The following is a 52,378-nucleotide window of genomic DNA, read 5'->3' on the forward strand; positions in this document are numbered from 1 at the left end:
GGATTTGTCTAATTTGGAAATGTAAATGTAAATGGTTTTATGTATCCAGGTCCAGCTTGTGTTCTAACTGCCTTTAATCCAATGCTAGGATATAGGCGTATAGATGAATAGATGACATGACAGTTTATCCAACTGTAAAGCCATTATTACAGTGTGATCTATCAGCAACTTTCAACATTTTCCAGAGCATTAAAAAAGTTCCTTGTTACCCGATCGGGCAATATTATGAAATAGAGACTCCAAAATTAGTTTTGACATCGCGAATTAAGACGGAACACAAACTGGACACATGAGTGCACGTTTATTATGCACTGCGTATGTTTTGGGAACTGAACTGAGCTCCTGTGATTTAAAGGGGTCAAGCAGTCACCGCCGTTTGCAGCAGGCATAACGTTGGAAGAACATCCGTGAAAATATATTATCCGTTCCGTACCATGCAGACAAAACATGCCCTCGGTGTGTTTCAGTAAGCATGGAAGTTAAACTGGTGTTTAAGAAAATACACTGCAACAGCCAAAGGGAGCATGTGGCGAATAATCAGCATTATCTCCAGCTATCAAAAAAGTAATATTGTTCTTTCTGCTTTTTTTTTTTTTTTTTTTTTTTTTTTTTGAAATTGTGACCACCATGCCTCTCTGAAAAACGAGGTAATTTAATTTCCAGCCGGGCCCCAGTCCGCAGAGGCGTACCACGCTCGGAGCAGATTCACCAGAATCCCCCCCCGTCCGGGCGAAAAGATCACAGACGTACGCATGCTGTTTTAACGTCCATGTTTGAAAGCTGATTGTGAAGGCTGGGCCCCCAGACATGTGCCCTGAGGTCCCCCTAAACTTTTACTATGTCCCAAACCGATTTCATAATACAGATTTAATACAACATAAACATCCTTGCGTGCGTGTCTTAATAAGTCAATGGGGATACAGGTTATTGTGCTTTTCATTATCCGTCAGCTCGCCGTTGGGATTCTGCCATATCTTGTGAATGAGGTAAGAAAATTATACCCCTGCGTGGGACAAAAGATAACTGTCGCTGTAGTGCTCCTTACTGGACGTTGTAAGGGCTAAATAAACACTCTACGAGCGTTTTGGCGATTATACAGCTTCAGTTTGACGAAACCAACTGTTCTGTTTGAGTGTACCTGGAAAAACTCTGCTTAAAAACAAAAAAAAACCAAATGTGACTAACAAACAAAACTGCTCTTACAAAAGATGGACTCCTGGGGTGCTTGGCTTGACTGACAGTCTGGGTGATTGCAGTCTGGCAGAAGTCCCAGTGAAAAGTTCAGAGTCCAGTTTCCTATACTGTATATGGTCAGGTTAGAGGTTGCCTGCGACTTCGACGCAGCGCTGGGATTGACAGCTTTCTGTTGAATTCTCAGCAGGACGGCGCAGAAGCGGCGAGCAGCGCCTGTCAGACGTCGCAGTCGTGCTGAATGTGACCAAAAACAGAGCGGCCCACGCCGATATTTTACATCTGGGCTCGTTTTCATTAACGCCGCTCATAGCTGGGCGACAGCTCAGGTCATCAGGAGGGCTCGTTCAGTTGAACTGAACGGTTGGAATTTGTGACTCAGAAAGCTTGATTTTGAAGATTGAAGCGTCAATTTATAAAAAACTGCTATTGAGATGTTATATTTGGTCTTATATCACTATGTTGAGCCGACTCTGAACGGGTCGTAGGTCAATCATAACACAAAGTCAAACAAAAACCTTAACATGCACAGGGACAACATGCAATGTCACACTGAAATCACAATTCAATATTCCATCATCATCAAACTACAAATAAAGTCGCACGCATTTCGACCCGCAATGGAAAGACTTGGCTTCATGCAGAACGAGCTGCCGAAAAAAATGCCGTGTTCCACCGAAGACGCCGTCGGAGCCTTCACCGACTTGTGAAAGAACCGCAAATGTTTTGACAGTGCATGAGTTAATGATGCCGGCCTATCCTATTACCAGTGGCATGCAAGCTCTATACCCCCTGTCAGCGGATGGTTCACTGCTTCGGGCTAAGCAGATATTACTCCAGGGAAAAGAATCTCCTCCAGCAGGCGGGTAATACTGTCTGCGTCCGCAGAGACTGCTGTCTGCCATCAGGATTTGAACAGCGGCGCTCGCTGCCCAGGGCGCAGGAGTTTAACATCATTTTCTAGATGATGACAACAGCATGCCATTTCTGTAAGTGTGGCCGTTCGACTTAAAGATATAGCATATCTGTTCCACATTATAGCGCAGCCTCCCAAGGTTTGCCCTTCAACTCCCTCGTTCGACGTACAGGTTCAATAATCAGAGCCACATTTCTGCTGCAGGGAGGTAGCTTTCTGGGATTTTTTTTTTTTTTTTTTTTTACTTCAAATATAAGAGGTCCATGTTACTGACCGTACTGTCAAATTGCTCTGGACAAACCTGAACATGCAATAATGAGCAGGGCTCGAATCGTAAATGCTCTGTGATTGACTGTCTGGTCTCTCCGGGATTTGCTGGACGACCTGGGAAATCTACTCGGTGGTTACGCTGTTGAAAGATGAGTGAATCAGTCATATACTTAGTTAAAATATGTAGCAGTTAGCTCAGCACTGGGAATGGGAGCTGGCCTGTGGCGGTGGCCGGTGGAGCCGCTTAAAGATAGCATGAACTTCACTGAAAAAGTATGTGGGGAGAATTCATTCTACGCTTGACCTTTTTTTTTATATATATATATATATCATAACTGCTCATTATCAAGCAGACATTAAGAAATCTTTTTATTTGCGTACATGAGCAAACCCAAGCGTCTTGTTTCTGTCTTTATTAGTGCGATGGGCTTTTGCCGTGGCTTTCATCTGAGGTCTGACTCTGCGCGCAGCCTTTTTTTTTTTTTTTTGGAACTTTCAAAGTGACCTTCGTCTGATCAAAACGTCTGCAGATTTCCTGGGGATCAGCCGAAGATGAGCCCCGGTAGGGACCAAATCACACAGAACTAAAACTAACAGCAGATAGAGCTCCCTAACGTCTAACAGGTGGCGCGGCGCGGACCAGCAGGGCTCCTCAGTCACTGTGGAAAAATGTTCTCTGCATAATATAATCCATTCTTTAGGTGAAATGAAAATAATAGGCGCTGAATTAAAGACTCGGTTTAAATTTAAGTCTCGTAATCCATGCGGTTTTACAATGTTGTCGTTCAAATCAAGATAAGTCCTTTTTGAAGGACGTGGAAAAAAAGACAATTGTGTAGTGCAGCATTTTGTTTTAGGAAGCTACACATATTGAAGTGTATAATAATAAAACTAAGACATTTGGTGTCAGGTTTGAACACAAAACGATGCATTTGTAACTTTTCAAAAGACAGGATTAAGTGAGAACTGTAGAGGGACAGCTCGGTGAGAAATCGAGGCTGAGGTGGTGTGTTCATGTATGGAGGAGATGATGAGGATGAGAATGGAGGGGAAGATGAGCGGTGCAGCAGACGGAGGCGACTGGACAAAGATCCCCTGCTTCACAGGAAGATGCTGAAAGAAGCAACTTCTAGACAGACTTCATTTTTAATTTGTTATTATTTCTTTGCTCGATTGTTCAATTTTTATCAAAATACTTTATCTTTTACAGTAGTAGATGGAAAGAAACTGGTTCTCCATGATCCATGAGTCTGAATTCAGCTCAAACTACCTTTACTGGGATACGAAGACATTCGCTGGCACTTGTAATCGATGTAATTTTCATCGTAGCATGCAAATATTAGACACATTGCCACTAAATACTGATGAAATAGTGAAAAGGACGATGATTACCCTCATTAGAAAGAAGACACGGGTCTGTCTGGCCTCGTCTCACCAACAGCTGTGGGGTCAAAAACATAAAAGATCAAATGAAACACAAATGTATGCTACATGAGGGTCCGGGGTCTTTGATGCTTTTGTGTTTTCTTTTTCTTCTTCTTCCTCCTCTTCACGAGCATATGGGGAGAATCTGACAACAGGGTGTTTATCTGACATAAAGAGACTTGAATCAGCTGAGAGGACGTTGTGTTTGTTCTTCTGGTGTTTCACTGTGTTCCTCTGTTTTCTCTCTGTTCACTCTTGTCTTTAATCCTCTGCTCTCTCCCCACCGTCGAAGCCCATGAAGGTCCCTTGTGAGCTCCTCGGCGCTCTGGGTTATTGGACTCACCACAACAAAGAGAAAACATCCCACGTTTGTGAATGGGCCCCTGCCAGTTGGACAGGTTCTTCTAAAACAAGCGTTTCGGCGATGGGGGGAAGGCGGCCTGCTCCTCTGAGGCTGCACAGCCAGCGGTGTGGGTCGAGGGCACGATGTGGGATCCAGTCAAACCTTTTCAGAGTTTCATATTTCAGATCGAGCAGATCTCAGATACTGAGGATCTTTTTCAGTGGGATCCTCTGTGATTCTTTTTTTTTTTTTTTTTCGCTGTTGGGGATTTATTAATCGTACCAATGACCTGTTTCCATGTTCTTTCCGTGAAAACTGTTTTGCTTTGTGGCCTTGTGTTATGACAGTTTATGCATAATTTTTAAATCAACCAGATGTTAAAGATTAAACTTTTGAGAGACCAAACCCCTACCAAGGCAGAAAAAGATCAACTGTCCTTTGATTTGGTTTTCCATCAGAATTTTATCACAGAAAAGTTGTGCATCAGCTCAGATCTGTAGCAGAGACCTATGATATGTCTTCAGTGGATACCCGGTCGGTAACAGAAGAAATAAAGTGGCAGAGTGGAGAAGGACAGCTCGGTCTGCAGGGTCCGAGCCAGAACAAGAACTCACAGATCAGTGCAGCTCTAATCACAAATATACAACATGCCGAAAAACAGCTTCGTTTTCTAGATTTAAACCATCTGGAGGACAATTTAGAGACTTGCTTTCCAAATCCTTCAGTCCAAAAGTCCTCATTTCCAAACTCTGAACACAATGTGAGTGTTATTGAATTAACAAAACACAAAACAACGGGAAAAATGATTGACCCATGGGATAATATTAATAACAATAAAGCAACACCTTTACTCGGTATTTCTTTTGAAGCTATATCCAAGGGTTTGACTCAATCCAGATCCAGTGTAATGTCGGTCCGCTCTACAAAACTGGTGCCGTGTGTAGAAAGTCAGCACTTCATGCTGTTTGGGGTTGCAGGGCGCTGAGTCTGACCCCGGCTGACCCTGGGTGCATCAGGCTGCCAGTCTGCTGCTTATTTACACCCAATATACACGTGTTTAGACTCCTGGGAGAAGCCTCTGTGTACAAAAAAACAACACAAAAAGAGAACATGCAAACTCCACAAACAAAGAAGTACTTTTTTCAGATACATCTCTCACTCTGAAAGTGGAATTTTCATTGAGTATTTTAACAACTCATTTTCAAAAAATCATGGGCATCCGTTATTTTCAGTGCACTCAGGATTTTCACTGATGAAATCCTCTGGAGGTTTGTGTCACTTAATACAATTTGTAATCCGATATTTCTGTGTAACTGACACAAGAGACGCTGGATGATTTTTCTCTGCATGGGCTTTTGTTACACAACAATTTTGTGCTGATCACACAAACATTTCATAAGTTTGACCACAAGGCCATTGTTCTTTTCCTGAGGGGACGCTCTCAGCCAGGGTTGCAAGAAATCAAATAATTTGATAAAGATTCAGCTCGTGTGTGTTCCCCGGCCAGAGAGCAGCGTGCCAAAGAAACATTTCCATGTATGATTTGTGGAGAAATCTTTCACACCCCTGCTGAGGTTTACAGTCACCTCTCGGATTAACAAGAAGACTGCTACAACTTCCTAGTATAAAGTTTGAGTCGCGTCACATCGCGAAACTGTATCTGAGTTCACTGACTTCCCATCGGAGAAAGAAAATAGAATATCATCCCCCTAATTGCAGATTACAAGTACAGTAATCTGATCGCAGAGGAGACTATATTGAAATCTGAATCCTGAAACCAAAGGAATTATTTACACGTCCGTCCAGTGAGCAGGTTGCTCCTGCAGTAAAAATACCCGTGCTGCTCTTTTTAGAAAGTCATTATTGGACGTGAATGGAAAGAATTAAACATGTGTGTCCTGCTACTTGACGACAAAGCGGCAGACTACTTGGAAAAAGCGGCTCTTCCTCCCCGACTGCTCTCGGTCCCATGTTTGCCAGCGATGGAATTTTACTGGAGAGTCTGCCTTGTGCTTGACTGCCCGGTCTTTATACGTACAAGTGAATGAGGGATGGAAGGACTTCAGCGCTGCCTCTTTTCAGCGTCCACTCTTTTGTTGCATCATGTCTCTTTGTCTGAGCGAATGTCTCCTCATTAAGCGCCATGCATAAAGACTGGGGAAAACTCTTGACTGTTTGCAGTTCACTGTATGACTTCTTGTCACTGGGGCAAGGCAGACCGGGGGGCAGCGGGAGGGAGAGGGCGAGCGGGCGAGCGAGGAGGGTTTTTTTTACATTCTCATTCAGTGGATAAGCTGTGTTGGACCTGGTGTAAAAATACAACAAAAAAGGCTGCAGTAAAAATAAGAAGAAGAAGAAGAAAAAAGCCGGTCTCGAGCTGTTTTCATGAATGACCCCAAGCTGGGAAAGGAAGAGAGCAAGGGGCGGAGGTCATGTTAACCATCAGGGAACCCACAGAACATGTTTCAGTGGAAGAGAGGTTGTTAGGACTGAAAAAATGTTAAAAAAAAAACCAATAAAAACATCAAGTGTTCCTTTTTATTGCATTTATAAAGAGCATGCATTCGTTGTAATTGGCCTGTTTCATTTTAAGAATGCATTTTTGAAGGTTCACAGAACCGATGGAAACCTGTTAAAGATGACTGAAAGGCGAGGAGTATTGATTTAGGAATATGTGTCTTTATTCTGTTGATAACAAGTATTATTTTTTTTTTTTTCAAGGTCTCACTGACTGGTTGCTGGAGAAGGTGGGAGGCAGAGAAAGAGAGAGAGAGAGCGAGAGAAGAGCAGAGCTTCACCTGACAATCAGCACTGCCCCCTGCTGGGCTGCACCTGTCTGAAATCCACTGTCTCTCTGAGCCTCTTCCATCCATCCATCCATCCATCCATCCATCCATCTGCCGGGAGGATTTCTGAAGTGTGGAACTAAATCGGACTAATCAGTGAAAGCCCATGCACAGGGAGAACATGCAAACTCCACACTCAGAAAGGCCCCCAGTCCCAACCTGCTCTCCAAGCATGGATCTTCTCTCTACCTGAGGAGCGAGTGCAAACCACTGCACCACCGTGCACGGCTCTGAGCTTTGCATGTGACTCAGTAAGTTGACCCGGAGCGTATCGGCCGTTAAAGAAACTCAGATCTCATTATGTTTAATGTTTCATGATGATAGGAACTGGTGACGCGCACGTCCGTTTACTCTCTTGTTGAAATAGGTTAGTTTATGGGATCCAGGCACGTTTGCTGGGAAAGCGAGCCGTTATAGTGTTAACTGCTTGATTTCACAATGCAGTTTGACCTGAATTTCTCACCTACACAAAGAGGGCAAGAATGCAGGGACCATGCTGAGATAAGAATGACTGTGGCGAAATGTGCTGTGGGGAAATAAGAAAGAGACTTTGCAGGCCAGTCTGTGCACAAAGTCTGATGGGGGTGGGGTGGGTTGGGGTTGGGGGTGGGGGGGCTTTTATACTCCAGAAAAATTAGACCATAAATATACCTGTTGAACAGGAGTCAGAGTGAGGCCAAGATATTTACCTGAACACACACACAAAGGCAGCACAACACTTCATATATTGTAAAAGCTAATAAAGAAATACATTTCTGAAAATAAGAAGTTTCATACTGTTGCAGTTACGCTCTATTTTTTTTTTTTCCTTTTTTCTTCTCCACCAAGCTGTTCAGCATACTTGAGCTTGTTTTTGGTTTCACTCTGTATGATCTCGAGTGTTTTGGTCGCCTCTGAAGTGTCTCACAAGTAGAAAGCTTCAGCGACAAGCAGACGAATCAGAAGTCTGCAGTTTAAAAAAAAAAATAATAAAAAAAAAAAAATCAGGTTGCTTGGATTTCAAAATCGGTTTCAGTGCAAAAACCACAACCAGCCTTTTTGTGAGATCTGCCATCCAGGAGTAAAAGTGAGTTATTACAGCCTGAAACAGAATAGGTCAAAGTGAATATAAAATTATATTGTTGGTAAAATATCTAATAAGGTGCGGTGTGGCAGGTCCTGTTCTCGCAGTAGTCACCCCATAAGTCACATGACCACCTGTAGACAGCCTTTTTAGTGAAAACGACTGCAGTTGAGGGGAAACCAGCTGGTCTACGTGGGAATGCCAGAGCTGCAGGCATCATAGCAACGCACACAACAAGGACGTGAAGAGCAGGAGCAGCCATGGTGGGAACCTAATCTGAGCTGCGCCGCTCTCATCTGCCCAGCATGACATACCCCTGTATCATATTAAAACATCCTCCGGAGCTCATATGCGTCACCAGTTTACTTATTTAGTCCTCGTTCCTACAGGTGTCATCTGATTCGTCCATTCAAAACAGATGGAGGAGGAGAGATTCCAATCCGGAGATCAGTTTTTAACACGTGGCATTGATAATGATGGAAAATGAATTTGTTGGACGTTCGGTCCTCAGACATTCCTGCTCTGACTGACTTCCAGGTTGCTTAGCCATTGGGGGTGACCCTTTTCAAGGTCAGACAAACACAGCTCGCCCAATAGAGACTGGACGTCAGGAGGTCCGGTGACAAAATAAAACAAAAACGTCATCCCAGCAGGAGGAAGAATGCAAGAAGACGGTGCGAAAGGCTTTGAGTGGAGCACCCAGGAGCCAAGGAACACAGGCTGTGCAGCGCATACACAATCTGTGTGTATGTGAGAAAGTGTGTGTGTGCGCGCGTTTGTTTTGTGTGAGACTCAAAAGGATTTTTTTTTTCTTTATTTGTGGAATTTGTACCAAAGCGGTGCTAGTAAGTAGTAGTTAAAGCTGACTTTAGAGTAATTCCTCAGGAAATCAGCATAAGTTAATGCACCTGGAAATCATGAGAACGTGTGTGTGTGTGTGTGTGTGTGTGTGTGGGTGTAATATTGTATGTCTCTTTATTTTTTGGTGGGCCGCCAAGTGTGAACACACTACTATGAAGCGATTGAGAAAGAGAGAGCGAGGACACAGGCGGGGACTCTCAGTAGGCAAAGTGCAGGACAAATGGGGACAAGAGGCTCTACACAGAGCAGTGAGTTTGTTGGAGAAGCTAGTGCTGCTTAGCACGTACGCCCAGCTAAGTGGCTACAGGAAGGGGAGCCGGCGAGAGGGCTGAGAACGAGGAGGCAGGGAGAGGGGGAGTTTGTTGATACTTAGATGGATAAAGATTCCTGTCACTTGCACGAAAGCTTTCCCCCCCCCACATCAGAAAGGGCTGCCGATAACGCAGACTTTGATCGCCGCTCTCCGGTCAATAAAGTCTGTTTCTTCACCCCGTTTTGCTGCAACCGGAGCCTTAAAGTGAACTAATTCCCTTGAAACGGGCTAATTGTGTTCAGTTGACTTCTTTGGATGCAACAAGCTTAACAAGTTAATCAACCAGGAAAGCCTCTTAGTGACAGCTTTGCCTTAATTGCATACCAGACTGTGATCATCAGTTTGGATGCAGCAAATCTCATTGTGCGTGAAAACTTGTGGAGATTACCTTAAAAAAAAAAAATGCAGGAAACACAAATTGATACTACAAGTTTATATTCTGTAATTCTGTGATTTTAATTAAAGGTTCCATGCAGAATCGAGTGCTCGGATCCCACGGTGTTGCTACGATGACCCTCTCCTCGGTCTCCCTTTGTTTAAACTCTTCAGCAGCAGCTTTCGCCAGGGGCCCTTTAGCCTTCACCAAAACATTAGAAGCAAAACAAACGGAGCCGTGTGTGACAATAAAACGGGGAATGCGGCGGGGTGGGTCGGATTTGTTTTCCTGAGACGTGACCGTGCCCGCTCATCCCCGCTCGCTCCGGTCTCATCTCGTCTGCTCGCGCCATGCTGCGCTGCAGCAGTTTATCCAGGAAAGCAGGGGTGAAAATGCTAACCTTTTCCACACAGCAATAACTTCCCACCATGACATCGAACCAACATTGCTTCAGGGTCCCTCAGCGCTCGCTGTGAAAATGTCAGACAAGCTCTTTTCATCTCGGGGAAATCCTATCTGATTTACTCACCCCCTCTTCCTTAGCTGAGGGTCCTGTTTGTACAAGGCCATGTTTCATTTGAATATCAAAGCCTGTGAGGAGGTGGCCAGACACTCTAAATGACATTTTTTGGGCTTCTCTCGAGGAACGTGACTGCTTAAGTGTCCCAGACGGAGGAAGGTGATCAGTGAGACAATGCGTCCTTTGTGGCAGGGTTGGTGACCGTAATCTCTGTTTATCTGCTCTCTGCTCCGAGGATGAGATGAACAAACTCACATCCCACGGCGCGGCTTTGCTCGACTTCTCAGTTTAGGTGGCTTTTGAGGAATTGTTCACATTTTTGCTCGTGAAACCGAGGAACCGTGATGGTGAACATGCTTCGGACATGTCTCTCTTGCCTTCGTTTTGCTGCCTTTGCGGCTCGTGCCGAGCCGCCTGCGAAGGGAACATACGAGGCAGTCCCACAAATATTTAGCATCAAAGGTGCCCTGCAGAGTTTTCTCTCGAAGGAATAAAAGCTGTGTTTATGTCTAATGTTAGTTACCCGAACGAGCAGCGTCTTCCCTCCAGGTTGAATGCATTTGCTTCCTCATAAAACATTTACAAGCCAAATTTCTTTTAATGTGTTTTGGCAAACTGCTGAATCACTTGGCACAATGTTCCACAACTGCACCTGCTAAAAATGTGTTGGGGGGGGAAAAAAAAGAAACAAATGTAAGACTTAACTTTTCCACAGAGCATGTGCCAAGGAATGCAAACAGCACTAAGGATCCTGCTGTCTGCTGCTGATGTCTTTGGATTCTCCTGACATGAAGAGTCAAGCCTGACACTGCGCCGCACTGACGGCAATGGAGCTAATCCAAGACGATAATAAGAGCAGGCTGTACAGAAATGCACACACAGGAAGTAAAAGTGTGTAAAAACGATGTAAAAGTTGTTGGCAGGAGTGGACTGATTACTTTCTGATTTTAGGTGCAGAGGGATTCTTTATGCCTGGTCAGGATGGTCAACTGGTTTCACTTTTAACCCTTTTTTTTGCCACTTTTGCAACTAAACAGGAAAATGCTCCATTTCTGCTCATACAGATCTATATTCATTCGTCTGCATATTTAAAGAGAAACTGCAGGCTCGCATCGCATTTCTTCAATCTCCCTTTCACACAAGCAGATAAAACCGAGTGATAATTCCTGAAAAACAGCAAACATAAACATGACAAGTGGACAATAGCATAGTGTTCTCCTGATAGCACTATCCGACATCAAACACTTCATCTTCCTCTTTATCTGTGCATGAAAAGTCTACCTGTATCCTGCGCTTTCTGCTGGAAGAGGTTTGCGTGTCCCTACAATGCTCCGAGGAGCCTCTCATACTTTAATCTCACGAGTCTGGCATGAATAGAAGTTTGCAGCGCGACCCTGTCTGTGAGAATCCAAACACGAGCAACACGGGGATGAAAATATCTTCAGGATTCAAAGATACTGTACCGTACATGCTGTTACACCGTTGGAGGCTGAGGGAGTTATTTTTCTTGCGCAGGCACGTCATGTTTTTGATCCTCCTTGCAGATTAAATTGTTTCACTTAAAACATTGATCGCTTCAGGGCTTTATGTTTTTGGCTGTGAATTTCTATTAATCAGATTGACATCCTTTAATGTGTTTTTCTAGCGTGCAGCTTAGTTCAGTACAAGTCTTTGATAATGTCCATTCTTTTATTTATACAGTATATATATAGATTTTTTTTTTCTTCTATTGTACATAGTTCATTCTTCTATCTTCTATTTGTGGAAGGATTAGAATCTTAATTCAAACATCCAAAGAAACAGAACAACTTGACAGATGTAGAACAGGAACATCAAGTATCAACTTTTCAATCCAGACCCCTGAGGTCCTCGGGAAGAAGTTTACAAAATGTTCCCAGAGTCAGACGTAACAGGATGAAGCAGGTTTTAGTTCCAATGCTCCTCACGTACGGGAGAAACTTCCTGAATATCTCATGCCCAATGTCACACTCACTTCTTTTATATCAGGAATTAATAAAGGATATCTGAATCTAAAACAGTATTATTTGCTCAGTCTTCCTTAAAAAATACATTTTATTACTTTTTACCACATTAGGTTTTTTGCTCCTTTCGTGTCTTTCTGAATTGCTTTGGTTTAATGTACTTCATAATGCTAACGTTTTAATGTATTTTCTTGCAAAGCACTATGAGCTGTGTCGTGTTTCTATGTTGCTATAGAAGTTAATTTGCCTTGACTTGCCTTTAAGAAAAGATTTATTCATTTTAAAATTTCTATTTCATTCATTACAAAAAAAGCCCAATTAGTTCAACAGTTCAGAACAAAATGTTCTGTTCACTTGAATGAAAGGGAACAGAAAGAATAATAATCTTGTCTGCTCTGCCCCTCGGCCACTCCCTTATGTACAATGTGTTTAGAAGTAACTGTTTTACACACTGAAATGTCTACATCAGTGGTGTCAAACTCATTTGTGTTTCACGGTCGCGTTTACCCCAATTGGCTCTCAGTTATGCCAAAGCTGTAAAATGAGCGAGCATAATAACCTTTGAATACAGACAACTTTGATATTTTACATTAGTTGTAGTGCAAGAAATTCACAAGTACAGTGTATCCTCACAATACTGTAACGTAAGGCACTTTTCACATAATCTCTTGAGAATTTACTAAGTATTTCATGATGGTGCAATCTAGCTATATCATGCATATTTTTAATCATCAAGGTATCGTGCATTGTTGCAATCTGCAGTTTGACTCTGGGTCTCGTAATGTATTATGAATGTCTCCTTTACAGAAAAAGTGCAAATTGACAAAAAACTTTTCTCAGTAAAATTGCAGGTAATTATTCATTCATCCACCTTCGATACTGTTTTATGCTGGAGTCAGTTCCATTGAGCAATGGGCAAGGCCAGGACCCTGGACAGGTCTCCAGTCCATCACAGGACAGATATACACAAACACATATACAAGGAGACCACATCAGCTTAACCCTCCACATCTGTTCCAAATGTACCTTTAATTCTTTGTACTTCTCAGCCTTTTCATGTTTTTTCTTTCTGGTGTTGTCATCTATCTATCTATCTATCTATCTATCTATCTATCTATCTATCTATCTATCTATCTATCCACAAATGAAATCTGTTCAATGAATTTTTTTTTTAAATAACTTCATTGAACAAAAGAGGAACAAATATTTGAATTAAACGTGCATAAAAAAAGATTTTGACTGACAAGTTCTCACAATTTAAAATAAAAAAATCAACTGATTTAAGCTCTGTGTCGGGTAACTGTTAAGTTGAAATAAATATCAATAAATATCAATCAATACAAGTCTGTAATGACGTCATCGCCATTCTGTTCTCGCGAGAATAGCAAACCGGAAGCGACGGCGAGGGAAGGTCAAGAAGTAAACATGGCGTCCTGCAGCATGTTGAGGTCTCTCTGGACCTCCTTCTCGGGGCTGAAACTCGCTACTGCAGGCATCAACACGGCTGCTTTCCAGAGATTAAATGTCCCCCACATGTCCGCCTTCTCTGTCCCGAGCAGAGGGATCCGGCAAGGTGAGGAGTCCGTCTCAAAGTGTTGCTGCCTGCTCGTGTTCACGTAGAGACGCTCCGAAAGCGTCCGGGTGGTTTCTGCTCTCATTTAATTTAGTTTTACTTTTGGGAAGGTGGATAAACCAGGGCTGAAGAGACGAGACACCAGAAAACCATTTGAGAAAAATAGGAGCCGTAGTGATATAGATGAAACCTTTCTCTGCTGACTGCTGTCGCTGTGCTACAGGAGAAAGCCGCATTACCTGCAAAAGTTTGGCATTATTTTTTGAGCCTGTTAATGAATTAAATGACTGACAAAATCATAGATTATAACATTATTACAACAGTTCCTGCAGATACCGTAGATCAAATCTGCTGTACCAGTTCCCCCGTGTTTCTGTTACTATCAGACCTCAGAGTTTTGAATCCTTAAAAAAATAAAACTGCTTCCTAATTCTAAATTTATAAAAGCCTACAGATCGATCTGAATCATGGGTTGGATCAATCATACATGTAAAACACAAACAGGATTGATAAATGTTGCCGCAGGTCTCACTTCTTAAATAAAATGGTAAATATGAGCTGTGAAGCTTGGATCACTGTTTGGATAATTGTTATTTTATATATATATACAGCGCTCCTGGCATTATAAAACAGGTTTTTGTCATGTTTGTTATGACTCATGGACAATACGATGAACAGTTTCATGGAAAGAAAAACAGCGTCCAATGTACAACTCTAGACCCTGTCTTTTTATAAATTTCACATTTTTGTGATTACATATTTCATTGGTCAGTGTTTTACACTGGATTTCCTTATTGATGCAGCCCTTTTAAGTTACTTTTTGAAGCACTTCAATGCTGTTTCCTGTCTTTTTTCCTTCAGTTGTGGAAAACCAAGATGGTAAAACAACAACCGTAAGTGCAATGTTTTCTCTTTTCATTTCTAATAAGCCTCCAGTGTTTTTATATGTGGTACTATTGTCACACCTGGTCCTGTGTTTACTGCGATTTGGGAGAAATACTTTGTTTCATGACAGTCATCCTGAACTTGTCATCAGAGTAACTGTGTGGATGTTGATCTTATGTCAGATTGAAGGAAAAATCATGGAAATTCCAGAAGGACCACAGCCTCCCAATCCCTCAGCACAATGTCCAATTTACAGATGGAACCTACAGAACAAATACACATATACGGTAATTGAGGTGGCCAGTACACAAATCTTTCTGCTTTGTAATTTAAAGGCGCGGAGAGTGATTGGATTGGCTGATTTGTTTTTGTTCACAGGATGTCCTGTTGCTCAGTCAGTTCATCAGGTCAGATGGAGGGATGCTGCCCAGGAGAATCACCGGTCTCTGTCGAGAGGAGCATCACAAAATCTCAGTGTGTGTGCGGATGGCTCACAGAGCAGGTCAGGGTTTGGATCAGTTGTGTAGAATTGACAGTGGCTGTTCTTTATAGATGCATGCGGTCTAACATGTTGAATATCATCATGTACTGTGGTATATAGGAACATGTGCCTATATCTTTGATGGTGGCTCAGAATATGTGGTCTTGCCTGATACAGTGAGATGGTTCTTGAAAAGGGTCTGTCATAGTCATACGACCACACACAGATTGAGGGCATCTTCCAAGAATGCTGCGTTTTCTAAACTTCCGCCTCGTTACGCTGCACAGGGCTGCGATGTCCTAACGCGACAACCAAAAAAAAAAATACAGCAGAAAATCACATGATCAAAGTGACAGCAGCAAAGCTGAAGCTAGTAGATGCTATGCACCCTCTGAATTGTCCCTCTGCGTCACTTGTCCAAAAATATTGCAAGAACAACTGTTTGATTTTGTCTCTGCTCCATTTATTTATTTCACGATGGCACTGGGGGTGTCTGTAGATGATGTTCAGGATTTTCTTCTGCACTGATGAACGTGGTGGTCGCTTCAGATATAGAAGAGAATGATGCCATACATGTAATGTTGCAGTGAAAATATTTTAAGGCTGCTTAAAGTCTTAAGATGGGTAAAATAAAGAATGCACTATGAACACTTCAATGAAATCTGGAAAAGAGAAGATGAACCAGTTTCACTTGATCACGGTTGCATTGAAAACCTTGAGAGATGAAGTTGAAATTTGCTATTGCTGAAGTCTCGGAAGCATCTGCACTGACGTGAGAGACACTATACTGAAAATACAGCCAGACGTGAGACAAATCTGGTATTTTTTAGTCCTTATTTGACTCTCATCACATTCTTTTTTGGCAATCTGAATAGCAGAACTTGATTTTTTTTCCCCCCAAATGAAATTCATTTTTCATCTATTTGCACAACTTCACAGTGAATATACACTGACCTGTGTAACATCTTTTTCTGCTTCCATTAGCACAGCGTAGTGTGTGTGATGTTGCACCTTCCTCAGGGTCATAGGGCGTTCATGCTGAAGTCTGATTGTCGTTGCATTTGAAATGTGATGTGAAAAAATTGGATCGAAAGATTTAAAAAAAAAAATAAAAAATGCAATTGAGCATTGAGTTAATTGGTCTGTTTCTCTCCTGTGTTCAAGGTTTACTCCCGGACCACAGACCCAAACTTCCAGAGGGCCACGTACCAAAGAAGCCCAAACCACAACTCAACAGGTGACAAATGCACATTTTTATATGTTATATTTTCCCAGTATCTGTCTGGCTGTCCAGTGCAGGTGAAACTATTACTGAGGCTTTGATCTCTGTCTGTATATGAAACAGATACCTGACTCGTTGGTCCATCAAGTCTGTAAAGCCCATCTACAAAAAGGGACTGAAGTGGTGTAAGAAAAGAATGGATGTTGGCGACCCAGCTCTCAAGAACAATGTGCGTTACGGCGTTAAGCCCATGAGCTTCAAGCATTGAGAGACAGAAAGCCTCACGTGTCGGCAACAACTGGAGGACAGTGGGTGGGCTCACTCTTCCAGGATGCTGTGAAGATTTCATGTCGTGCTGAGCTGGGAAAAAAAATCCTGAAAAAGTTGAATCCATCTGTATTTATTTTAGTTCTTGTTTATGGAACTGTGTCACACTGAAATGAATCAAACTCGGCCCCTCCCAGAACATCTATTCCGATTGCTGGCTCTGAGGCAAACCCTTGAAGTGAACTCCGCTAACAATTGAATGGGAACAACTGGGTCAGTGTGACAGCTTCAAAGTAGGAGGTATGTTGACCATGTATAAGCAAGACAACACAGATCCGCAAATAAAAATGTCTGTTTATTCTGCCTTTCAACATGTGTTTACTGTGAAGGAAAACGTTTTTGAATTGTTACTTAAAGGGAACAAAAAGCTGATCGACACAAAGCATTGTGGGTTTGTTCTAAGGCAACACATTCATTCCGTGTTTGACATGTCTGTGTGAACAGTGGAGAATTATGAATAATGTAGGTTCAAACAAGTAAACAAGGTCTCTCTCACAGCTGGAAAGGCAAGCTCAGGTTCTTGATGCCGGGGCCGATGTAGACGTGTCCGTGCTGCAGGGTCATCGGCACATGGAAGAATGTCAGCCCGGGCCACAGCAGGCTGCGGATCACACACACCTGGCCGCCACTTTCAAGCTGAAGACTCCACGACCCTAAACACAAACACAGAGGACTCGGACTGTTGATGTATGAAATGCAGGAGGGAGGAAGTCACAGGAAGTGTGTTGTTTGTCTGCTCCTTTTCACAGCCTCCACCACAGCAAGTCGGTTCAAGTTTTTACAACAGTTCTTCCCCAGAAACATGGTTGGAACCTAATGTAGAGGCAGGGCAGATGCACAGGTCGAAGTGAATTCCATTCTCATCTTAGAAACAAGTTTAGTAAAAAAGAAAATTACAGTTGTATTGTTATTTTTAAACCTTGGAAGTGCATGTGAACACACTAGACATGAGGTGTGTAATATACCACATGTAGTGTCTGTTCTGGGAGGAGAAGCAAAGGCAGGAATCAGAAGCTGGAAACTGATTCTCGGAGTAAAGGAGGGTAGCAAAGCCCGGGGTCTCGGAAGAAAGCACCTGTCTTCTGCGGGAGATGCATTATACAGCGTTCTTCCCCCCCGGAGCCCCGTTGGAAAAAAAAAAAAACGTTAATGCTTCACTCCTGTCAGCAGAAACATGCGATCTGCTGCAGCAGTGTGTGAGGCACTCAAACAGATGTGTGCTATCTGCTGGAGCGATGACACCGCCGGCATCCACGCCAGGCCAGAACACACACACCAACGTATGCACATGTGGAAGCGTTCTTCAAGCTGACATCTGTTGCGTGTTTGGTTAGTGTCGCTAAACTGTTTTGCTCTGCCTCTCCCTCCCTTCATACATACATTTACATGCAGGATCCTCGCTGTGTACATTCACTCTGGTCTGGACAACCTCCAGCTACCAACCTCACACACTCACTAAACATGACTGTGCATGGCCAATCTCACATTTTTCTCTTCACTAGATTCACTGCCTAATATTTGCCTTCTGGTTTTTCTCCTATATGTAATATGAACCCACAGCATCGAAAGCCACATTGGCACACAACGATATATTTCATCAAGAATAATTATTAACGGTCACGTAGTATCCTCTTGGCACAATTAACCATCCCAGTGGGAAAGAAAGAAACTGTTTATTGTTGTGTAAGGTTTCGTAGATTTGGAAGAATGAGCCCAAACTCTTGATGATGTTGAGTTGCTTCAATTTCAGTGATCCCATTTATGTTTTGGTTGTCACTGAGAGCTTTGCAGGTTAGTAAACATGTTTTTCTTTTTTTTTTTGGAAACATGTTAAATAGATGCACTTTCTCAACAAACCGCTCAAGGACTTTATCTGTCTGAACTGCCAATGACTGTGATTCAGAGGTCGGAGATCAAGTAAATACTTACTTTTGATGAAAAATGCAGACTTTACTAAATGCATTTACCGTAAGAATCTATTTGGCTTCTGTCTTTCACAGCGATCGACAAAGCAAGTAATTGCAAGTTTCCCTGTGGGCTTGGCTAGTTTTTATGAAAAATGTCTTTCCTGCTGCAACTGGGATTCAGACCTGGGCCGCCCACACTGTGCGTCAATACCTAACCCAATGCACTGCTGTGTGTAAATGTTGTCAGATTGTGTGTGAAGTTCAAGTTATGGCATATTTAGACTTGTTTTAAGTTCTCAGAAGCATTTTACCTCTCTCCTGAACGTTTTCCTTGAGTAAGTGATAAAATGTGTTAAAGATTGCTCTCATATCTTTCAGTTACAAAGGCAGAAACAACAGGTTTCACCTTCAGGGACGTCGTCACTCAGGGCATCCAGGAAGTCCCTCGCCAGGTTTCGCCCCGCCAACTCCAGGATGGACTTTTTTTTTAGGTTCTTTGGTTCACTGAAGTGCAGGAAATTGTCCAGCTTCTTTGCCTCAGATTCAGAAAGACCTGAAGAGAATTTCAAACCAAACATCGATCTGCTCACAGCAGTTACAATATATATACGGTAGACAAGCTTGCATGTTTCATCAAGATGCGATGAAGTATTTCATTAAATATTTGACAAATCCATTCAGTTCATATCATCAAACCTCAGAGTCATTCACATGGAGCAGCAAATATCTCTCTATAATATGACACAGATGCATGAACCACAGGATATACATTTACCACTGAAGCTGCAGTTGATGTGGACGAGGCCCTGTGGAGTTCTTATGAAGGCGCCACGAGGGACCACAGACACTTCTTCATCGATCTGGTGGACTGACACTGCCAACCGCTTTTCCTCATTCACTTTGCTCTGGAACCAAAAATTTCATTCTCAGAGTGATGGCATAAGACACAACTTAAAGGAAAATCTCTTGACTTTAGTCTCCATGTACTGTATGTCTTATAATCTTCACATTTATCTATCTCTGACAGATTGATACTAAATCACAGATCACTCACCACTGCCTCTGTAGACTCCGATCCAACCTGTTCATACACAAACGAGGGGTCTCCAGTGAAGTGGCCTTTTGCAGTTTTGGATACTTCGTTGATCATGGACTCTGTGGCTGGAGGGAGCAGGAACCAGTCCATGCAGTTAAAGCTGGAGTAGACAGAGGAGGAGAAAAAAAGTTATATAAACAAACATATATGCTGCTACAATGAAATACTTGCTGCTGCCGAACCTGTACAGATTCTTTCTGTCTTTCAACTCATCTTCTCCCCTCCCTTGAACAATAAAGTAATCCTCCTTTATTCCTAATATTTTACCCCAAAACAGGACCCGCTCGAACTTGTAGTTTTTTTTCAGGATCACGAAAGAGGTCTGCATGGCGGCTTTTTGTTCACTGGTTAAAACAGATCCGCTACCGGCAACGAATTCCATGGCAGAACAGAATAAGTCTGAGTCCATTGTCTGAGAAGTAACAGCAGAAAACGATCCGGGAAAGTAGATTTTAAAAAAACGGAAGGAATTTAACAAAACATTCACATTCAATCGCTGCACCGGCTACTAATAACAACAAGCTTCGTTACTATGGCAACCATGAATGTTTTCCAGGATTTATTTTTACAATTTTTATTTTATTTTATACGCGACTTAAATTTTACTGGGAATAAAACGAATAAAGTTCTAAAATAGAGTCTTTTAAAACTGTTTGCTCGTGTTGATTAAAGAAAACCAGGAGACTGACGTCACGACGCAACAACGTGAGCGCTCCTCTGACGGTGTTATGCCGAGTTCTGCCGCGGCTGAGGGTTGTACCCCCTCCTCATGGAAGCACGTGCAGCGGAGCAGGTATAAAGACAAGGCTGTAATTATAACTGACTACCTCAAACAATTCGAAGTAACGCATTCAAATTGATGTAGACGTTTTTCAACCTCGAAGATATTATAATTCTGTTAAACTCAGGCAGACAGACACTTATCAGTGAGAAACCTGGAAAACAGATTTTCAAACCTTTTCTTTTATTAAATGGTACTTAGAGCAACACTGAACTGCAGCAGCTGTTGGAAATGTCTGACATTTCCTTATATTTGACTCCAGAGGGTATCATTAATTTTGGCTTTGTACGGAGATTGTACTCAGTTTTGGTGGTTATTGGTTGGTTTTACAAAAAGATAGACATTTTCATCATGTTGCTCTACCATGTAACCAGATGATATGAGTGTGTTTGTGTGTGTGCTTGAGACCCCGGATCCATAAAATGCAATGTATCAGTGAAATCTATATACTATTAACACCTTACCCTGCATGATCTTGGCAGGTGCATTAGCTTTCTGTTAACTAGGGTGAACAACATAAATATAATAGCATAAATGAGATGATACGCAGAAATGCCTTGTCATTTTTTAATATTCAAAATATACCTCATTTGTTTAAATAGAAACTGCACTTAGGCCATATTGAAGTCATAGAAGTGATCTCTTTAACCAAAGAAACAATATCAGGAAGTCTTCTCAGTAGACGTCTTATGATCCGTGCTTTAGGAATCTCTGAAATCAATTAATCATAGAAATAATGTCTGTTTTATTGAAAGGAAATGCATATCCACTCTCTTTCCTTGTCTTCATGTACAAATAAATTTAACAATCGACTATGATCAACAGTAATCTTCTCAAGGATGACCTGAGATAAAGTTTCCACAGCTTCTGTGTTTTTGCCTCTTACTGAGTAGAGTAGAGTAGAGGTTGACTCAGCTATCAATTAGAAGAAATTACAAAACCAGTATAATCCATCATAGATGTCTTGTGGCACTGAGATGTTCTTACATTTACAGTAGTTGCAAAATTGAATGTTTTAGTGAGTTTGCCAGCCATGTTTGTGGCGGTGCGGTCATTTGCATTCTCACTCCACAGCCAGTCCCCCCATGCATGTGTGGGTTTTCCTTGGTTTCCCTGCACAGTCCAACAACATGTTTAAGAGATTAATTTTTGACTCAAATATCTAGTGTCACATGAATGTAATCATAGGTTTCTGTATTGGCTGTCTGCATTGCGCCTTCACCAAAGTTTGACTTGGCTCAACTCTAGACCTTCACAGCTATTGGTTCAGTAAAGTGTTATAATGTGATTATTGAATGTAAATTTGTGAAACTTCTTTGTGATTTTTGTGTAGCTTTGTGTATGGAGAAACACACACGGACAGCAATAAAGGTCTGCAGTTTTGCAGTTCTGCCAAATTATTCAGGGCAAATCCAGAGAAACCAAAAATCATACAGCAATTAACTTCTAATGCATATTTATTTGAAAGAACACACAGAGCATGCAAACTCAGCAAAGAAAAGCATCAAGCCGGACTTAAACGTTAGTGTTCACGAGAGCAGTTCACAGATAAGAAAACATTTTTGTTAGATCTTATATTTGAGGTGCATTCGTCAAGTATTCCTGCTTGTTCTGAGGGCTTTTGGCAGCAGCTTCCAGCACATGACCATCTGTCTTTATATGGGTGTTCTGCAACTGCAGGAGGACGGCATAAAGCACAGTGTGTCTGGATCCGTATTGAGGGGATTTGGGGATTTTTCCTAAATAAGAGAGGAGAAAGAAAGCTTTGTGTGTCAGTGCTATCATGTGACTGGAGTTTCATCATTCTGAAAGGTGGGGCTTTCTGGTCAGCTGTGAGAATTCTTGACCAGCTCTTGAAACAAACCCACATCATCCTAAATTTAATTCATGTTTAATCTTTATGTCAGATTACCTTGATGGTCTACTCTATCATCAGCAATTTGTGTGCAAATTGGCCACATTTTGCCTCCAAATGTTGATCCTACTCTCTCCCCGTCCAAGCGTGCCTCTTTGATCTGATGGCATTATTTTCCCGTTAATGAATATTAATGAACACGCAGAACTCATAAGTGCTGAGATTAGGTATCTCTGAGCAGGGCAGAAGTAAATTCTGTTTCAAAGAAACTAAACAAGCAGCAGTTGTTTGGTTTATCCTGGCTCAGGTCCAACAAGCCTTCGCCTGAATACACAGTGTGAAGCTGGTTTATGTTACACTAAGAAAAACCTGACTGGCCTCTGTCCAACATATGATTTGGGGCAGTCTGCTTGAGAGGAGCTAATCTTGTGCAAGATGATTTTGTCTTTCAACACGCCTTCTTTGAGCCGTGTGACTTATGTGCAGCTGTTCTGGAGCTGGAAACGTAACGTTTTACATTTCCTTCTGTGTCCTCCATGAAGTCATTCTCTGCAAAGTCAGCATTTTTTTTTTTGTTTTTTTTTTTTGCACAAATGTCATTCATTGTTTACACATTCTGTTAGTGCTTCCCAAAATAATTTACTTTCTAATGATTAAGTTGGGAATCTGCAGACATATTTATGAATCTGTGAGAAAGAGTTACAGTCTTTGAAATGTGATTTACAGTTCGCTCACATCAGGCTGCATCACAGCTGCGGAGAACTTCTGCTAACACAATATTTACTGCTACATTTAGCTTAAGTAATGTGAAACTGCAGCAGTAGCGCTTGTAGTCCCATTTCCCATGAAATGCATGCACACGAGAAATTGATATGAATTAAGCGTGGGAAAGGTGGACTCCACGATCACCACTGAAAACAAACAGAGGGAATTACACTTGTAAATAAACATAAACAGGACCGAAAATGAGCTCAAAGCCTTAAAAATAACAATTTAAAGACCCAAATTGTAGATGATTCCTGTTGAAAACTGCAGTTGCAGAGTACACACAGGCGTGTTTTAATTATTCCCGATGTCCATTCATTCCCATGCTTGTCTATTCCCATGTCACACGGCATTTCCAGGACTCGGTGTGTCGGCTGTGATTGTCCAAACAGAGGGGCCTCGGTCTGGAGTCACATGCTTCACCAGCAGCAGTGATTTCAGCTGCCTGGCCCTCGGCCCTCCTGGCTAACGTAGTCCGGCGGGAGAGAAAAGGGAGAGAAGTGGGGTGACTTTTCTAAAGAGGGGAGAACACACAAGGACAGCCTTCACCAGCCCACCTACTCACCCGCGCAGACAAACACACTCTGAGCTTGTGCCTCGGGACGGCACCTCATTAGAGCTGGCAGTCTTGGTGGAAGTTTTGGACTTGCGGAGTGACGCACACATGCACGCCACTCCGGGTGCCGCGCACCGATCGGCCCGGGGAAGGAAGTGAGACTTTTTTTTTTTTTTTTTTTTTTCACTGAAGCAGTCTGTTTCTGTCCTTGTCCCGCTGCTCTGGGAAACTCGCTTCCCAGGCGACCGGCGTTGCCATGGCACTAATCCTGACGGACAAAAGCGAGGAGTGCCACAGAGCGCGATGCTGCCACCGCCTTCCATTGGTTGGCATGATCCCACGCGATGCGGCCATTGGTCAGCCGCGTGTTTATATACAAATTAGAGCAGTCAGAGGTCACATCCATCCATCTTGGTGGTGACATGAAGGAAATTTGACCTCAAAACCTCCGAGCTCTTAAACGGGTTTAATTCTTATTTGATACACATACATATCCACACACACACAAACACACACAGCCACAAACACAGTGTCTCCTTCTTAGGTTCATTGGCCCGGGAGTGCAGAATTAAGTGAACACTGAGAGAGAGGGAGTGAATTGACTAAATAATAGCGTCTGTGCTTTATAAAGGCACTGACAACAACAATACCAAGAATGCGTCGAGGGCCACCCGGTTCACCGGTTTTGCACACCCACACAAAAACAGAGTCATACGAGTTTTGGGATTAACAGTGGGTAAATATTTTAATCCGGAAAAGCCCGTTTTGTGCATGCTAGTAATACCCGACAAGCTCAATTGCTGATATTTCAAATAACCAAGAGTCTTCTTGAATTTCAAAGTCTGCTTTTGTTTACTTTGTTTGCTGCTCAATCTTAATTAGCGTCTAGGTTTTCACTGTTGTCAGTTTAGATCTTAGAAATAGAGTGACCGAGGAGGCCAGCATTACCATACCTGGACTGAAGAACGAAGGTAGCGTGTTTGAGATATATCAGGAGTTCAATAAATTTGGTCAAACCTCAAAGTGAGGCGAGCAAACAGAAAGGAGAGTTGAATACTGAAGGACGCAGCATGTTGCAAAGAATAGATTTCCAGTTAGGAGTTTTAAAAACACCATATTCACTTGGGATTAAACTGGGCTTTGTCTTTTGAACAGTGTTGTTTTCCATGGAACTTGCATCCGTTTGTACTTATTTTCATAGCTTATTTCTAGGGTATTTTTGGATGATTGAAAAAAAAAAGAAATTATTCTTCCTATCAAATTAAAACAATGTGAACAGATTTAAAAAAAAAAACTGATTTTTCTTTGATTTTTCTTTTTGTTTTGAACAATATAACATTAAGAAAGGTGTTTCTGAATTAATGTGGACAAGTTTTGGAGCTCCTTTTCACCAAAACCACACGATCTGCCGTGTGTCCGAAGAACCGAGGAAGTTATCCAAAGACGAAATGTCCCAAAGCGCCTCCAGTTCGCGTGTAATTGTATCAAACGTTGGACGAGACTTTCACACAGCCATAAATACAAGTCAAGAGCCATGTGGGCTGGAGCGGAGACAGTGGATTTGTGGTGTGTTTAACATCAGGTCAAAGTTTGGTGTGTGGTTTTGGAAAGCTGTGCGCTCGTTTTGGCTGCTGCTGCTGCTGCTGCTGCTGGACGGAGCTGCTTCCCAGGCTCTTAACATCGACATTACTTACACTACTCGGAACTAACAGAAGACAAGCCTCTCCAGCAGGGATCAGGCATTACACGCACACACACACACACACACACACACACACACACACACACACACACAGGAAGCACAGCCAGCATATCAGGTGTCTAATGTCAATCTCTTCATTTGTTTCTCCAGCTCATCGTCGGAGCGGCATGAGGGTCTCTGCAAGTTATTAGCGCCCCTGCATCCTGACCCCGCACGGCTTTCTCATGTGACTTTGTTGAGGTATGTCTGCTCAGATCTGTCCGCAAACATTTTTGCATGGAAGTCGTGCAGCGAGCAATTTCCTGATTATTAGATTTTCACCAAAAAAATAGGTGATATTGTGGATCTGTCTACAAAAGATCATGTTGCACTGTGAAGTTTGTTGCTTCCTCACATCTTCACGATGAAATAACACTTTGAATATGCAGGAAAATGTCTTTGCGACAGATTTTCTTCAGTTCTGCTGTCCATTGATCCATCAACATTAAGGTGTATGGTATATACCACTTAAGGGGCAGCTGCTGCTCATCTGATAGCAGATCATCTTCCACTTTCAAGATTACAGGCTCTTGCCCTGTCCTTATGTGGAAGTGTCCTTAGGAGGACACCGGTTTGACCACGTGTATGTGTATGTTCAGTGAATCCAGACCGTTTCCATAGCAGCGTTCAAAAATTGATTTAAAATAAAAAAAATAAAGAAGAATCACATGTACATTCATATTCATAGCCTTTTCCATGACAATGGAGCTCAGGTGCCTCCTGCTTCCACTGATCATCCTTGAGATGCTTCTGCAGTTTAATTAGACTTCATCTGTGGTGAATTTACATGATTGGACATGATTTGGAGAAGGAACACACGTCTGTCTGCACAAGGTTCCACAGCTGACAGTGTGTATCAGAGCACAAACCGAGCATGAAATCAAAGGAAGTGCCTGGAGACCTCTGAGACAGGACTGTCTTGAAGCACAAATCTGGGGAAAGACACTGAAATATTTCTGCTGCTTTGAAGGTTCCAGTGAGCACAGTGGCCTCCATCATCTGCAAATGGAAGAAGTTCTAAACTATCGGGACTGTTTCTTCTCAACTGAGCGATCAGGTGGAAAAGGCCTTAATCAGAGAGGTGACTGAGAACTGGATGATCACTTTCTCTATGCTCCAGCCTCCTGTGGAGAGAGGAGAACCTTCCATAAAGACAACCCTCTGTTTGGCGTGAAAGCCAGACGCCATGCTTGGAGGAAAGCAGACACCGTTCACCAGGCTAATACCATCCCTACAGTGAAGCATGGTGGTGGCAGCATCATGCTGTGGAGGTGGCAGGGAGACCAGTCCGGACAGTCATGTACTCGCAGTGCTCTTGACCCCAGAGTGGCGAGACGGTTCATCTTTCAGCAGGGCAGCGACTCGAAGCGACAGCCAAGAGATCAAAGGCGTGGCTTCAGATTCGTCTCTGTGAAGGCCCTCCAGTGGAAACTGCCCAAAGATGGGTGGGCCAGGCTCGTGCCATCATGTTCCAAAAGACGAGAGAGTGAAGTTTCTGCCAAAGCTGCATCAACAAAGTACTGAGCAAAGGCTGTGATTTTTTTTTTTGTACAATGGATTTGAAAAAACAAAAAAAAACAAAACATGCTGTCACTGTGGCGTATTGCGTGAGAAAAGCTGAGGGGAAAAACAAATTTTATTAAAATGTGAAAAACATGAAGTGCTGTGAATGCTTTCTGATGAAGATACAGCCTGTGCACCACCTGTTAAAGAAGAATGAGGACTTTGCTGTGCACGAATCCTCATCCATCAAGGACGGAGTCCACATGTGTGTCCAAATGTGAGGAACAGTGAAGAAATCGTGGTAAAAAGGGAGAGGAAACAACTGAAATTGTTGTGGACCAAATCACTGGGTCCAGAGCCAAAGACAGACGAATCTCAGCTCGAGTTTGGGGATGAAGAGCCTTGTTTGAAATGATCAGCAGCTCAGTAATACTTAGCTAGAATCTGAGGATACAGGAATGGCACATTGAGCTGAAGGATGGAATCAGTGCTGTCAGTCTGATTCATAAACACATGGTGCAGGTGATATGGCATTTCACATACTTCATTACCAAACTTAAAAATTGATGGGGTCAGATGTGTCTTTGAACACAGTTTACCTTCTAAGGATGCAAGTTAAAGCTGGAGCTTGCAAAGAAGAAACCAGATGCAAACAGAATCCTCACAGGTCATGTGGAATTAGGGTTGTCGTCGTCTTACGGTTCCTGCAAAGCTGCTGCTAACCTAGATGTGTGAGCTGAGCACTCCATTACCCGTATTTAACAACTGTGAGAATCACTGAAGCACCCTGAAGGCCCTTTATTTGACAACAGTGAGGTTTGTGAACTGAGGCAGCGACACTGGTGAGAACGACTGAGAGGGCGCCGCTGAAGGGTCAGGTGAGAAAGTGGAGCCGCTGGAAAATGTCGCACACAAAACTCACTCATGCCAGTGTCAGAATAAGTTAGAAATCCTCAGCAAGGCGCAGATTTTAACCCCTTTGTACCGGCTTCATAAACATTCCAGCAGTTACTCTTATCCACTGCAGCTCAACACTGCCCCCTAACGACAACACACGTTCACTGAATACTAAAACTGCCTCATTGTCCTTTTAACGTGGGGTTCATAATGAAGAATCAGAATTTGTTTTACTCGACACTGAACAGGTTTTATTAAAAGATTTAGTTTCTTGACAAAGGAAAAACACAAATAAACAATAATGTAATTACATGAAATAAAATCAGATTTTGACTTGTCTTAACTTTCCTTCATAAAGACTTCAGAAGCGCATTTAGACCTCAGAGCACAACGGGTAAAAAAAGAAAGCTGTAAACAAATTAAAGGAAGTTTTGGTTGCAAAATCCCCTGACACGTATTAAAGTAGACACATTAGGATCATTTTAGTAAAAATAAGCATAATATAAAAAGTGCAGTATCAAGTGATTCCCTTGGAAGGTGCTCCGAAAACACAGGTGAAAGATTGAAAGTGGATGAAATCGCCCCTCTTTGGTGTCTGAAATTATTGTGTGCAGGAAATCAATGACAGTGTGTCCTTACAGGTTTGGCTTAAGGTGAAGAGTATTGATCATTTTCTGAGAGGTTTTTAACAAACAAACGTTCGACGAACAACATCAAAAGCGCCTTGTCCGTGCTGCTCTGGTACAGAATACATTTCCAGTCACTGTTAAATTTTGCACAAAGCCCTTCAAAATGTACACACTTGTACCGTTAACTGACGGAATATTTCATAGCAGGAAGTAGAAACCAAACCACGGGACTCAGTGAGTTCAGACTCGTGAGAAGAGCTGATTGATCATCGAGGCCCACGAGAGTCACTGTTGTAATAAAATAATTCAAGCTTCTGATGAGCTGTCCTCCACCGGGCTGGAGCTCCAGGCAGAGCTGTGGGTCGGACTGCCCTCTGTGGAGCCGTAGGACGGCGGCGGCGGCGCCTTCGTCCCCTGTGTGCCACTCACCGGTGATTTAGGATTAAGGACTCTGGGAAGGTAAACCTGGAAGTAAACAGCAGAGCCGTTGTCAGTGCTGACTCTGCGGATCATTTATGTCCCGTTTTGACGTCTTTAATGCTGCACACACACACACACTGACAAACACAGTCGGTCAATACTTAGTTAATGACTAACGTAAGAAGGATGATGGGCTGGACAACTGAATGTACAGTGAGGTTACAGAGAGGCCACACTGTCTGATCTTTATTTATGCTGAGGAATGTGTTGAAGAAGTACAGCACCTTGGTGTTTTCCTCCACTCCCTCTGCTTGATCCTCGTCGCTCTCTTTCACCTGACAGAGAGAACAAATAATGTGGAGGCTCGCGGTGAGGGATGACATAAAAGCAACGGCGTATTCACACACTTTAAAAAAAAAAACAAACAAAACACTCACCTCATAGTTGTGCGGACTGAGGTACTTAAAATTTCCAAAGCAAGTGTAGCTGATACAGATGAAGACGGTGACAACCAGAACCACCAGGGTGAACATAGATGTGGCCGTCCAGAAACCTGCAACATCAAACACACATCAGCTTCAAAGGAGATTCTTAACTAACTCAGCCTCTTTCATAAACACAATACAAAGGTTATGTGTATTAGCCTAAGAGAAAAAAAAATTGTATAAAGCTGTATTTAATACAGGTTTCCCTTATTTACTCCTTGGTACAGTTTTCAATAAAACATTTGGTTTTTAACACCTCAGGAGGCTTTGCATTGATGCCTTGCCTAAACCTAACCTTAGTCTAACATTTAAACATGTCTTCAACTCAAAACTGAATGAATTTCAGTATAAAGCAAATGAGCAGGTTTAGATCCCTGTAGCAGCAAGACATAAGAGCCCAAACACCAGGATGGTTTCCTACCTGCTCTGAGGACAGAGAAGAAGTAAAGCCAGATCAGGCAGATGATGGGTGCAGCCAGGGCTTGATTGACGGCTCCCAGGTGGACCTGGCGGTCCAGGCGGGCAGGCAGGTACGCGAAGTACAGGTTGTGTCTGTCCACCAGGTGCTTCAGCAGCATGTAGAGGAGACCTGCGAGGGACGCGGGACGGTTAGGGAGCTCAATGTGGAAAGCCACGTCTTATAGAACTGAGATGCAAAGGAGCAAGAATGAAGTAAATCTTCCAGAGAATAAACAGATAGATGTGTGTGTGTGTAAGTGCATGTGTGTGTTCTCACCAAAAGGCACAATTATCGGGCAAATGATGCTGTAAGCCATGATGACCGTAAACACGCAGAGGTTCCAGCCGTACATGGCTCCATACTCAAACTCGTAGGCCTGGTTCTGTTAAACAGAGGCCCAAACAAGTCGTAAATATTGAGGGGAGACTCCGAAAGCAAAGAAAACATTTCAGTGAGTCGAGTTTACAAGGAGAGAAAGCAGAGCATACATCAGTGTCGACAGAAGCGCATCAAGACCGTCTTAAACTAATCACTGGAGTCACTTGTTGACCAAAATATTTTCTTTTAGCCTAGATCAAGTTGATGATAATAATCAGCTGGTGATTCAAATGCGGTTTTACTCTCATGGTACAGCAGCATGTTTTAATGGTTTTCATATTCTTATTCGCTCAAGATCAAGGTTGTAAATCGCCTGGTTTTATTTCCTTTACTTCCTTGTAAAGCACTGTGCAACGTTGTTGTGCAAAGCAAAAAGTATTTCTGACGGAGCAGGGCTGCTGATAGCAGTTCACAAACCTGTTTGACATATTTCCTTTCTGCCGCAGAGCGAGCGCACGTCATGCGGATGGTGTACAGCAGTAAACCTGGCAGCCGCAGCAGCTCCATGCCGGAGCCCACCAGCGCCGCTGCAATCACGTAGTTCACAAAGAAAGCCCCTTGGTCAGGTAGGAACACACACCTGATCCCAGCAGAAGGGGGAAACATGGAGAAGGGACAATAAGGACGTTAGTGGGATGATAGAAGACACATGTTGTATTCGTCATACATTTTTCTGACCAATAAGTTCAACATTTGTGTCAACATAAAAAAAAAATTTGAACCTATTTCTAGTATCATGAATTAAATATGGGTAAAACGTTGGATCATCAAAACACTGAAAGTATAGAAAAATACTCTGGTGTGGATTTTATTGTGCTTTTTTTTCTTACTGGACTAAGAAAATAAACAGAAGAAAAAGGATTACTCACTCAAACCGCAGTTTTCCACCTGCCAGAAACTCTTTATCAAACAGCCATCGGAAAAACACTGCAAGACTGACCAGGAAAAACACACAAAAACAGTTGTGAATTTACGCCAATGCGTCTCTCACCCAGCTACGAAATGCATCATTTCACTTCGAATTACTTGTCTTGAGTTAACTTACGATCACAATTTCACCTGCTTTGACTTTTTATTTTGCAAGATAAAAACGCTGGATCCCATTTTATTCATGTATCTCTGATTAGTATGACTGAATTAATGATTCACTTAGAGCAAGGGTGTCAAACGTAAGGTCACTGGCCCATGAGAGAATCAACATTAAAATTGACTGGATATTGAGATTGTAGTCATTTTTTTTCCTTTGTGAATATGTAGACATTTTCATCATGTACACTCTGCGCCACAAAAAAGACAAATTTGATGAAACTGGGCTGTATGTGGCCCCTGAACATCCACGACTGAGAAAAATGTTGCTGACTTGATACCTGGTGAGTCCCAGAGAGGGGAGGATGAGAACCATGAAGAGCAGGAAGAAGTACAGCTTCCGCATCATGCTCAGCTGCTCTCTGGACCTGAAACAAACAGCGGTGAACTAAAAACAAGTTCGGCTGACAGGAACCTGTGTGTGTGTGTGTCTGTGTTTGTGACACCTGCTCCAGTGGGCCTCTCCCAGTGTTGAGTAGTAAACTATCGTGGGCAGCAAGGCAGAGAAGGACCACAGCAGCAGAGTGGGGAAAAACTGACTGATGATGGGACTCTGGGGACAAAAAAACACAAGACGCCGTCAACATTTGCAGCTCTGAAAGCTAAACCCGTGGCCGTGGCCGTGGCCGTGGCGTGCGGCTGCACATGCGTGTCTCACGTTTAGATAGGCGATGGGCTTCGTCACGTTGAACTTGTCCATGGTGTTGATGATGATGGTGGGAGTTGTGAGGAAGGTGAGCAGGAGGAAAAGGAGGATGTTTAGCATGATGTAGCGTGTATACCAGAGAACGCCCCCCACGGAGAGATTGTCCCTGTGAGGAAACACAAGAGGCAGAGCGAGTGAGGGAGAGAGACGGAGAAAACAAGTCTCTGTCTTTAAAACACAAGTGAGCGTCGGCTCTAACAGGCCAGGTTTTAAATGTGTGCCCGATCATGCCGCTCATCAAGCTGTGACCTTCCCACAATGATGCAGAGCCTCCACTAGGGGGCGCCTCCCCCACTTTGGGAATCTGGTTTAACAATGCCTTTAAGTAGGTTGGTGTGTTTTTCATAATCAGGGTTTGTTATTTTCATATCAGTATAATATTTTATAATATGAATTCTGTTCTCCCAAATGAAGTAAAATCAAAACCTAATTTTTTATGACCTTAACTTTTGTCATCTGGCTTCAGTTAAGTACCATGCGATTTCAATAAAAAAATGTTGTAATATTAAATGTTAACTGTCTGCAGAAGTTCAGCTCTTATCAAGTCATATGATGCACCCGGTTACGAAGAAGGGGGTTTCAGACCTTACCAGAACACGTTTTTGGGATGTGGTGCAAAACTGACGCGCCACTTGTTCACTTTCAGAGCCTTGCTGTGAGACGAGGGCTGGCGCTCCCTCCCACAGCACCAGGCGGTGCCTCCACAGTCCAGCGCGTTGAAGTCCTTCAGAATACTGCAGCGGGTAAAAACATGGAGTAAGATATAAACATTATTTGACACGCGTTTGACAGGAGAAGTCACATTAAGGCCCTTTTTCATCACTAAATAAAGTCATGAGGAACCAGTAAACATCAGAGATAAGAGTTGAGCTCAGGCCAGACCACGAGCAACTGCTGTGCTCTTTATCAGAAGTCTGGAGCTTTCTGTCGCTGCCACAACAAAACACACTGAATCGCTGGTATTGATTTTAGAAAAACACGCCATTAAACTGGTACTCACAACTTGGCCATAGCCTCGTTCTGTAAAGTGACAAACGCGAGTCCCAGCGGGTTCTCCGGCACCAGCTCCACCTGCTGCCTCACCTCCTCCAGCAGCTCTTTCTCCTGGGTGCTGTAGTACTCTATGGCATCAACCTGACAGGACACAACACTCCAGTTACACTCACAGGTTTTCTCTAGTCTGTATCCTGTTTCCTCATTTTCCGTACATTAAGGATTTAGACGAAAAGCGTTCACGCACTTTCACTTCCCTCATACTCACCCTCTCACAGCTTCTACAGCAACAGAGGTGACCACACAAACGTGGGCTGATCAGGTCGCGCTTCCCAGTTTTCTCCAAGATGCGCTCGTAGTAGCGCAGGTTTTTCCCAGCTCGTATCCTGGTTAAGAAATAAACAATAAAAAAAAAACCATCTCAACACAATGAATACTAAAGAGTGATACAGTGCTACTTCTGAGTTACATGGCACCGCCCTGTTTGTCTATTTACTCGTCGTTGGGATATTTAAGCAGAGAACCCACTAATTATACATTAATTAAACATTACACCATCATTCTTGATTTATTACCTTTCCTTATCAAGCTGCATTAGTTTGGAGACATCATAAGCCAGAGTCACAGCACAAACTTGGCAGGAAGGGTACGCCTCTCTGCAAAGGAAGGAAAATAAATCGAAACAAAATGTCCCTGTAACCACTTCCATACTTCATAGGTCACTTTTCTCACGTAAAATGGGTCTTCACTGCTTCCTCTGTCGCCGTTTTAGGAACTGAAGACACAAACAAGGTGTTCCTGGCCTAGGACAAACAAAAAAAGACAAAATATGTAATGCTTGCTATATTCATTAATTCAGGCAAGAATGAATGAAATGAATGAATGAAATAAACCATGTTGTCACGAGGGACTCACCGTCTCTCGGCGCATTTCTTTCATTTGTGAGGTGTGCCGTCGCAGCAGCACCACGGTCAGGGCCAGGTAGATCACAGCGAACACTGTGTGCAGCCACAGCAGGCTGTTCCTGAAGGCAAAACAAGCAGTGAATGAACACCGACGACAGTTACGCAGTTTAAAGTCGTCGTTTCTTTGTATTTCTGCAGCACATTCACCCTTTTTGAAGATTCCCAATAGTTGTCTGTCCAAAACGCTGAGGATCGCTTGCTGAAAATAAATAAATAAATATGTGAAGCAGAGTAGCAGTTTTAAATTTATATGCATTCAAGTGCAAAGCCAGTGACTGAATAAGACGAAACAGTGCAGTTCTTTTGTTTTGAGCATTTGATTGAAATATTTTCTGGGTGTGGTGTAAAACCTACTCAGCAGGTCTCCGGTCATGTTGACAGGCAGTATGATCGCGATGGAGGTGATGGTGATAATCACCAGCAGGACGATCAGATGGCGCTGGAAGGACAGGTAGTGAACGGCGTCCATGCCGCACCTGGCTTTTATCTGCTCGTCACTGAAACACAGACGCATACAGTAAAATGTACCCTCACTGTAGTGCAGACACTGTCTCCTGTATGAGGAAGCATGAGGAAGAACATGCAAACACTTACTTCATTCTGAGGATATAAGGCAGCCAAGAGCAGAATCCCTGAGGGAAAAAAAACAAAATCCGTGAACTGGTGGCCTGTCAAGGTTGTCCTCGACCTTCACACAGATTTAGCCACGATTTGGGTGGTTGATGGAGGGATAATTTGATCATTTGAGTTTTTTTTTTTTTTTTTTTTCTGTCTGAAAGCGATGTGCTCTCGAACAGCTCCTGTTACCAAAGTATTTCTGCCTGATGCGCTGACAGTGATGGCAGAAGCTTTGTGTCACGTACCAATTCGTGCTCGGTCTCATCCACGCTGGACACGATGGACGACATCCGTCCATAGCGGCGGTGCATCGACTCAGTGAACCTAAACAGACGCAGATTGAAGAGGACGTTAAACTAACAGAGAAAGCTGAAACAAGAAGTATACTTAAAAATCCTGCTGTGCTCAAATTCATTCTATAAAGTAGGTTTAAAAGTAAGAAAGTTTCAGCACTGAAAGTGGGGAGTTGTGTGAAGCTGTGAACCGACCCCTCATTGTCTGCAACGAGAGCGAGACGGCCGTAATCCCAGAACTTCTTCCTGATGATAGAGAACAGGATCACCAGCACCTGTAGGGAATGAGAAACACCTATTTATCACCATTCTGCATTTGAAAGATTTATTTAACTTCTTAAAAATCATGAAGAAAATATCCACTGAATAGAGTGATTCTGAGTTCAAGACAGAAAAATAACTGAGGTCACAAGATTTATAATCTGTTATTTGATAACATCTAAGGCCAGCTAATGGGAACATACCAGGAAGACGCAGAAGTTGAGGAGCAGGACAACTGGCACGCCTCCAAAATCCAGTCCGGTCAGGACAGTGCTCTGCTTGGGGCTGTAGCAGCCGCTGTTGTCTGAGAAGTTTGAAGGATCAGAACCATTGTTGACCAGCAGAGGCCACTGCTCCCACAGCAAGGACGACATGGCTGGAGGGGGCCCAGCAGTGTGTCTGCACAGGGAGGAAAAAAGATTGGAGGGGTTTTTTTTTTCAGTGTCAACCTTGAGGCTACTGCTATCAGGCCTGTGTGGCTGACATAGAAATCAACTTTAGATTAACTGAGAAAATTCATTCACTTGAGGGACTGTAATCAACATTGCCTCATCTGAAATCATGCCAAAATCAATACCTTCTGTCTGCAAAATAAGAAATGAAGATGCATTTAAATTTAGGGTTTGATTAGCAGAGAAACTGTGACAAAGCAGAAAAGAGATCCGAGCAACATATGACAATGTAGACAGAAATGGATCGCACTTAAGTCTGTGTAAAAATGGGGCAGTGGGATTTTGTTTGGAAAAAACACCCTACAACTGATGCAACAAGTGATTGTTAACAAGTTAGGCGCAGAAAATGTGATTGCTAGATTATTTCTTTGTTGTAACAATGCTTCTTGGCAACAAGTAAATCTTCCGGAACTGGAAATTCTTTTTATTTCCTCCACAGTTGGTGCCGTATTTGTGAAAATCAGAGCACTGATCAATTAATCAGAAAATCGTCTGTGTGAAATCTTCATTAGGCTGCACCACTGGATAAAAAGTGCTTGCAGTGTTTCATGATTCATGATTGACATCTCAGAGGCTTTTGGCTTTTTTAAAACAACATTTTATTTTCCGCAGCATCAAGATTATAGTGGCAAATTTCACTGATTAGCATACTTCAGACCGGCTGTGAGAATCAATTGGTGTTTTTGTTTTTCTTTTGAAGGCCGCTTTTTCCTTTATCTCACATTATATCTCTGGAGTGTTTTATGAATCCATTACTCTAAAAGCCCCATTTCTCATATTGAGGCTGCCAGAGCTGAATCTGTTCACCACTTCATTTGTTGTTCCGTAGTTGGCTTTTTACCACTGAATTACATTTGGATAAATTACCTGCTAATTTTTTACATAAAATCTCAATGTTCACAAAAGTGGTGTATTGGTGCTTTCACAGCATGCCACCACAGAGACATTTTTCATTAATAATCATCATTAATGTGAATATTAGTAGCTTCATAAGTCAGAAGTTCAAATCACCGTTAAAATCAACGGCATTAAGCCACTTAGATTCAAACATTATTTAGTGTCATTCACGGATACAGCCTCGTTACACTTCTTCAGAGTCTGGAAAAGATCTAAAAACTGTACTTGAGTCCCGTGGAGGGGAAGCGGCTGATTGCAACAGAGAGGCAAAAGTTACAGCATCACTCTGACCGAGGAGCGTTAACATGAGAATCATATGATACAAATTATGTGTGACTCCTTCCTTCCTGAAGCTGCAGACAAAGTTACACAACTTTGTGTAAAAGATATATACATTTAACAGCTAAAACACTGACTTAGAGATGATTAGTGTATGTTTCAAACTGAAGAGTGAACCCCTGTGTTAGAATGAAGAATGTGAGACATTCGATCTATGTTAATTATAAAATCACCATGGGGCAGCATCGGGCTCAGCAGTGGCTGAAAGCTGTGTGGGTGGATGTAACGCCCTTTTAAAATACCTTTCAAAACTACATGCAACTAAATGCATTACATCTTTTATGATCCGATGTGAACCTTGTGACAACAGTGAGGAAAATTACATGGGAGTGTTTGCATCAGGATGAAGAGTAAAGCTTGTTGCAGAAGAATCCTCTCATTTGATGAGTGATGACAATATATATCTGCACAAATTTCAGCCCAAGTGTAAAAAAGCTTTCTGTGCATAGAGGACATGTACTCTAGCTTATCTGAGGTGGCAGACCGAGACGTCACTGATGAATGTGTTAACAGTTTAGCTTTCTTTGAAGACGCAATGAGATTTGAATTGAAGTCATTGCAGAACTTTGACACTCTGACTTCTTGTTGTTGTTGATAAGGTTTCAGTGTTGGCAGACATACAATTATATTACCGTAATTATTACACCTATGACTTTGTGTGATGTCAGTTTGTAATTGGTCATACTCAGTATTATGTAAGAAACTATTAAACTATTACAAAGAAAAGTGACACAGTCTGGAAAATATGCTACGACGTTAAAGTTAGTGATTAACATATCAGAGTGGGTTTCTAAAACTGGATTTTGAGATTACACAGCGACTACAATGTCTGAAATCACGGTTCCTGAAAGATTGCTTTCACATCTTAGGCAAAATGCAAAAATCGATCATTGTGTCTCGTTGAGTGATTACATAACAGTACCATTCTTCTCATTACTTCAATTACATGTGAAAAAACTGTTGTCAGACATACTCAAGCCAAAGCACAACTTACTTTTTTCAAAATTCTCAAAATATTCATTACTTTTTGTTGTGATTCATTTGCTTTGCCACTATCCACCCACATCTGATTTAATTACCAGTAAAAACTATGTTAAAAATGAAGAAAGCAGGACTTTATTCTGCAAAAAAACAATTTCATACCAAAAATGTTCTTACTACAAAAGTTCTAGTTAACACTGTAGATTCAATTTAAATCGTGAGTGTACTCAGAAGTAACGTATGGTTTTAAAAAAACAGAATAGATTGCTTATATACAAGCAAAATACATAGTCGATACAATACTCATGAAGTACCACAAACTACTTCTCAATGTCAGTAATTTGAGTATTTGTAATGGACAACAGTGTGATGTTGTTCCCTGTAGTTTGGGGCCTTTAGATATGAAGTTTGCATGTTCTCCCTGTGAGGTGACTCTGCTCTCCTAACTCAGTACAACATAAGGCTATAATTTCCATCAGTGTGAAAGTAATTGTGTGTCTGTCTGTCTCCCTGTGTTTGCCACCTAGTTGCCTTTCACTACAGCAGGGATGCCAAACACATCTTAGTTCAGTACTCACTTTGAGGGGTCCACACTGGTAAAGTAGTGCCATTACAACCTTTAAATTTAAACAGTGTTTTTTAAAGGTTTTCTTTGTGTCTTTTTCTTGTGTTGCAGCACAGAGTACCTATATGAAAATATCTATTTTAGCAATACCAATGTCAATGAAAAGTGAATTTTAATGATATCTTCTGGTGAAAAATAGAGTGGCGTGCCAAACTGCATCTATAGCTGTTGCAATAAGTGTGTTTTTTTTTGCAAACTTGCCACAACAGTGTGGCTTTAGATCTAGATTGATAGCAGCAAAGAATCTTTCATGGCAGCATCACTGATATCTCAGTTCAGGTCTCAGTTTTGTGTTGTGTTCAATAGTTTTAAGAAGTCCGATTAAATTTTTGATTTTTTTTTTTTTTTTTACAATTTCCCTGGTGGATTGATGACCGGATTGAGGCCTCTTACGGGCATTTTTGGCCAACAGACCTTATGTTTGACACCCATGTATATGCGTAACCCTACAATATCAACAGTGACAGTATGATTAGTTAGTTTTTTTTTTGTTTTTTTTTTACTTTTTTAATTGAACTAAACAAAGAATTAGAGAATTTCGTTATTGAATGATGTGGACTATACGGATTTGAAGGGGAAAAATGTGTGTGTGTGTGTGTGTGTGTGTGTGTGTTCCATGACAGGTCGCGCTGGTCACATATCATAACCCCAGCCTTCTCGCGCCCCACCTATCCTGAAATAGACACACTGAGTCACGCGCGGCGTACTAGCATTATGCTTTTCATAACTTTTCCTTCCTTCGCTGACGTTAAAATGAATTAAGGATATAAGATGAACTCGGCAGACCAGCACAGTGGCAGTGAGATCTGTCATTCTCCAGACAGCCTGCGGGCATTCCTGCTCCTACAGAGAATGAAACTCTTTCTCGAGCAGCTGAAACGACTTTGTGATATTTATAAACACGCGCCGAGCCCCGAATTTAACAAATTCTTTCTCTGTTATGTTAAACCGGAAGAGTCGAGCTGCTGAAGTTACCCAACAAGTTTTTTTTTGTTTTTTTCCAACTAAATAAACAAATATTCTTACCACTTCTCACGTCTCCGAGTTAGGTTAACATCCGCTCGGTTTTGTTGTCTTCAGAGGCAAATAAAATCCGCTTTCCTGCGTAAGTTTTCGCTCTTTTAACAGTTCAACCGGTAACTTTGTCTTTTTCCTCCAACAGTAAACTTCTACAGTGAAGTGTGACGGAGCCTCCGGTTCCTCTTCTGCGCATGCGCACAGCGAGAGTAAAACTGAAGGCTGCTGTTGCTCTGGGGCTGGTGGAGGGTGTGATCAGCCTTTCCACTGAGAGGCTCACTAATGGAAAATAGGAAGGCAGAGGACAGAATTTCTAACACTTTCACACTTTTACGCTCCTTTTGTTCTCATTCAAGATCACCCAGTTTGTTTATTCTGTTTTTATAGCAAGACATACATATGTATATATATATATATATATATATATATATATATATATATATATATATATATATATATATATATGTATATAAAATTGTTTCTTGAAATTCTTTCCAATACATTGTTTTGTGTTTTGCGTAGTATAATTTTGCTATGTTGTTATTATACTTTTATTCTACTTGTAAATTAAATTATTTTAGTGGAGCAATGACCGAACAGACTGTTTACTATTTGTATAACTATTTTATACAGCCTCTTTAAAATGAAAGTTTTAACCAAGCAGGGCAATCAAATTTTATGGTAATGAATACTATCTGATAAAATTGAATTACAGCATTAAAATATGCAAAACAAAGACAAGTGACAAGCTGGATTTACCAGTCAGGCAGTGGATGTTACTTAACGGGTTATAAAAGCTAGTGAGAGAAGTTTATGGCTTTCAATATTGCTCCATATACATTATAGTGAGGATTTTCATCTGTCAGCTCATCAATCCTGGCCTTTTGGCTCTCATCTGCCGTGATCTTCTGTCATATCGCACTCTCTCTGTCGGTGTCACAGGCCGGCGTGTTGAGGCAGACGGAATGGTTGTTATCCTCTCCCCAGGCTGTAGCGTCCTGTTTTGTCAGATATTGCAAAGTGAAAAATGGTGTGAAGTGGTAAACGTGGTAAACAGTTCAAAATCCTGTTATAGTCATGGAGTTATCGCCAAGCTCATTGCCATCAGAGCCACAGGCTGATTGAAGACTCAAACTGGTCATTAGACAATTTTACAATCAATGTGGTGCCACTTTGTTCACAAATTTGGTTTGTTAGGTATCTTTTATGCCATTTTAACTGTGCAGTAACTAAAACAAAAATTCAGTTGAAATCATTCTATTTGCCTATTTTTATTTGTGTTTTATCCAGTGCAGTGTTGGTTCCAGTTCTAGTCTGTCACAGGATAAACACACAGAGAGACAGACACACTCACTCACTGACATTCATTTACAGTCAAGCAATCTCAAATGCTTTTTTGAGCAATGAGGAGAGAGAAGAGGAGAAAAACTATTCACACACAGGGTTGATATGCAAACTCGGCACAAAAATTCCACCAAGCCCAAACTCGAACCAGGAACATTCTCTCTGTGAGGTAGAGAGCGCTCAGAAAAGTTTTGAAAAGCAACGACAAGGAGATTTTACTATTTAATAAACTACACACTAATGGATAGATTGAAGACTCTCCCCTTTGCAGTTGCTTCCTTTTGGAGATCTTAAAGGTGACTGATTATTGATTACCTCTATTTTATAACCTTAAGAAAACAAATAAAGCAGAAACAAAGACACAGCACCAGTTCGCTCTTTGTGTGTGCTTTTTGAGATGTTAACATGAGCATTTCACACAGTGAGATGGAAGAAATTAAGAGAAGATGCAGCAGAATAGTGGTGAGAAAGCACACATGTGTCCTACAGCTCTGGCGACATTCCATTTCAGTGAACACACCCAAAGACGTCAGCCGCTCCGACTGTCATGTATAGAAACCGGAGCAGATCAGTGTGACTTCAAACTACTACCAGACCCTTTGTGACTGCTGCCGTCTCGTTTGATTGGCGATTTGGCAGCGCCGTACCTCGCCGGATTTTCGTAAAAAGAAATTAGCATAACATCAGACGCGGCGTGGTGAATGTGGATTGTTCCACATTGGAGACATCACATGAGATGTGTTGTGCTGGTTTGTAGGACAGAGCATCGCTAACCAATGTCACGGGCTCCTATCAGATGTGCCAGTGGTCAAATTAACGAATCCAATGCAATTAGTCATTCTATTTACTGTGCGATTCGGTGGCGGCTCTGAGCACGCCTCCCTCTCTTCCTCCTTCACTCTCTATTTTCTCTAGTTTTCCATTATGGGATTTTCTGTTTATCTGTTGTGGTCTTGACTGCTCATTTCTGCTTCCCATGTCTTGCTGTGTGTATTTGTGTGTGTTTCTCGTCTCTGTGTGAATGTGTACACACACAGAGGTAACTGTTGTCAGCGTGTGTGTGCACCAACATCAGTGTGTGTGTGTGTGTGTGTGTGTGTGTGTGTGTGTGTGTGGTGACTGTTCATGCCTCACTGTGGGACGCGTTGATTAGTGCTCACTGCAGCTCAGCTCCCAGCTGTCCTTGCGGCTGGCCGCTGATTGAAACCAATCAGGCCTGCGATGGCCCCATCGCAGTGACCCCTCACCCCTCCCACCCCCGGCCTAATCACCTGCTGATTGGCCCACGCAGGGCCCCCTCCCGTTGGCACGGAAGGTTAATTTGACCGGCGGATGAAGGCTCCGGGAGGGAATAGGAACGTGCGCTGGGTGATATTGCATGGATATAGCCCACCTGTCAATCAGAGCCACTTAAAGAGGAGCAGCGAGGGAAACACTGACAGCCAGGCAGGAAGAGACACCACGATGGCGAGGGAGGAAAGGAGGGAAGGTACCACGAAGTGGCTTTAAGACATTTTACCCACACTTCAGCTTGCTTTGGGAAGCAGCCTTGTTTTGTCACATTAAAAGTGTGCTCAATCACTCGTGGTAATAGAGTCATCTCAGGAGACCACAGATGTGCCGGAAAGATCTGGAAGGACTATCTGGAGTGCTCTCTACTACCAAGAACACAATTGTTGACTTTTTTTTTGTGTGTGTGTTTTTACTCTAAGGAGTTCATTATTTTAACACTAATTAATAAAGAAATCTTTCTTACTTTGGTTTAAATGCTCCTATTAATCATTAAAACAAGTAAACACAACAATCGTAAATTGGATCCAACGTTATAATCCTGAGATATAGACATCCAAAAGGAAGTAAAATTAAAATCAGCAGTATTAGTCAGCAATGTCAAACATAAGGCACGTGGGCCAACATCGTCCCCCGAGAGGCTCTGATCGGGCCCAGGAAACGACGAAGCAAATTGTGAGATGTTGAGTCCAAAGAAGCTATCAAGTTTTCAACACAGTTTTCTGAAGAGTAGTAGTAGTAGTAGTAGTAGTAGTAGTAGTAGTGGACACAACACAACACTTTGACCCAGGCTGGGGTGTCAGTGACACTGCCAGGAAAACAAGCTGCCAAACACGGTGGCTATAAGAGAAGGTTTTCAGTACTAATTATTTGGTTTTGCAACAATACAGTTATTTTTATAGCGTATCGTCTGTGCTACAGCAAATATTTTTTTTTTTAAACAAGCTTTTATACGTTATTACGGCAGTTTCACCAGTCCAGCCCACTCGAGATGAATTTCAGGTGTACGTGGCGACTGAATGAGTTTGACTTGACACCCCTGTATGATGTGCATTTAACGTAATGCGTGCATTTATGACAATTCACTGATTTATTAGCTCTAAATGATCAGATGGGCAGGATGTGAATTTCCCATCCATGTGACCTTTTTTTTTTTCTGCCTTTTCTGTGCTGTGTTCTGTTTACTGTACATTAAATATGGTGTTATGCAGACGTTTCTCCAGGGGGTGGCGGTGTTGCATTCAATGTGGGGAGATCCATCCATTATAATATAATCTATAGGTAGTTTAGCTTCAAAAACTATAATGTGTTTTAAAACTTTTAAAGTTTATATCACAATTTACACACACGCACATGGATACTGTACAGTATGTTATTACTCCAGCCCTTGTTGATTCTAAGAACAACTTCAAACTGTTCCTCATGAGATGTATCAGCAGCTTTATGTTTTCTGGAGGCGTTGCCACAGACTGAGAAGCAACAACAACAAATCTAACAAGTTGAACATTTTTATTCAAACTTTTGAGGAACTTATCTGCTGCAGCATAACTCTTATTCACGTTAAGCTTTGAAAAACGGTATATTTTGCTCAGGGGGAACTGTGGTTCCCATTTAGAGCTAAATATATATGTATATATATATATGTGTAATCAACAAAGTGGTACCGGCAGTCTACCTCAGACACATCCCTCCACCCTCAGCAATTTGACGACATCACACACACCTTCCCCCTACAGTGGTCTGACTCTCCTTAGCCATGTCAGTCCGTAGATTTCTTCCTCCTATCGTGTGTGTGTCTGTCTGTGTGTGTGTGTGTGTGTGTGTGTGTGTGTGTGTGTGTGTGTGTGTGTGTGTGTGTGTGTGTGTGTGTGTGTGTGTGTCTGTGTGTGTGTATGTGTGTGTGTGTGTGTGTGTGTGTGTGTGTGTGCAGTTTGTGGCAGGTTCTTCTCTCTCCTAGTCTCTGGTGGGCAGAATAATGTTGCCAGATTACCATATCATTACCATATCATTTCCATGTCATTATCTTTCTGCTGCCTGTGACACATTTGTGTGTATGTGTGTGTTTGTGTGTGTTTCAGCGTGCGTGTCTGCGTGCGTGTGGCTGAGACACAGAAACAGTTGAAGATCTGATGCAAAGTTCACACACACACACACACACACACACACACACACACACACACACACACACACACACACACACACACACACACAAACACACACACCCTCCCACAGGAAAACACACATCCCTGTGACATGCTCCCTCTGTTTTTCACTGTCACAGTGTATCTCTCTATCTTTGTCCCCACACCCATGTAAGCACGTCATAATTCTCAATAATCTGCCATTCATAATCCTTGTTTGCATATTTGTTTGTGTTAATCTAAACGCCAATTAACGCTAACCTGTTGGTGCAAGGGGCACAAAAGACACCCCGGAAACAACCAACCCCGGAGAGATGAATGGGCTGTGCACGCAGGGTGGGAACTCCGTTTCGAACTGCTCTTCGCTAATTGAGTGACACATCATATTCAGACCACATTTCATCTTTAACTGCTGTTGGGGTTGAAGTTGATGATATGATTTGTAGATTGACAGTGAACAATTGGCCGTGGAGTGAAAGGAAGGATTCCCATGTTTATTCGCCTCTTAAATATGAATACGTTGAGCTGTGAGCGGACTATTAAGTCATGAATAAATTGATGATATATGATTGCACTGAGAAAAAAAAAAAATCCAGTTGAATTCCAAATGATACTGACTAAACAACAACTAATTGACTCTTTATTTTTTGCACCATAATGCATGAAATCTTGTTCTTTGGCTGTGAGATCCTTGTAAATCAATAATAAGAAATGTGTGAGTTGCTGACGTGGTAAACCAGCTCATGGTTATTTGCCTTGTCTGTTTATCTACAAACTCAGTAATCAAATCAAAATTCATTGGAGCAAGACACCACGAAGGATTTTGTCCCTCAAAAAATGAATGTTCTAAAAGTGCTGTAGCCCTGAGCGCAGTACGACGAACACACACTTTGGATAAATGATAATTTGACATCTTTTGTACACAGCCAGAGATGCTGCAGTAATGAAGAACAGAACGCCCTCCCCCTGTAAAACAGTCAGTCAGCCATTCTGGCTCCAGTTTTCACCCCACAAAGTCAGCCATTTTGGGGTCTGCAGATGCCAGAAAGAGCCCATTTAGCGAGGGGAGCATGTTTGGGGTCGTGCCCTTGTTTACACGGGGAGCCAGAGCTGATGGTTTTAAAATGGCGTCCAGATGGTGACAGAGGCTTGATTGCAGCTGAGGGGGCTTCTGCGTCCCGCCCACTCCTGCTGTCCAGCTACTTTCGCTCAAGCTGCATCTCTCTATCTGCTCCCTCGTCCTCTTATCATCAAGCTACCACTCCTGTTTTATCACTCCATCCTCTGTCCAACAGTGCTCACAGCTATTATTGTGTGGCTCCACTGTGAGATGCGTCTTTATGTTATCTCTGCTCCTGGTTCATTCCCTCTTCTCTTCCTTTTAGCTCTTTTTTCACTTATAGAATCTTTTGCTCCCTCTTATTCGAACACCGCTGCCACACACACACACACACACACACTTGCAGGTGATGCACAGCAGCGTGTGATGGATTGGATAACCCGTTGTTAAATTACAGTGTCGACGGCAAAAGCATGAGCTTAAATAAGAGTGCAGCGTATTAAGACGGAAAGGAGGGAAAAAGGAGGAGATACATAGTTTGATGAATGGAGACGGAGGGAGAGCAGGTGGAGGGAGAGCCCCAGTCAGTCTCAGGCTCTCTCTCTGTGCGTTCGGTGTTCGCCTGATAACTTCAGAAGGGCGGGAAAAGATAGATGACGGGGGGAAAGAGATTGAAAAGTAAGGCAGGAGACGCGGAGGGATTGGGGGTGAGAGATGTAAAAGTGGGAGGAAAGCTCATTGGGAGTGCATGATAGAAAAAAGGAGTGTGTGTGTGTGTGTGTATGTGTGTGTGTGTGTGTGTGGGGGGGGGGGGGGGTGTGAGAGGGCGGGCCACAGTAGATACAGATGTTGTGATTGTGTTTTTGTCAGTGTGAAATATGATTAGTGTTCCCTCTCATTAGGGAGCTGATCACCACACACACACACACACACACACACACACACACACATACACACACACACTGGGAAAGCGAATGCGAATGGGGTAAGCATGAGCGTTTCAGAATGTTTTCAGTGTGACCTGCATGTGTCTTGCGAGTGTGCATTTTGCACATTTCAACTTGTCTGCGTCTCCGTGCGGCCGTGCGAGTGATTTCTTGCCTTTCTTGTGTGTTTACGCTGACAAGTGTACCTTCTCTCCCCCATCGTGGTAGCTGGTAAGTGATTCCACAGGCTGTTGGCAGAGCTCCAGCTCAGCTCAGCTCAGAGAGAGAGAGGGAGAAGTGAAGAGAAGGGAAAGGAAAGGGGGAACAAGCAAACAGGAGTGAGAGAAAGAGAGCGAGAGAGAGAGAGGGAGAGAGAGGGAGGCAGCAACTGTGTAATTAGTGGCAGGTTTTTGCAGCCCTCTGCTTCTGTTTAATTAAAAACTGAAAGAGGGAAAGAGGAAACAAGGAAGAAGAGGGAATCTGCTAGAGAGAGAGAGGGAGTGAGAGAGGGAGTTTTGCATGGTTATTCTGTTTTTGCCAGGAGCAGGTGCGAGGCTGGCACTGGGAGAGATGCCCAATAGCTCCAGGCACCATCCACCAGGCTTTTGGGGAAGAATAGTTAAAGAGGTGAACTCCACCAGCAGTTTGATTCATTCAAAAAGTGAATTAATAGTCGACGTGTTGTCTTTCTGCCGGTCTGAGTGATGCACATGCCGGCTGCTGTGCAGTACAGCGATAGTGACAGGGCTGATGTGTGATAATGGATGTGATGGTGGATGAGGCGTTTGATTTTTTTTTTTTCTCTCCTTATCCTGCAGTTGTGTATCAGGGCGATGATGAGTCAGCGATATTGGCAGCAGTCGAGGTGCTGATGAAGAGTTCTCTGTCTTCTCTAACCCAAGGCTACGGATCCATATTGCTGAGCTCGCGCTTTCTCCTCCACAACAAACTCCTTCTTTTGTCTCTTCAGTCCACCTCAACCTCATCGCCAACTTTTTCTGCTGTCATTTGCCTCTGCTTCTTGAGCTTCTTGAGGATCACTGCCTCCCTCTTTTTTTTTTTTTTTTCTGTTCCTCAATTTCACTTTTGTCTTTCTGTTCCCCCACTGCATCTCTCTTTATCTTTCCTCCCTCTGGTGCTCCACATATAGAGGAGCTTCTGCTATCTAGATTGTTTTGTCACGCACTGTTTTCTCGCCTTCACACAGTCCTCACCTTAATGAAACACAGTGACAGAAGCTGCTGCAGCGTTGCTTTCCCAGACACATGCTGACGAGGAAATTGATTTTTCACATCCACTTTTTTTTTTTTAATCCATTCCATTCAAGCCTGTGGCCACATGGGGGCAGCACAACGAGCTGCAAACACGCCTGTCACATGTTATCGCCTGATCCAGTTTATTCAGTTAATGTGTCCCTGTGCTGACCTGGCATAAATCAGTATTAGTATTGATTTAAGGTACTGCTGCAACTGTCTGACAAATAAAAGCAGAATTATCACAAACATGCTGTATGGCTCCGTTTTGGTCTCCGCCACCTCAACAGGGAAAGACGGGAAATCCTTTCCCTCGCCAGGACATAGGCCTGGGTAGGTAGTATCAACCTGTCTGAGGCAGATCTGTTTCTGAGAAAACTTTTTATTATATTTGAGCGTAAATATCAGAACTTTCTCCCACTTAAAGTGGCTCATTCCTTGTTTCAAAAAGTGCAAGAGTTTCACTGAAAAGAATGTGATGGCTGCTGGTAGAGCGGTTGTCTTTCAGTCACAATTAGGGATGTCCGATATTGACTTTTTTGCCGATATCAGATATGCCGATATTGTCCAACTCTCAATTTCCGATTCCGATATCTACCGATATCGATATATGTGGGCTATTTTTCCTCTAAACTAATTCACATATCACATATTTCCTGTTGTGGAATTAACACATGCCTAATTTTATTGTGATGCCCCACTGGATGCATTCTCAAATGCAACAAGGCTTTCCAAAAGTAAACATTGTCTGTGAAAATTAAGAAAACTACTTCAACTTGAGTTGTGGAAAAAGTGCCATATTTATTTATTTTTAAATTGTCTCAAACAACAGTTTGGATCACACTGTCTGAGATATTCTTGACAATGCTCCTTACAAATAGGGCAAATTTGACTTCTTCACACATTGTAAAACATTGTACCTGTAGAACTACGTGCAGCATGTAACTAAAATAACAACTAAATAAACTAAAATAACAGACAGGCTACTCTTCTTCTTGCAGTGTTAATTTAGCCTGCATTTGTAGGCTGCTTCATGGACTATTTCTTTCACTAAAACTCAATCACCTTAATTGAATTAATTCACAATCAATGTGGCAACTAAACTGTACAAATTTGAAAACTGCACATTTCTTTGAGCTACAAACAATACTTTGGCATTTGGTAAAGTGCAAAACAAGGAAACATTTTAAAGTGCAAAATAAATACAAGCCCATTACTTGGGCTAATGCAATCATTGAAATTATAAGCTGGGCACAATCAGCACTGCTCCACATGAGCATAAGAACAAGGAAGGCACAAAGTTTCAGTCCAGACCTTCCAGAGTAGTAAACAAAGTCCTTCTTCAAGTGAACAAGGCTAAAAGTCCGACTGGCCTTCATAACAGGCCATAACTTTGCCAACACAATCATCATAAACTGGGCTCAGTCAACCCTGCTCTTTCGTATGAGTAACAAAAAGGTGCAAATATAAACAAGAAAGGCACAAAAAATAAAAACAGCTTCAGGCCAGACAAGTAAACATGACGCTCCTTTTGAAGTGCAATAAATGAGGCTGAAAGACTGATGCTGACTCGCCTCTATGACTGGTCTAATTTTTTCCCTTGTCCAGGAGAGGTAGATTTTTCTGAATGAAAATAAGCATCTCAGCATTGTCGCAATGTATGCGATTTCTCTTCTCATCGATGACATTGGAGATGGCGCTGAACAGCCGTTCGCTGTCTACGCTGGTACAGGGTGCAGTGAGGTACTTGCGTGCAACTCGGGCAAGCGCAGGGAAGCGGGCGTGGGTGGACCTCCAGTACTTCAAAGGGCACGCTGTCTTGAGGATGGTGGGTTCTCCCAGGTATGCATACACCTAAAGAAAAAGTCAAAACAAAAACAGAAATAATATTACTTACTTTTCTTCAAAGCACTGACAGCCGAATGTTTATTTTATTCACTTTATGTACATTTTCATGTAAAGCACTCTGCAAATGAAATAAATTTACAATTAAGTTTATTATTTACTCACCTGTGATGCTGTTTCGCCTGTAGTTGCTTGTTTGGTGACATCATTCTCTGCGAGAATTTCTTGGTACATGTCCTGCAGGCTCCCAGTTCGGGCCCTCTTAGGTGGGGGCTCCTGGTCTTCCTGGCCTGGGTCATCTGCACTGGCACCAGCAGCCTTTTCTTGTTGATCATTGCCCACGCTGGCCATTTCATCCACAATCTTCAGCAGCATATTCCGTGCTCCTTCCTTGTTGTCCAGGTCAAAATAACGGTCTTTGTAACGAGCATCAACCATGGTTGCAATTGCATAAAGAGGTTCACTTTGCACACCATTAAAGCGTTTACTGACAGCTTCCAATAGAGCATGTTTGGCTGTTTGCACACCTTTGTCTGATTCATCCATCTTGGCGAGCAGCCGTGTCAGGGATACCACACCAGGGATGACATCTGCAGCAGTGGCCTCCGCAGAGCTGATGTCCTTGGTTAGCTGTTCAAAGGGTTCCAGTACGGTGGTCATCTTCTCCAAAATTCCCCACTGAGTTGCTGTCAGTGTTGTTGGGAGTTCATAATCAGCAGCATACGCACTTAAAACCCTCTTCTGCTCCACCAGGCTCTGCATCATATAATAGGTCGAATTCCACCTGGTGGGGACGTCTTGTTGGAGCTTTTTCACAGGCATATTGAGTTCTTTTTGTATGTCTTCAAAACGACTGCAAGCAAGCGGTGAGTGCTTGAAGTGGCCTACAACTCGCCTCCCCACAGCCAGGGCATCTGCAATGCTGCGTTGAGACAGGGCACCTCCATTCACTGCGAGCTGCAAGGTGTGCGCCATGCAGGGCAGACTTTGGACACCAAACTCTGACGTAGCTTTGGCCATGTTGCGTGCGTTGTCTCTGACTACTACATGCACTTTCTCCTTGCAGATTTTCCATGTTTCAAACATCCCTTCAAAAGCAGATGCGATTGCTTCTGCCGTATGAGACCCACGGCACTCTTGAGAATGAAGCACAGACTTTTTAAGCACAAAATCCTTATCTAGCCATTGAGCAGTCAAGCTCAACATGCTAACCTGGCTAACGCTTGAAGACCAGATATCTGTTGTGAAGCTAATGGATACAGCATCAGCAATTAGCTTCTCGACGTGGCTGTAAACAACACTGTACAGCTCAGGTAAGCAAACATCTGAGAAATACTTGCGATTGGGCATGGCAAAGCGTGGCTCGAGGAACTCCACAAGTTTGGTGAATCCGGCGTCTTGCACGATAGAAAAGGGCTGGTTATCCAGTGCGATACACTCCATGATTTTCTGAGAGATGGCTTTCGCCCTGGGGTGGTCCTTGTTGTATTTTTGTTTTTTCTCGGTTGACTCTTTAAGCGTCAACTGAGTGTTTTTTTTCAGTGCAGCCTGTCTCTGTTGCTTCGTTTCATTACTTTGCTGTACAAATGCCGCGTATCTCTCTGAATGATTCATCCTGAGGTGGGAGATTAAATTCGAAGTATTGAAGGAAGAAGTCTTGGTTCCGCCTCGCATAACCATCGCTTTGCAGTCGTTGCAAATCGCCAGTTTAATATCCGAAGGAGACACTTGGAAATAATTCCAAACCGCAGACATGGTCAGGCACAGAGCTAGCAAGCTTCACGACGCGGTTTGAACAGTGGCGAGGGGCAGCGGGAGCGCTTGTTTTGGTCGCCGACACCGCCAGTGGCGGGCGAAGTTATTTCACTTCCGCATTGGCGGGGGCGCTTGTTTCCGCCCGCCATTCTTGGTCTATGCAGCAAAACAAACGCTCTCGCTGCCCCTCGCCACCGGCCACCACTGATGAGGTCATCATTTGCGCGCCGGTAAATGTCTCGGGAGCCCATAGACCTGTATTTATTCGGCAAAATCAACATGTTATTTTATCGGTTTTCATTATAGGCAAAAAAACCGATAACGAATATTCACAGATATTACATTTTTATGCCAATATCGGGCCAATAATATCGGTGGGCCGATATTATCGGACATCCCTAAGTCACAATGTTTCAGGTTCGATTTCTCATCCCTCCCTGTCCCAGTCGAAGACAAAGTGTCCTTCAGCAAGATTCCAGACCCCAAACTGCCCCACTGGCTGGACCGACCGCCTGGCGAAGCAGCCGGCCTGCATTGTTTTGAGGGTGGAGGAGAGCTCGCAGGTTCAAAACCTGCAGCTGACAGGTCACCACTGTAGGTTCTTGAGCAAGACCCTTGACCCCTACCAGCTTCCCAGAGCTCCGTAATGTGAATGCTCAGTGATTGGTCGATCTGGAAAAAAGTATTTTCCCCAAGGAGATTAATACGTTTATTTAGTTAGAACCTGAAACATTGTGACTGAAAGACAAAGTACTCGAGCTGCAGAAGTTTATAGAATGATCACATTACATCAATTACAGTTTAATGTTCAGACTTCCTTTTTTCTGTTTCTGACATAAAATCTGGAAGTCTTTAATGTGGAGTCATGCCAAGATTTGATGCTATGTTCAAGGTATAGTGGACAATGTTTTCAGCCAATGATTTGCGTGATGCCAATCTCGGCTATTGGTCCTCCAACATGTCAATCACGCTGGAGAAATGCTTCCAAAAATTGATAGGTGTTTCCTTGGGAGGAAGAGTAGAGCATGATAGGATGGTGCGTTTTTCAAAAAGCGAGTAACAGACGTTTGGCTTCGACTTTTGAGCAAATCGTCCACTATATCTTTAAGTTACCTGTTTTTTACATTTGGAATATGTTCCAGTTTTTAAAGCAGAACAGCTTGAATCTGTCATTAATGAGACAGGTAAACATGGTTTTAGTAACATAGTATTTATAATGCATTTGTGCATATGGCACCTGGCAAATGTACAATTTTTTTATTATTATGATTATTATTTTTTACTTGAGCACATTTTGGAAGGTACTTTTTGCTTAGTCTCTATTAAACTTTCCTATTTTTCTTTCAACTTAAGCAAACAATGTACTTTAGTCAGCTGTGGAAAGCCGGGTGACTTGCTGGTGACTGTAATATCACCGCATTTTGGCTGTTTGAATGTTCTAGTAAGTTTGTTACTGCTTACTTG

The 52,378-nt window shown here is 42.6% G+C and overlaps 4 protein-coding genes across 4 annotated transcripts; 1 reads left to right on the forward strand and 3 right to left on the reverse strand.

Annotated features, from left to right (window-relative positions):
* The first annotated feature begins 13,491 nt into the window (after positions 1–13,491).
* On the forward strand, positions 13,492–16,897 carry mrps18a (mitochondrial ribosomal protein S18A). The gene is made up of 6 exons (XM_030110859.1): positions 13,492–13,679; positions 14,541–14,572; positions 14,747–14,851; positions 14,943–15,066; positions 16,210–16,282; positions 16,391–16,897. Exons 1-6 carry the CDS (start codon positions 13,532–13,534, stop codon positions 16,533–16,535), a joined length of 627 nt encoding a protein of 208 aa, XP_029966719.1. The 5' UTR covers positions 13,492–13,531; the 3' UTR covers positions 16,536–16,897.
* A 189-nt stretch (positions 16,898–17,086) lies between these two features.
* rsph9 (radial spoke head component 9) lies at positions 17,087–20,048 on the reverse strand. The gene is made up of 5 exons (XM_030110858.1): positions 19,780–20,048; positions 19,556–19,697; positions 19,277–19,406; positions 18,908–19,054; positions 17,087–17,247 (listed from the first exon to the last, which is right to left on the reverse strand). Exons 1-5 carry the CDS (start codon positions 20,004–20,006, stop codon positions 17,087–17,089), a joined length of 807 nt encoding a protein of 268 aa, XP_029966718.1. The 5' UTR covers positions 20,007–20,048.
* Positions 20,049–27,931: 7,883 nt separating this feature from the next.
* tmem63a (transmembrane protein 63A) lies at positions 27,932–39,502 on the reverse strand. Its single transcript, XM_030110466.1, has 23 exons — positions 39,310–39,502; positions 35,193–35,388; positions 34,924–35,003; positions 34,681–34,759; positions 34,412–34,449; positions 34,172–34,314; positions 33,965–34,016; positions 33,768–33,876; positions 33,585–33,655; positions 33,428–33,508; positions 33,121–33,238; positions 32,860–32,993; positions 32,450–32,593; positions 31,812–31,965; positions 31,600–31,706; positions 31,435–31,521; positions 30,937–31,002; positions 30,485–30,647; positions 29,966–30,071; positions 29,651–29,818; positions 29,182–29,297; positions 29,029–29,079; positions 27,932–28,789 (listed from the first exon to the last, which is right to left on the reverse strand). The coding sequence occupies exons 2-23, from the start codon at positions 35,361–35,363 to the stop codon at positions 28,631–28,633; spliced, it is 2,397 nt and encodes a 798-aa protein (XP_029966326.1). The 5' UTR covers positions 35,364–35,388; positions 39,310–39,502; the 3' UTR covers positions 27,932–28,630.
* An 8,579-nt stretch (positions 39,503–48,081) lies between these two features.
* On the reverse strand, positions 48,082–50,948 carry LOC115401980 (zinc finger BED domain-containing protein 4). The gene is made up of 2 exons (XM_030110385.1): positions 49,325–50,948; positions 48,082–49,168 (listed from the first exon to the last, which is right to left on the reverse strand). Exons 1-2 carry the CDS (start codon positions 50,912–50,914, stop codon positions 48,902–48,904), a joined length of 1,857 nt encoding a protein of 618 aa, XP_029966245.1. The 5' UTR covers positions 50,915–50,948; the 3' UTR covers positions 48,082–48,901.
* Positions 50,949–52,378: the final 1,430 nt, after the last annotated feature.

The sequence above is a fragment of the Salarias fasciatus genome, chromosome 15 (genome assembly GCF_902148845.1).
Source record: "Salarias fasciatus chromosome 15, fSalaFa1.1, whole genome shotgun sequence".
In the NCBI taxonomy this organism is placed as follows: domain Eukaryota; kingdom Metazoa; phylum Chordata; class Actinopteri; order Blenniiformes; family Blenniidae; genus Salarias; species Salarias fasciatus.

Coding starts and splice junctions, on each gene's coding strand:
- tmem63a (XM_030110466.1), bottom strand. CDS start 35,363: ATGTCGTCCTTGCTGTGGGAGCAGTGGCCTCTGCTGGTCAACAATGGT. Junction 34,450..34,680: donor ATGAGACCGAGCACGAATTG/GTACGTGACACA, acceptor TTTTTCCCTCAG/GGATTCTGCTCTTGGCTGCC. Junction 31,966..32,449: donor CATCCCAAAAACGTGTTCTG/GTAAGGTCTGAA, acceptor GTTTCCTCACAG/GGACAATCTCTCCGTGGGGG.
- rsph9 (XM_030110858.1), bottom strand. CDS start 20,006: ATGGACTCAGACTTATTCTGTTCTGCCATGGAATTCGTTGCCGGTAGC. Junction 19,698..19,779: donor GACAGAAAGAATCTGTACAG/GTTCGGCAGCAG, acceptor TGTCTACTCCAG/CTTTAACTGCATGGACTGGT. Junction 17,248..18,907: donor GAGTGACGACGTCCCTGAAG/GTGAAACCTGTT, acceptor GTTTGTGTTTAG/GGTCGTGGAGTCTTCAGCTT.
- mrps18a (XM_030110859.1), top strand. CDS start 13,532: ATGGCGTCCTGCAGCATGTTGAGGTCTCTCTGGACCTCCTTCTCGGGG. Junction 13,680..14,540: donor GAGCAGAGGGATCCGGCAAG/GTGAGGAGTCCG, acceptor TTTTTCCTTCAG/TTGTGGAAAACCAAGATGGT. Junction 14,852..14,942: donor AGAACAAATACACATATACG/GTAATTGAGGTG, acceptor TTTTGTTCACAG/GATGTCCTGTTGCTCAGTCA.
- LOC115401980 (XM_030110385.1), bottom strand. CDS start 50,914: ATGTCTGCGGTTTGGAATTATTTCCAAGTGTCTCCTTCGGATATTAAA. Junction 49,169..49,324: donor CAGGCGAAACAGCATCACAG/GTGAGTAAATAA, acceptor CTTTTTCTTTAG/GTGTATGCATACCTGGGAGA.